Raw genomic sequence first — 72,089 nt, forward strand, 5'->3', positions numbered from 1 at the left:
AAACGTGTTGATCGTTTAGTCTCTAAATGTGTACTATAACTTGGTGATCTTTTGCCCCATAGTGTAATTTTTAGTGTCCAAAATAAAATAATAATAATATTGTTTGCAATGGTGTCTGGAGACCAAAAATCATGAAGCACAAATCTTTTTTCCCCTTCTGTTTTGCCATATTAGTATCGGCCAGGGTGGGCAAAGATGATTGTATGGGCCCAGGACTTCAATATGGTGCGTTCCTCAGAGAATCCTCTTCTCTACCCTGTAGTTCTCTAGTGGAAAGTTAGGATAACCCTGTGGCACTTGCATGATCACCAAACCTTGAACATGGTGAAATAGTGTATATCTACTGCATCAAATAAAACAAGCAACTCTGCATATAGAGATGCATTAAGAAAATCAACACCCAGACTGCCCAAAATGCACCTTGAAGTCCTCTTCACTGAAAGTCGACCTTCACCATCACTGACAAAAACATACTGTACTGAGTACAGAAACTATGCAACCCGTCATCTTCCTTCAATCCCACATTCCCACAGCCTGAACGTTTCTCTACGGGACAACATGGATATCCCTCCTCAGTATGACCGATGGGTGGAAGTCAAACAAAGCGTTTACCACACGCCTACGCAAGACAGTCCCTCACCGGACTGCTGTACAACAACGTTGTCTCGCAGGAACACGTGAGAAGGACATTTTAAACATTTAGTTTATCAGTCAATCGTTTCGTATCATATTGCCATGGTGACTGAAAGGGGACATACTAAGTACTTTATCTGAAATCACGAAATCAATTCGTAATGAATTGAAAACAATAATGATTAGGAAACACTATACGAGCAGAGGATGTGAGTCAGTGAGACGGTGGGACAGCTACTGCTACTCTGTTGAAAGCCTCTGCCGTGACGGTAGTCAGCAGACCCAACATCATGTTCAGTACCGCTCCACAGTAAACGCAGGCTTACTTTCTCCCCCCCTACTTTTTCCAAGACCACATAATGGCCCCCCCCTCTGCGGCGCCTTGAGGCCACTTTAAGCAGACGTCGAACTCGACAGTACACAGCGACCAATAGCATTACAGGGTACAAGGACAGAATGTAAAAAAGAGTGAGAGCGCTGTCTCCTCATCTCTGTAGTCAATCTCCAGAGGATGTCAGCTGCTTGGCTTCAAGGCCGAACGCTAGGTCGCCATTATTGAAGCATTTGTTTCAACATGCTTCCAGTTGTTTTCTTTCTGATTCTCGGTGGCATTGTGTCAGACGAATAGCATATTCTGAAAGCAGGGAGCGAGCGAGGCAGAATGACCACTCATTGGTTAGATTTTGCTAGACATATTGTAGCAGTTTCCCAGCTTTCCTAAACCGTGCTAACTGCAGCAGCCTCACGTAGCATACTGGCCATACAGCTCCAGCCTTTTAAATGCTCTGGAAGCTTCTCTCAGCAGACGCATCATGCCTAGGTCCTGAGTTTTTCCTGAGCAAGTGTAACCTCGACAGGAAAAAAACCCTCCAGGCTATGGTTCTAACTAAGACCCAGACGTTCTTCAGGTCAAGCCACGTGGTTGAACATTAAAAAAAAGAAAAAAACTCCAAGCCCTAATGGCCATTGAAGCAGAGGAGTCTAACTTCTAGCTTCCAATTGTATCTTTAAAACGTGTAAGGTATGGTTAATTTTGAATACTGTACAACAAGTGATATGATACTATATGTTGCCAACAGTTGCCCCTTATAAGTAATAGATCATGACGCCCTTGTCTTTATAGGCTAGGTAGAGAAAAGGCATATACATTTAACCCTATCCCTAGGTAGAGAAGACATATATACATTTAACCCTAACCCTAGGTAGAGAAGACATATATACATTTAACCCTAGGTAGAGAAGACATATATACATTTAACCCTAGGTAGAGAAGACATATATATGTTTAACCCTAACCCTAGGTAGAGAAGACATATATACATTTAACCCTAGGTAGAGAAGACATATATATGTTTAACCCTAACCCTAGGTAGAGAAGACATATATACATTTAACCCTAGGTAGAGAAGTCATATATATTTTTAACCCTAGGTAGAGAAGACATATATACGTTTAACCCTAGGTAGAGAAAAGGCATATACGTTTATCCTATTGTGCACAATAGAATCAAAACCATAGATATACAGTATATCTCAAAAGTGAGTACACCCTTTAGATTTTTGCAAATATTCTGTTATATCCTTTCAGGGGATAACATTATCCTACTGAAACTTTGATATAACTTAAAGTAGTCAGTGTGCTGCTTGAATAACAGTATATATTTATTGTCCTTTGAAAATTACTCAGTACACAGCTGTTAATGTCTAAACAGCTGGCAACAAAAGTGAGTACACCCCATAGTGAACATGTCCTAATTGTGCCCAATGATGTTGTTTTCCCGCCCTGGTGTCATGTGACTCGTTAGAGAAGTTACAAGGATTCAGGTGTAAATGATAAGCAGGGCTGTTAAATTTGGTGTTTTGGGCACAATTCTCTCTGAATGCTGGACAACATGGCACCTCATGGCAAGGAACTCTCTGAGCGGCTGAAAAAAATGTCTTGCGCTTCACAAAGATGGCCTTGGCTATAAGAAGATTGCCAACACCCTGAAAATGAGTTGCAGCACAGTGGCTAAGATCATACAGCGGTTTTCCAGGACAGGTTCCACTCGGAACAGGCCTCGCCAGGGTCGACCAAAGAAGTTGAGTCCACGTGCTCAGCGTCATATCCAGAGGTTGGTTTCCAAAAATAGACGTGCGATTGCTTCCAGCATTGCTGCAGAGGTTGCAGAAGTGGGATGTCAGCCTGTCAGTGCCCAGACCATACGCCGCACACTGCATCAAATCGGTTTCTATGGCCGTCGCCCCAGACAGAAGCCTCTTCTGAAACCGATGCATAAGAAAGCCCGCAAACAGTTTGCTGAAGACAATGAATCCAAGAACATGAGTTACTGGAACCATGTCCTGTGGTCTGATGAGACCAAAATAAACCTGTTTGGGTCAGATGGTGTCCGGCGTGTGTGGCGGCACCCTGGTGAGGAGTACCAAGACAAATGTGTTTTGCCTACAGTCAAGCATGGTGGTGGCAGCATCATGGTCTGGGGCTGCATGAGTGCTGCCGGCACTGGGGAGCTGCATTTCATTGAGGGACACATGAATTCCAATATATACTGTGACATCCTGCAGCAGAGCATGATCCCCTCTCTTCGGAAACTGGGCCGTAGGGCAGTTTTCCAACATGATAATGACCCTAAACACACCTCCAAGATGACAACGGCCTTGCTGAAGAAGCTGAAGGTGATGGACTGGCCAAGTATGTCTCCAGACCTAAACCCAATTGAGCACATGTGGGGCATCCTCAAGAGGAAGGTGGAGGAGTGCAAGGTGTCCAACATCCGTGGGCTCCGTGATGTCGTCATGGAGGAGTGGAAGAAGATTCCAGAAGCAACCTGTGCAGCTCTGGTGAATTCCATGCCCAGGAGGGTTAAAGCAGTGCTAGATAACAATGGTGGTCACACAAAATATTGACACTTTGGGCACAATTTAGACATGTTCACTATGGGGTGTACTCACTTTTGTTGCCAGCTGTTTAGACATTAACAGCTGTGTACTGAGTAATTTTCAATGGACAATAAATCTATACTGTTATTCAAGCAGCACACTGACTACTTTAAGTTATATCAAAGTTTCATTAAGATAGTGTTATCCCCTGAAAGGATATGACAGAATATTTTCACAAATCTAAAGGGTGTACTCACTTTTGAGATATACTGTACATGTATATAGATCTACCAGTCGTATATATATGTCTCTGGAATCAATATCTTCTACTGAATATTCTTTCTATTCCTTTAACAATTTGTTTTAACCTATATGGCTTATATTAGAGAGCAGCACTGTATATTCAGCTTGTAGAACTTCATTCTTTCCAAAAAATGAAACCAGGGAAATAAACTATCCCACCAATCAACAATAGACCCTCAGATACACCCTCAGATACACCCTCAGTCAACAACACAATCAATCTGAGATCAGGCCAACATACCATTCACTCATTCACACCCAAAAACATCCTCATATAAAATCGAAGGAGCATAGTGTTTTCAAAGAGAAAAGTGATAATGAATCATAAAATAAGGTCAATATCATATTTGCATATATAATTTGAGAATTTTCTTTTGCTTTAGTAATAATTTCTCGGTAGCCCTATGCACAGCCACGGACATATAGAAGTAGTATTTACACAATGCAGCCACCAGAGGGCTGCGCAGCATACATCATCCAACAACAAGGACATGGATGTTGGGAGAAAAAAAAGAAAGAAAAAAAAACGACACATCCGAGTCCTTCACACATTCAAACAAATCCACTTCCCAGTCGGAAACGAAAGGGGTGATACCTGTGGAGGTAAGAAGCAGCTTTGAACACCCCCTCTACTCACTGTACACTGAGGAAAAAACTAAACACAATTTATGGAATTGTTCAGGCTGAAGTGATGTTCACAAAAGCCTCCGTTGCTATAGAATTCTAATCTATGCCAATTCCTTGCATGGTTTGTGGCTATAATGTAAAGAGATAATGGATAATATAAATTGACTTATCCATACTATTCCAGTCAGGTCTTGGCATTGTAGCCTTTTGAAACTGATAGAACTTAATACATACAGTATGTCAATACATAGGCTTGAGTACACGTAGCAGTGCTTGGGATACATTGAAGTGTAGCAGTTTATATTTACAGTAATCATAATTCAAAAAAAGAGAAAGTAACCAACCAAACTGGCTGGGTTTGATTGACAGTTAGCCGTTTAAAGTAGCTAGCACGTTTAGTGGCAGATTTTCACCTCAAAACGACCCATCCACCCACCCACCCCCCACAAAACAAAACTGTAATTAAGACTACAGACCATATTCTCTATGCTGTATAAAACCAGAGTATAGAAATGTCCTTCATATATTCTAAGCTTAGCAACCGTGCGAGAAGGCATTGGTGTGGCGATGGTAGGAGATACATACTGGAAGCTATGAGAGAGTAGATGGTAGGAGATACATACTGGAAGCTATGAGAGAGTAGATGACCATACCTTTGGCAAAGGTGAAGGCTGTGTGTTAGCGGCTCCGCTACGCATGCGCACGCACGCACACACGCACTGCCCTTGAGGGAAGCAACTGAGCGGAGAGAAAATTAGAAACACAATACGAACGTTTGTAGGCTGTCTGTGCCCCGGCGACACTTGAATAGATCCTGGGTTGATGACGGCACGCTCAAGGTTTTCTGCGTTGTGTGTGTGAACAATGTACGTACTCACGAGGCATTTATGAATACAGAAACTCAAAAAATAAAGACTAAAAACCAGGAGGTAGCTCCAACCCAATGGCGAACTGCATGAGTGGGTGTGCTTAGTGTGTGTAGGTAGGGTGTATGTACGGTCATTTACACTGCCATGAAGAAAAGCAGCACTTGCCCGTCACACACACAAAAAAGCACAGTGTACTGTAAATATGACTCACAGGATGCAATACTGTTTTGTTTGTCTCTTAATACAGACATAAGCCATGTGTCAGATGAAGGCAGAGGTTCTATGTTACGGTCGCTATGGAAATTCCCTTGTTTTTGTTGCATCCCCCCCTCCGTCCTGCATTCCAGTCAACAACCCCTAACACAGGCCTCTTCACCCCGCCACAACCTTATTCCTCCTCCTCTTCTTCTTCTTCTTCTTCTTTTTTCCACACACACACACACACAAACACACGCACACACGTACACACCTCCATTTTCACTGTCCACTACCCCTCCGAACACATCCGTAGCTCCAACCGCATCTGATGCCCCCCTGCCTCCACTTTGACCTCCTGAGTCTCCTTCACACTCCTCTCTGGAGGGAGACGGGGTGGGGGGGGCAGGGGGGTCGAAGGTCAAACTTTTAGGAGACGTCGCTTCCGAACACCTCCAGCACCAGCGGGGTGAGCTGCATGCTGTGCTCGGGCTGGAAGGAGAGCGAGCGGTACTGCTTGGAGTGCTCCTCGTTGAGGCTGCGCAGGTCCGCCAGCTTCTGGATCATCTTGGCGTAGAGCAGCCGCCCGCCCGGGTGGTGCATCCGGATGTAGGCCTGCAGGGTCTCCGACAGGCGGTCCTGGAGGGCCTCGATCCGTGCGTGGTCCTGGATGCCCGGGCGGTCTGTTGGAGGAGGGGGAGGGTTTAGCATGTTGGCCGTGGGAAACCTGATGTGTGGGTCAGGGTTCCACATTAACGGTTGTCCGATTGCCCGTTGCAAGTAAAACATTTGCAGGGTTTGTTTGCGCGACAGCGATCGACAGACAGGTGGACAGGCGTACGCTTTAATAATACGCTTTAATAATATCTCCATCGATCTTGTCTGGTGTGGCGCCTACGCCGTCCGTTATTCTTCCTGCACACCGATACACAGATCCAGGATCCAGCAGCGTCGTCGCTGTCGCACAAACAAACCCTGCAAATGTTTTACTTGCACCGGGCAATCGGGCAACCGTTAATGTCGAACCTTGTGGGTGTAGGCAGATGCATAAAATAGCCAAATGCATAACGTATGTACAGTGGGGTGTGAAAATGTGGGCACCCCTGGTTTAAATGTCTGTTACAATTAATCTCCAAGTTATTGAAAGCAAACCTGAACACTAAATGCTACAAAGTTAAACATGACACCTTTCTGCACATTTTAAAGCAAGGTTTCTTTTTATTTTCATTTTTAAGAGTTCTTAAATGATATTAAAAAAAATAAAATAAAGGAAAAGGGCCCTGTGCAAAAGTTTAGGAACCCTTCTGGATTATTCTTTGTTACCTTTTGAGAAGATGATTACTAAGGCCCAGACCAAGGTGATTTACTCGTTAGGGCTTCAATGAGTCAGGTGAATATAATTCCAGGGCTGAACTATATATTCTGAAGTAACTCCATGCCTTCTAAAGTATCCGACTGCGGTGGTTGTTGTGTCTGGAACCATGGGTTCCTCTAAACAGTTGTCCAAGGATGTCAGAATCAAGATAGTTCACTTCCACCATCTAGAAGAAGGCTACAAAAAACTCTCGCAAAGTTTCAAACTATCCATTTACACTGTCAGAAACATCATCAGAAAATGGAAAATAAATGGAACAATTGAAGGCAAGATCTGGAAGACCAATAAAAATGTAAGATAGAATGGCCCGAGATCTGGTGAGAAATGCTCAGAAGAACCCACACATCACTGCAAAAGAGCTGCAAAAAAGAGTAGCAGACACCGGTCTAGTTGTTCACAGGACAACAATACAGCATACCTTAAACAACAAAGACCTACATGGCAAAGTTAACAAAAAAAAGCCTTTCCTACGACCTCAACACAAAATTAAGCGTCTGAAGTATGCAAAAGAAAACCTTGAGAAACCTGAAGCCTATTGGAACAATGTGCTTTGGACTGACAAAACCAAAACTGAGCTTTTTGCCACAACCAAAGAAGGTATGTTTGGAGAAAAAAGGGTGAAGCATTTGTAGAGAAGAACACCTTGCCAACTGTTAACCATGGAGGTGGATCCATTATGCTTTGTATTGGGGTTGTGTAGCAGCTGGGGGCACAGTCAATATTGTGCGGGTGGAAGGAAGAATGGATTCCACCAAATATCAAGACATTCTAGAGGCTAATGTTCGAATGCCAGTCCAGAAATTGAAGTTGAAGAGAGGTTGGGTATTCCAGCAAGACAATGGGCCAATCCCAATTTACCCCTACGGCTTCGTTTTCACCCCTATGGCTTCGTTTTGCGCATTCACGTTTAGGGTAGGGGTGTCCCAATTCATATTTCGTCTAGCCATGGCTTCATTTCGAGGGCTAGCCATGACTTTGTTTCGAGCGATTTCAGAACCAGACTAGCTTTGAAGCCATACCCCTTGATTTCAGCATGCATTGCGAATCATCTACAGAAATGTTATGTCGCTCTATTCAATGCAGAAATGTCATTTTACTTTCTCTGTAATTACTAGGGCTGGGACGACGCGTCAACGTCAATACGTCGACTTGCGTAATGTGCGTTGGTGCGTCGCAAATAAACAACATGGCTGCGACCAGTTACGAGCGACGTGTCATTGATTTTCAACAACGCTTAACTTGCGCTTTTATTTTGAAGACGCGAAAACGAAAACGAAAGTCTATAATATCAGAATGTGCCTCTTGTTGTCTTTCAGAGTCAGAGAACAGATACCAAACTGCAGACATGTTTGCTATAATTATATTACTTGGCAGTAGGTAGTCATCACTCAATGCTCGTCTCATTTACAGAACAGCATGGGTTGCTTGCACTGTTTGATCGCGTCATAAAAAATGTACGTCTCACATTGGCGAACATTCACACGGAACACGGAATGGCCGAACTCTGACTGTGCTGTAAAGTGGGTGGAGTATGGACTCCGCACATGCGATAGTATGTATACTAGTATACTAGATAGTAGTATAATCATGCGAGCTTTTATCGACCGGAGATCTCCGACACAGTCGTACATCAATGGCGCGGTTAAGGCTTATCCCTCTGAACCTGGCCGATCATTCGGTGCATCCCTACTCTCAAGTATTGTGATTTTCTGTCGTTTTTCTTTAGACATGCCATCATTATGAACAGCTAAGATACTGTAACTTGTTGACCTCCTAACTGTCTCTCGCGACGCGCCCGCCCCACACTGACCTATAATAATAATAATAACCAGGAGGCAGGCGGGGGGAGAGAGGAGGGGGGGGGGAGAGAGGAGCGTGGGAGGGGGAGAATGTTATATTGTTACTGAGATCGTTATTGTTACTGAGAGGTATAGTTACGGTATTCCGGTTAGAATTTCACTCGAATTGCACTAATTAGAGGATTTTATGTTGGTATTTATTTTTGTATTCCTCCTGAAAATGAGTTGAACTTGCCTACTGCATTACTTGCACTTTTCCTTTTATTTGAAGTTAACTTTTATATTTTATAATATTATATGTTATGTTGGACTGGAAGAAAGAGAGGATATTTTTTGTTGTGGAATATTGCCCTGCAGTGCAGAAGCCTAATTTATATATTTGTACAATAATAATTGAATAACATACTGAAATGTTAATAAGAGAAGTTTTTGACATTTATTTGGGGAAAATTAAGTGCTACATTAATCGAACAGTAAAAATAATAATCGTTAGACTAATCGTTAAGTTAGAAAATAGTCGTTAGGGACAGCCCTAGTAATTACTTATTAATAAAGATTTGAAAAATTATGATAACCATCTTATTATCTTAGTTTAATGTCATTACAATGCATTATAGACCTTTTCTTTATAACAAGCATAACAAAAAAAGTCGCTTTTATGTCGAGGTGCTGTGTCTAACGTTACAGGCTGATTTGTCGCGCATATGACATATTTCCATGTCTGATGTCTAATGTCTAATGTCTCATGTACTAATGTCATTTCAATGCATAGACCTTTTCTTTACAACAAGCATAACCCAAAAAATCGCTGTTAGGCCGAGGTGCCTATGCGTGTGCCAGGGTTTCCGTTAGAAAAAATTGCCGTCGGACATCGTGTCCGGGAAGATTTCGATTTACCGGACAAACGTGATATATTCCGGTCATCATATTAAAATATTTAAAAAAATAATAATAAAAAAATAAAATAATAATAATTTCTAATATAGCTGTTTGTCGCGGTGATTACTGTTGTGTAGCGGCCTATATATGCCATTTAATGTCTATTTCTCATCCGATACGATTAGATGCGAGCTATATAATATATAATAATATAACATGATTCGCATGCGCGCTATGCTATTATGTCCAGCGCTGAACGGGCGCCTCACTGGGAACTGAACAGACAGCATCGATCAATGAACAGACTCCACATTACGTTAACTGAAGTTTGTTAAATTGTTTGGGATTAATGTGAGTTTTCTATTTTCTCTTTCCAGTTTTACCCTTTTTTTTATCAATAAAACAACGTCATTTCTATAACCAGGTCTCGCTGGTTGGGAAGGCATTTCGTTTAGCTGCCTGTCAAATCATACTTAATCGGACTCGGGAGTATGTCAATGAGGAGAACATAACTGTTTATTGAGAAACAATAGGCAGGCTGGGATACGTATATAAAGAAATACCACAATGTCTAGATGTATAACATTTTATTGAACAGTGCAAACATGTAGGCTTCTGGCGTGACATCGTACCCCTAACGTTCTTAGGGCTTGTTTGAAAAGCTTAGACTGAAAGTTAGTGCCCTGGTCAGATTGTATAACAAGAGGAAGACCGAATGTGGAAAAAAACGTTGTTAAAGCTTTCACCACTGAGCTGGCTGATATGTTACGCAACGGAACAGCTTCGGGAAAACGAGTAGCAGCGCACATAATAGTAAGCAAATACTGACTTCCACTTTTAGTCCTAGGCAAAGGTCCAACACAATCAATTATTACACGTTCAAATGGCTCCCCTATAGCAGGAATGGGATGCAATGGTGCGGGTGGAATGGATTGATTAGGCTTACCCGCCATCTGACAAGTATGGCAACAGCGGCAGTGCTTGGCAACATCCGCCTTCAGTCCGGGCCAAAAGAAATGTTTCAATATCAGCTGATAAGTTTTTGTTATACCTAAATGTCCTGACCACTGGCTCTCATGTGCTACAGATAACACCTGTTGTCTATAACCCACAGGCACAACCACTTGTTTTACAGTATTCCACTCACAACCATTTGCATTAGGAGGAGACCATTTACGCATTAATATCCCATCGTTAAGGAAATAAACTACGTTGCCCCCTATTTCAGATTCCTCACTAGCTGCATGTAAAAAACATTTGTTTAATGACTGATCAGCTACTTGAGCGACACGCAATCGCTCGCCGGTTACAGGCAGAGATAGGCTGTCAGCGGATGGTATGGTAGGACTCGGGGAGGATGGTAACTCTACTACCACTTTCTCCCTGGGAGAAGCTGAAACAATCGGGTTCTCATCCCTTTCAGAAAAGGCTTGCATAATCACACTATCACAGAGAGAAACATCGCTATCCTCCTCTCTGCCTCGACTCGATTGTGCACGAGTTATAGCGCACACCGGAAACAACCGCTGTTTCGCATAGGCAGCCTACACATTAGGAGTCATCATCATGCCGGTGTCAAATCATATCATAATAAAATAAATACATAGCCTATATATTCGTCTTTTTTAAAATAGAAGGAATCAGAATGTGAACTTTAGCGAATTGTATTCAAATTGTGCTTAGAGGGAATTATTTTCACCGGACATTTATGTCCGACGAGTTTTCAATTTGTCGGACTTCAACAACTTTTACCGGACAAAGTCCGGGAATTACCGGTTAACGGAAACCCTGATTGCGGCACTTATTATACCAACAACTCGCAATCTAATCCGAGCAGTTGTTAATTATTATGTCATATTATCGATGGATGTGCAATTTTTGATGGAGGGCAGTGAGCGGGAGACTCATCGAGGACATGTAGTTAATTAATGCAGTGGACAGAGGCTGTTTCTCCAGCGTTCCTGTCACTTCGGATTTCGGAACGTCATAAAATTAAATCTGTAAGTCATGCATTTTTCCATGTTTCCCATTGATGGTATATGACGCCGTAAATGTAACTAAAGTTCAGCCGCGAAGTTGTTGCACTGTTGTCCTAAATCAGTGCAGACTGGCAGGGTAGGAGCACAGGTTTCATACAGGTTAGAGCGCCGTTATTCTGTCATGGTCTGATAATGAAGCATTGTTATTTTTTATTTGATGACTTGTTTGATCGTTTGATAGTGTAAAAGTTGTGAATGAGTCGCGAGCGTCAATGCTTTTCTACGATACTACTGATGACGTATCAGTCTTGAAGGGTTGTCCCATTTCATAGGGGTAGTTTTCAACCCCGACGGCTTGTGGCTCTGTTCGAAGGCCTTGGCTCGAAAACGAGTCACACTCGAAAACGAGCCATAGGGGTAGAAAAGGGAATCGGGATTGGGCCAATGACCTGAAGCATACCTCAAAATCAACCATGAAGTAGTGTTGCACGATATACCGGTACCAACGATATACCGCGGTGCCAAAATGTCACGGTGCCTACTATACCATAAGCTTTATACAACGGTACTACCGTGGAATACTATACTACCGTGTTGAACACGGTACCAGCGGGGCAATGTGTTACCTCTATTACCAAATTCACTGGTTCTGCTAATGAGGACAAGACTGGCTCGCGACACTGTCATGAGAGAAACACTTTCGGCTGCGTTCGTCAATTCGCTCCGAGAGCGCCGGAGCGCACACTGGGTGCAACGTCACAGAGCGACCGATTCGTTTGATTGGACGAGAGGCGTTCCGCGAGTGCGGGTCAGATTTCCAGAGCGAATTGACGAACGCAGCCGTTTTCGCGACTACCCATCGCGTTAGCTTTGTCGGCTAACAGGTTAGCAACCTCAAACGTTCCTATGGTTCCTGCGAGCTCAGTGGGCATTAACTAGAAAATTAAAACCACTGAGTTTTCTTAAGTTGAGTTAAGTCTTGAGCTACAGTTTGGAAGTAGCCCTCTATATTTTTTGATATGCCAGTGTTTGCTTTTACTTTTCAAGTTCGTGAAAAAGACCCCACAGACGGACAGACATACAGACACAGAAAGACAGACAGACAGACAGACAGACACACACACAGACAGACAGACAGACAGACAGACACACACACACACACACACACACACACACACACACCTACTTTGCTATACTCTTGCAAAAGGCCAGTTGGTCTGTTTGATGTTTCAAACTACTTATTAATAAACATGTTATTCACAAAAATATCGGTTTCAGTACTTTTACTTACCTGTAGAGTTACAGTGTAATGCATTAAATGCATGTTATTCATGCACCACTCATTAAGTTATTGTAACTTGTATAAATGCATTGCATGTTCATAAAAATAAAAAGTGTTACAAAAGTGCCGCGGTATCGCGATACTACTCAGTATCGTGATACTTGGGCTGGTATAGTATCGCAGGGTAAAATATTGGTATCGTGACAACACTACCATGAAGTACCTCCAGGAAATACTGATGAAGGTTTTGGAATGGCCATCACAGTCCCCAGACTTGAATATTATTGAAAATCTGTGGAGAGATCTCAAACATGCTGTGCATGCAAGAAGGCCGAAGAATATTTCTGAGCTAGAGGTGTTCTGCCAGGAAGAATGGGGAATAATTCCCAAAACAAGAACTGAAAGACTCTTCGCTGGCTACAGGAAGCGTTTGCAAGCTGTTATAGTTGCCCGAGGAGGAGCTACAAAGTACTAGCTGACAGGGTTCCCACACTTTTGCACAAGGCCTTTTTCCTTGTTTTATCCTTTTTTTTAAAATAAATAATAATCTTGCTTTAAAATGTGATGAAATGTTTAATGTACCATTTCGAGGTTAGGTTTGCTTCTTTTCACTTAGATATTAATTGTAAAAGGCATTTTGACTAGGGGTGCCCAAATGTTCGCACCCGTCTGTACGCCCGCAGAGAGGAAACATACGTCATTGCAATCATATGATCACGCATCAACGGACTCCTACACACAAACATGCTAGAAACCAGAACCGCAGAATACAGAACATCTCACAAACACCACAAAACAAACCTCCAAAACCCCACTCACAAACACGCTCAAAGGATTCATGAGACTCTCACACAAGTGACCCCCCTCCCAGGCACACACACACAGGCACACACACACACATACCTGGAGACAGCAGGCAGATGGCCATCAGCAGCACGTGCTCCTCCTCCTGCAGGCCCAGCTTCTTCAGGCCCACCTGGAACTTCACCAGCGGCTCCAGCAGCTCCAGGGTGTGTCCCGCTACGCACACGCACGCACACGCACACGCACACACGCACACACGCACACACACACACACACACACACACACACACGTTATGACAACCCAACCCAACACACATGTTATGACAACTCAACCCAACCCAACCCAACCCAACGCACACATGTTATTACAACCCAACCCAACACACACATGTTATTACAACCCAACCAACGCACACATGTTATTACAACCCAACCCAACCAACACACACATGTTATTACAACCCAACCCAACCAACGCACACACGTTACTACAACCCAACCCAACACACACATGTTATTACAACCCAACCAACGCACACACGTTACTACAACCCAACCCAACACACACATGTTATTACAACCCAACCAACGCACACACGTTACTACAACCCAACCCAACACACACATGTTACTACAACCCAACCAACACACACATGTTATTACAACACAACCCAACACACAGGTTATTACAACACAACCCAACACACACACGTTATTACAACCCAACCCAACCCAACACACGTGTTATGACAACACAACCAAACACACACACATTTTTACAACCCAACCCAACACACACGTTATCACAACCCAACCCAACCAACACACAAACTTTATTACCTCAGCCATTACAACACAAACCCTAGTTACCAAATCACTTCATTTAGTCACAATGCAACCGGTGAAAAGGAACCATCCCATTAGCAGGCTTGTTGGTTGTAAGTGACCCGTTTGACAACACAGAGAGCAGGAGGTTGCCAACTCAACATCCAGAAAGCTCATTAATTAGTTATGACTGTATCTATTTACTCTCTTCTACTCAATGATGATGCAACTGCTTAGTGGGTCACACACACACACACACACACACACACACACACACACACACACACACACACAGCTGGCTGACATGGCAGCCAAGTGCTAACTATCTAACTAGCTAGCTATTCAAAACTATCAGAGATCAAATTACACTGAACAGCAAAGCATGTTTACACAAGAACACACACTTTACACACTTTGTTGTTGTTGTCGCAAGACAACACACATTTGCAGTTGAGCCAAATCAAATGACTGGTTAGCCACACGAAAGCTGAAACTAATTTGGGTCCTAAGCAAGACAAGGCTGGAGACATGTTCTGTATGCAGGGCAGTTCACAAGTGACATTCTTGGGTTTATCTTTAGAAAAGGGGGCTTGTTTGAAAGGCAAATGAAAAGCATGCCCTGAGGGGTCTGCGGATGTGTCCGACTGGTTTGGCAGCCAATGTGCATTAGTGCACGTGTGTGTGTACACGTGCCAGAGAGCGCAACCTTTTGTGACTTCACTGATACACTAATGAAGTCCAGCCACTGCAATGGTCCAGGACATTTTCACCAGGTTGGGGTGTGTGTGTAAATGTACATGTGTGTGTAGCTATGCGCATATTATTCAGGATTCTTGTACAATATTACCACAGGTCTGCTTAGAGCTGAAACAAACCCAGAAGCATCCAGTCAAACCCAGAAGCATCCAGTCAAACCCAGAAGCATCCAGTCAAACCCAGAAGCATCCAGTCAAACCCAGAAGCATCCAGTCAAACCCAGAAGCATCCAGTCAAACCCAGAAGCATCCAGTCAAATGATAAACCCAGAAGCATCCAGTCAAACCCAGAAGCATACAGTCAAATGATAAACCCAGAAGCATACAGTCAAATGATAAACCCAGAAGCATACAGTCAAATGATAAACCCAGAAGCATACAGTCAAATGATAAACCCAGAAGCATACAGTCAAATGATAAACCAAGAAGCATACAGTCAAACCCAGAAGCATACAGTCAAATGATAAACCCAGAAGCATACAGTCAAATGATAAACCCAGAAGCATACAGTCAAACCCAGAAGCAGACAGTCAAACCCAGAAGCATACAGTCAAATGCTCTGATCCAATCACGGCAGCAGGCACATCGTACACATCTCTCATTGGTTCACTGGCCAATGGCATACATATTTACATTTGTTTAGATTCTTTTATTGTATCTAAATCTAAACGGCCTATCCTACTATCCTACTAAATCTAGCGGCCTATCCTACTAACAAAACCAGTAATCACAGTCGCATTCTGTCACGTGCTTTGCAGTTGAATTACGTTTTTGAAAAGCTGTTTTAAATTCCTCTTTTCTTCTGATCACCGGTCCAACTCACCATCCACTAGGCCGCCGCTAGGCCACATAGAGCAGCTCTGCAGTTACGTTCTCTCTTCCCATCGCCTCACATGAGTGTCATTTGATCCACCATGCTAGGCTCAAGAAGCGCCGTCAGTAGGTATGTTTGAATTAGCTTCGGAACCTTGTTTCCTCTCTCTCTCTCTCTCTCTCTCTGGCTGCCATAGCAGGCAAAAATCTTCTTCCCAACATGTCACTGACCACATGTTGTATATGCCATTTTTTAAAATTTCATAAATATCGGCTCCTGCATTTGGTGGAATAATGGCAGAATAGTGGTATGTAGGGTGGGGCAGGAATTAGGGATGCACCGATGTCACTCTTTTTCAGACCAAATACCAGTACTCACATTTGGGTACGTGCCGATGCCGAGTACCGAAACAGAGTACTTACTTACCATTATACATGCTTTATTTTCATCAGCTGTTCCTCACTTTTTGACTAACAAATTCAATATGTGACACGGTCTGGTGTTTTGGTCCTCAAGCCGATTTTATAATTTCTTTTACAGATTATTTAAAAAGTGCATTTCTGAAAATAGTTAAAGAAGATATGCTTATTTGAATGTTGGTACACCTCAAACCAAATAGCGGAAAAATTGTTCTGAATCAAAATAGATGTTTGTTACCTTCGCATTGGTAGCTAGCTCGTAGCTAAGAAAAAACGAATCACTATGTAACTATCTAACTGCATGCTGATAGACCATGAACATGCTAAAAACACATAACTACACATAACTAGACCATCACACAGTCCTAAAACGTACGTTTGTTGACATGCCGTGTGTCACTAACGCAAAGAAGGAAGTCAGGCGATACAGTGAATCCAAAACATTCAGTTTAAATGAACTGAAACGTATTTAGTGATCCTAAAACTCTTTCACCAGACCCCGTCACATATACACACTTTAGCAGAGCATAGTCAGCAGTCTGCTCTACTTTTCTCACCATCATCGTTTAATCCTAAAATATCTGCTGACATCGCTCCTCCTCTGCCTCCCTGCTACGAGAGGTCACGTTAGCGTAAAGTGGTATCGGAAGCAGATGTATTGGAGTAGTTTTACAAGTACGAGTACGTGAGCACCCGTATGGGGTAGGAGTACTGGTATGGATGCATCACTAGCAGGAATGATAGCGGTGCTGGCCCAAACCTACTCCTCACACACACCCTAACCTCCACCTCTGGGTAGGGAAAACATACGCAAGACGCTAGGGCGGCTTCGCCCTACTCCGTGTAGAAGAGTCATATGGGTAGAGAGAGAGGTGTAGAAGAGTCATATGGGTAGAGAGAGAGGTGTAGAAGAGTCATATGGGTAGAGAGAGAGGTGTAGAAGAGTCATATGGGTAGAGAGGGGGGGGGTTAGAATAGTCATATGGGTAGAGGGCGGGGGGGGGGGGTTAGAAGAGTCATATGGGTAGAGAGAGAGGTGTAGAAGAGTCATATGGGTAGAGAGAGAGGTGTAGAAGAGTCATATGGGTAAAGGGAGGGGGGGGGTTAGAAGAGTCATATGGGTAGAGGGCGGGGGGGGGGGTTAGAAGAGTCATATGTCATATGATTCCACACCAGCGCTCACCTTTAGTGACGTCGTTGACACAGTATTTGAAGTCGGGCCCCCCGCAGCTCCAGGACATGTCCTCCAGGCTGAAGGACTGGTTGGAGCGCAGCATGATCACCTCGATGGCACTGGACTTGAGTAGCGCGATCTGGTCCTCCGCCGTCAGCTCCCTGTCAGCAAGGGGGGGAGGAGGAGGGGGGGAAGGAGGAGGGGGAGGAGGAGGGGGAGGGGGGTGGAGGAGGAGGAGGAGGGGGGGAGGGAGGAGGTAGGGTTACAAGGCTTATCAGGAGTTCTAGGCCCGGAGTGGCCCCCAAGTGTGAAAAGACAACTGACGACACATCGTTTTTTTTCCCCAAGCTCTCTTTTCTAACATCTTCCACAGACTTTACGACAATCAAACAACAACGCGAGACAGGGACGGCCTTCTAAAGAGAGGTTTCTCCACGCTTCGATCGGCGCCCTTGTCGCAACACCAGGGTCCGTCCCGCTTATCCGTGGGCAAACAGGCCCTACTCCATTAGCTGTCGAAGGCTATTGTGCAATCGCAGATAACCAGTTTGGCGAAGGGCCCCGGCGTGAACATGTGGAACTGTTGAGGTGAGGGTGTTTGGGTGTTTGGGGGGTGGTGGTGGTGGCGGTGTTCTGGAGCTTAGAGAGCAGGGATCAGAAGTGAGCAAACATTCCAGAGTTAATCCGTCTCCACCGAGTCTTTTCAGCCGCTACGAGCGGCGGGTGGAGCAGTGATAGGCCCGGGGAGAGAGGCCCGCTGACCTTTCCTCCACCTTTTTTGCGACACTGAAGGATTCCCCCTGTCGCCTGACACTGATAACCACAAACACACTAACCTGGAAGGGGGGGGCTTTGTGTGGACGAAGAGAAAAATGAAATAAAACTAGTTTCCTCCCTCCCTCGGGGGGGGGGGGTTACTCAGGGGGGGGGGGTGGAGACACAGTGTGCATAGGGAGCTCTCACACTTCTATAGTTACTGTGACAACCAATCAGTGCTTCAATGTGGTATGACAGATACTTGGGCAGGCGGGCACACACACAGACACACAGAGACACACAGAGACACACAGACACACACAGACACACACAGACACACACAGAGACACACAGACACACACAGACACACACAGAGACTCACAGACACACACAGAGACACACAGAGACACACAGAGACACACAGAGACACACACACAGAGACAGAGACACACACACAGACACACACAGAGACACACACAGACACACACAGACACACACAGAGACACACAGAGACACATAGAGACACACACAGAGACACACAGAGACACAGACACACACAGAGACACACAGAGACACACACACAGAGACACACAGACACACACAGACACACACAGACACACACAGACACACACAGACACACACAGAGACACACAGAGACACACAGAGACACACAGAGACACACAGAGACACACAGAGACACACACACACACAGAGACACACAGAGACACAGAGACACAGAGAAAGAGACCAACACAAAGACCAGCCCCCGTTTCATTCAGAGCACTATCATCGACCTTGAAGCGGATTTATCTGACGTGCTTGCGGACGTACGTCATCGCATGTTAAAAGACCAACGTCCACAGGGCCTGGGTCATAAAAACACAGACACACACACTTCCAACAAACACACTGGAGACAAACGAAGCAGGCGTTGACAACAAGAAGACACCGTGTTAAGATGGCAAGCCTGTCCAACGAGCCATCTTAAAAAAAGCAATCTCCCAAGCCGCCATTTTTTGTCCTCAGAAATTAAAGACACTGCAGCCTTGAACGTCACGGTAACCGTCTAGCAGTGCTGCACGTTCTATCAGGTGTGCAGGCGTTGTATCAGGGGTGCAGGCGTTCTATCAGGTGTGCAGGCGTTCTATCAGGTGTGCAGGCGTTCTATCAGGGGTGCAGGCGTTCTATCAGGGGTGCAGGTGTTCTATCAGGTGTGCAGACGTTCTATCAGGTGTGCAGGCGTTCTATCAGGGGTGCAGGCGTTCTATCAGGTGTGCAGGCGTTCTATCAGGGGTGCAGGTGTTCTATCAGGTGTGCAGGCGTTCTATCAGGTGTGCAGGTGTTCTATCAGGTGTGCAGGCGTTGTATCAGGTGTGCAGGCGTTCTATCAGGTGTGCAGGCGTTGTATCAGGTGTGCAGGTGTTCTATCAGGTGTGCAGGCGTTCTATCAGGTGTGCAGGGCACGGCGGGGGTGGGCTTCCTCCCAACCAGCTAGTCACAAACGGCCGACATCAGGGGACGTGTTTAACACACAAGCACCTTCTCCCTGAATGTCTCTACACCTCTCTACCCATATGACTCTTCTACACCTCTCTCTCTACCCATATGACTCTTCTACACCTCTCTCTCTACCCATATGACTCTTCTACACCTCTCTCTCTACCCATATGACTCTTCTACACCTCTCTTTCTACCCATATGACTCTTCTACACCTCTCTCTACCCATATGACTCTTCTACACCTCTCTACCCATATGACTCTTCTACATCTGGAAGAAAAACACAACAGCCACCATCAAGAAGGCACAACAGCGGCTCTACATCCTGAGAGTCCTCAGGAAGGAACACATCAAGCAGGACATAATGGTGGCCTTCTACCGCGGCGCAGTGGAGAGCATCCTCACCTACTGCATCTGCAACTGGTTCTCCAGCTGCACAACCGCGGAGAGAAATGCGCTACAGAGAGTCGTGAGAACAGCCCAGAAGATCACCGGCGCCCCCCTCCCCTCTCTGGAAGAGCTGTACAACACACGCTGTCTCAGGAAGGCCTCCAAGATCTCCAGAGACCCAACCCACCCTGGGTACGAACACTTTACCCGGCTGCCCTCGAAAAGGCGGTACAGGACCATGGCCGCAAGGACAAACAGACTGAAGAACAGCTTCTACCCCAGGGCCATCCAGGCCCTGAACACAGCAAAGACCTAGGTTCTGGGCCCTGGACAGTCTGGACGGTTTGATGGCAGCTGCTGGACTGAAAAAAATCAGGTGTAGTGCTGAGGCACAAATATGTACATTTCTAGCCTGCAAACTGTGACACTTCAAATGAATGTGCAATAACACTATGTGCAATATGACAACCCTAGTCGTCTATCTGTACAGTATAGTATAGTGGATAGTGTACATAGCCTTTATTTATGTAAACCAGCTCCTTCCCTTCTTGTGTTTTTTTTCCTTTTTTTTTTCTTTCCTAGCACCGGGGGAGCCACCCCTCCTAAATTTCGTTGTTTGGTACCTGTACTATAGCAATGACAATAAAGACCATTCATTCATTCATTCATTCATTCATTCATTCATTCATCTCTCTCTACCCATTGTGGTAGACTACTCATCCTACCAGTTGTTAAAGTTGTGTTCAGAGTTCTGGGTGTTATATGTCTGGTAAATAAAAGGTGTGTGTAAATCAGACGTTGTTCTAGCGCCACTGATTTTTTGAATTTCTGGGGGGCAGATCAGAAGTTTAAAGAGGGCTTAAGACACGCAAAAGGCACAGGCGCGCGTCACACACACACACACAGCACACACACAGCACACACACACAGCACACACACACACACACACCTGAAGCCGGGGATCATCTTGGCGAAGCCGATGACCTTCTGGATGCTGTAGCTCACCAGGTCGGCCAGGTGGGGCAGCATGGAGAGCTTACTGTCCTGGTCAGCTGACTCGGGGCTGCCGCCCTGCTCCTGGTACATCATCAACAGGTTACTGAAGTTCATCAGCTTGGTGTCCACCGACTCTGGACAAGAGAGGAGGAGGGGAGAGAGAGAGAGAGAGAGAGGGGGGAAGAAACACATGACATGAAAACATGACACTTCCTGGAGGCTTTTAGTGTTCTGCAGGGGTACAGGGAGAGGAGGGGGGAAGTTCAACAGAACACAGAAACCATTCAACATAAACATCCAGATTAGGTTTGAGCTCTCTCTCTCTCTCTCTCTCTCTCTCTCTCTCTCTCTCTCTCTCTCTCTCTCTCTCTCTCTCTCTCTCTCTCTCTCTCTCTCTCTCTCTCTCTCTCTCTCTCTCTCTCTCTCTCTCTCTCTCTCTCTCTCTCTCTCTCTCTCTCTCCCCCCCCCTCTCTCTCTCTCTCTCTCTCTCAAAGGGCTTTATTGGCATGGGAAACATACATTTACATTGCCAAAGCATGTGAAGTGTGTAGATACAAAACAATAAGAATGTAATGTACATACATGTACATACTAGAATAAATAATAGATTACATACTAGATTACAAATAAATAGATTACAAATAGATTACATACTAGAATAAATAAATGAAATAAAAATTATTTAAATTATTATGGTGGTTTTAGCCCATTTGATTGCCTTTTTCTATCACAGCAGCTAACAAATCTTGCTGCTGTGTTTGCACATTGCTGTACCTCACCCAGTAGATATGGTAGCCTTTCGACATTGGTCAAGTCCTCAAAGTCTCCCTGGATGTTGGTGATCAGTGGGAAGTATGTGTCCCTGATGTCCTTGTACAGCTGGCAGGTAGTTAAGAAGTGCAGCTCTGTTTCCACCTGGTTTTGTGTGCAGTGGGTGCACAGTCTGTCTGGTCTGGGGAGCCAGGTCTGCCTGTGGCGGCCTTTCTCGATGGCCAGGTTGTGTTCACTGAGTCTGTACATAGTCAAGGATTTCCTTAGCTTTGGGTCTGTCACAGTACTCAGGTATTCTGCCACTGACTGTGTATTTTCTGTTTAGGGCCAAATAGCATTCCAATTTGCTCTGGTTTTTTGGTTGATTCTTGCCAATGTGTCAGGTAATTTTCTTTTTGTTTTCTTATAATTTGGTTTAGTCTAATAGGTGGCTCTGCTTGTGACTGTGAGAGTCCCAGAACTAGCTGGCTGAGGGGGCATCTCCCTAGAGTCTATCTGTGGGTAAGGGCTTTGTTGTGGAGCGTGTCAGGGTGACTTTCTTTTAGGTGGTTGTAAAATTTAAAAGCTCTCTTTTGAATTTTTATAATTAGTGGGTATCGTCCTAATTCTGCTCTGCATGCGTTATTTGGTGTTTTACGTTGGATACGAAGAACGGATTTGCAGAACTCTGCATGCAGAGTCTCAATCTTGGTTGGCAGGTGGACCCCAGACCTCGCAACCATAGAGGGAAATGGGTTCTATAACGGAGTCCAATAATTTGAGCCAGATTTGAATAGGGATCTCTCTCTCTCTCTCTCTCTCTCTCGGCGGGGGGGTGAAGAACTAACCAGACTAACTCTGCCTGTGGCTCTGTGTGAGGCTGGCTGGCTGGCTGAGAGGGTCATGTCCTCCTGTGTTTTCAGACAATTAAGGGGGTCCGGATGCTTTAATGGACTGGTGTTAACTACTGTGAGACAGGGGGGGCTACGGGGGGTCCCGCTGAACCCCCCCCTCTGGGTTCTGAGTAAAAGCCGCATGACAAGAATCGCACACGTACACACTTTGAATGGATATGAATACCAATATGCAGTGTTTCCTCTATATGCATTGATTCGTGGCGGGCCACCACGAATGAATTTTCTCCGCCACTAATTGAATCAGTCCACTAAAGCCCGGTACACACATAAGGATTTTCAAAATCTTAACACATTTTTTTTCTGAGACAGACCCCACACATGAAGATAAAAAATCTACGATTGAACAGCCTTGATCGTATTGTGTGTGGTGTTCCCATCCGAAAAGAAGAAGTCAGCTCGCTTCTTGATTGGCTACATTCCATCCACGTCACAATCGGACTCGCGAACAGGGTTGCCAGATGGGATTTACATTTTCCACCCTACTCACAGTCTAAAACCGCTAATTCCACCCCCAAAAAACGAGCCCATCTGGCAACCCTAGTCGGGAGTTGTCAGGAATCGGGAGTTGCCCACACACACAAGGATTTTTGGTCGTAAATATTGAACACATACAACATTTACGTTCGTCGGCCCAGACCATTTTCAGGATATCATGGTATTTGATCACCTGCTATATAAAACATCGCCGCTCGGCTTTAATGGTTTAACCGCTATTTTTTTTTTATTTTTTTTACGCTCCCTCTAGTTTTTGGTGAAATGACGTTGTTGTTTTGAGCGGGAAAAATTGCCCGCGCAAGAATTGGCCTCACCGCCACTAATGTGAAAATTCCTGGAGGAAACACTGAATATGAATACCAATATGAATACCAATATGTGACAGGGTTTCATTAAAAGGTCCCCATCTTGGTGAAAAAAAAAGCTCGCAATCGAGCCGAACAAGTCTTGTTGTGAAAAAAAATGTTTTCCGGTTTTTGGCATACGACGACAAATGAAGCGATGAAGAACCCACTCGATATCATATCCAACAGTTTTACATTCACTAAATACCTACATTTAGTTATCAAAATCGGGTGGGGGGTATTAGTGTGGCAGTGTGTGTAGCCACGCCCACCCCAGCTGTATGTAAGTAGCCATCTGCGTGTGTGGACCTATTTGTTGACAAGTTTACAAAATGGATGCTGAAGCTCTCGCTAATGCTATCAACATAATGTCATAAGCAGGCAGAAATATCGACAGTGGGCAATTGAACTCCTTAATATTGGACTATACATAACGGGAACTCCGAACTCCGGATCTGACGATGACAGATGACAACGGAATTTCAGACATTGAAATCAGTTCACTATTCATGGAGCAGTTCTGCAGACAGACCTTCTGCTGTGTTCTTGGGTAAGTTTTAGTGAGTTACATGTGTTGTTTACTAGGATTTTGTGTTGTTTACTTAGGATAGCCAAACAGTTATTTGTTGTTTTGTGAGTAAGGTAGATAGCGCCGTTGTTAGCATCAGTTATCAGACCACTGAAACTGCTCACCACAATTATGCCACCCCTCTACAAAACTAATGAGATGGTGGGAGGAAGAAATACGTTGTCAAAGATAAAACATAATGAATAAATACATTTGTTGCACACCCACTAAAAATGCAACATAGTGTACAGTATGTTTCATGCACCATTTTAGTGTGTGTGTGTGTGTGTGTGTGTGTGTGTGTACCAGCTAGCCAAACAACTGTTAGCTTGTTAGCTAGCTATCTAGCTTTGTCAGAGATATAATAGATTATAGAAAAAGTAAATGCTTTTGTAATGACATTTTGTAATGTTGTGGAGAATCAAAAAATAATGATTAATTCATTGATATGTAGATTTGCTGTAGAATAATACTGTGAATTGAAATGATTTCACTAGCCTACTTCAGTACAAGTACAGTACACTGAGTCTATGGAAAACCTACACTAGCAGTGTGTCCACACCTCTGACCTGAGATTTGTGTTACAGAATGAGGAGGTGAGAGGTTCCGAGAGATGACACCTTGATGAGTCACCAGCACTTCAGGTATTTGTCAATGTCATTGTATAAGCAATTCTATTTTATGAAGATAGTAGTAGGCTATTTCGTAAAAGTGGTGTTGGTAATAGTGGGCAATCATGTTAAATGTACTTCTTTTTGTCTTCTTTTTTTATTAGGCAACAGCTTTGATGCCCAGATGGGATGGGAAGGAACTACACCGAAGTCCCACTAGATGCTTTATGGACTATAATGATAAATGCATACACACGGACACAAAATTATCATTTTTTACCATTCTATTATTGTATTGCTCAATTGTATCTTGCCTAATTTTTTACATTGCCATGAATTTTACTCTCTTGTACTTGTAATGGGATGTAATAAACTTTTGGCACACATGGCAATAAAAAAATCATGAATCTTGAAATATTATTATTATTATTATTTTGCAATTTAAACATGTCAGCCCTGCAAGTTTGTTACCTGAGGGTTAGCTGACAACCCCACTGACAGATGACAGGTAGATAATGACAGGTAGTGTAATGGGGGAGTGGTTGTCTTCAGGGAGTGATTAGGGTGGAGTTAACCAGCTATTGTTCCCACCCTGTGAAAAACGTTTTGAGGCTGGATATCTCAGTACGGTGATTCAGGGGGTATCACCATTAAACTATCCATGACTTCTTCAACTTGTTTCAGATTTCAATGTATGACACATCATTTTAAAGCTTACAATCTACCCTTTCATAATCTGGAAAAAACAGAAAAATGATTTTGCCCTACTTGCGGACTTTTTAACCATGCCCTGTCACATATCTCCTCTCTGCTGAGGCTCCGTCTCCTGTTCTTCCTGTTCTTCTGCCTGTCTGTCAGGGTGGGGTTTGGGGGGTGTGTGTGTGTGTGTGAGAGAGAGAGAGACTGAGATTGTTGGAGGAAGAGAGAGAGTGAGTGAATGAATGAATGGAAGTGTGCGTGTGTGTGTGTGTGAGTGTGTGTGTGTGTGAGTGTGTTACCTGGGGAGTGGTTGAAGGAGTGTGAGGAGGCGTCTGACAGAGAGTGTGTGAGTGTGTGTGTGTGTGTGTGTGTGTGTGTGTGAGTGTGTGTATGTGTGTGTGTGAGTGTGTGTATGTGTGTGAGTGTGTTACCTGGGGAGTGGTTGAAGGAGTCTGAGGAGGCGTCTGACAGAGAGTGGAGGGAGGCAGCTCTACTGGCGCTGCGCGTGACCGGACCCTCACGAACCGGGGGCTGCAGGAACACACACACACACACACACACACAGACACACACAGACACACAGACACACAGACACACACGTGTTGAAGGGGGCAATCTGGGATTCAAACAGCAAAGCGCTCAGCCTGACACTTTTCTTGGTGACCGACAGGAACGCTGGAGAAATGTCCTCACATACATGGACAGAGCTATGGACCACCATCCATGACAACAGCAGCACGTGTGGACAGAGCTACGGACCACCATCCATGACAACAGCAGCACGTGTGGACAGAGCTACGGACCACCATCCATGACAACAGCAGCACGTGTGGACAGAGCTACGGACCATCATCCATGACAACAACAGCACATGTGGACAGAGCTACGGACCACCATCCATGACAACAACAGCACGTGTGGACAGAGCTACGGACCACCATCCATGACAACAACAGCACGTGTGGACAGAGCTACGGACCACCATCCATGACAACAACAGCACGTGTGGACAGAGCTACGGACCACCATCCATGACAACAGCAGCACGTGTGGACAGAGCTACGGACCACCATCCATGACAACAGCAGCACGTGTGGACAGAGCTACGGACCACCATCTATGACAACAACAGCACGTGTGGACAGAGCTACTGACCACCATCCATGACAACAGCAGCACGTGTGGACAGAGCTACGGACCACCATCCATGACAACAACAGCACGTGTGGACAGAGCTACGGACCACCATCCATGACAACAACAGCACTTGTGGGATAAACTTATGGCGCTTTTCCACTACAGGGCCCTGGTCTTTCCACTACCCGGCCCTGGTCTTTAGCCTTTCTCCACTGCCAAAAGTACCCGTGCCATTTCTGGTACCCGTGCCGGTTTTAGTTCTTGTTCGGGATGGGTAGCGAAAGGTACCAAAGGTACTTTTTTGCCAGGCTGTGTGTGACGTGTGACGCTGCACACCGTTGATTGGTCAATGGAAATCGTCATCCCATGTTCATAGATTTCTTCGCTAACCGTTGTTAAAATACCACAACAGATTTCGCTCTCGGAAAATGTCACTTACTGTTTCTGTAATAACTTATTAATAAAGATTAGAAAAATTATGATAACCATCGTATTATCTTAGTTTAATTTCATTTCAATGCATCATAGAACTTTTATTTACAACAAGCATAACAAAAAAATCGCTATTATGGCGATGTCCTGTGCCTATGCTGTTCCTCAGTCCAGCGCGCTTCATCATCCCCCTTCTAAAACCCCTTTCCATCCCTTATGTCATTTTATCAATGAACATTGTATTACTGTTATTTCAACATTTAAGCCTCTTTCACACATAGTTCCCTGTAACTTCAATGGAATCCCAAGCTGTGCCGTCCAGCCATTTTCGCCGTTCACTCATGAGTCAAATGCCGGTAGATTCGCGTCTTGCTCCCTTTAACACATGTCGGCGTTTCCCTGGTTGCGAGATCTAAACTACTAGAACTGAAAGCGGCAGGTAACAGGCACGTAACATCCATATGCTGTATATATAAATAAATATATTTGACTACCAGCAAGACACCGGAGCACTCTATCTAAAACAAACGCGGAGATTGTATGAGCCCCCGTCAGTCAGCCTTTCCGTAGAAATACATTGCTCCGTTATATATCTAACGTTACATGTTTTAAGGCTGATCTGTGCATGATAGTGCTGCATTATGTTGATCTATTTATATCGATCTATTCTTGCCAATTCCTTATTACCAGTGGAAAAGGGGAAGGCTAAAACACTTTGAATGGAATAGATAGGACTTTCCGTTCAATGGAGGAAGCATGATACTCGCTCAGAGTTCATCTCGCTTTTCCCCCCGTTGATGTATTAAACAATCTAAGCAATCTAATCAGAGCAGTTGTTATTATGTAATATTATTGATGGATGTGCCATTTTTGATGGAGAGCAGTGAGCGGATGACTGGATGTGAGCATGTATTTGACTAATGCCGATAGATTCGCGTCTTGCTCCGAAACCGGAGCTGTCGGCGCCGACAGGATTTTACAGCGTTCCTTCAAATTATCGTAATTCATGAACTATATGCCCAATCTAAAACATTCAAACAGTTTCTGAAATCAGAGAAGTTGCACTTTTTGAACAGTTGAACTTTTTTAGGCTTATTACGGTAGTTCACCAACCAAAAAAAGCACAGTGCTCAACGTGTCAGGAGAAATAAAAATAGAATCGGGGCTTTAACACGTCGGCATTTCCCTGGTTGCGAGATCTAAACTAGTCTACTAGAACTGAAAGCGGCAAGTAACAGGCACTTAACGTTACATGTTGTAAGGCTGATCTGTGCACGATAGTGCTGCATTTTGACATAATTCTTATCGCATTTCCCCCCGCTGATCTGTATAGCGGGGGGAATCTTATGACACGTAACTCCTCCTACAGTCCCGGGTCGTTCCTGTATAGCGGAAAACGTCTCGTACCCGGAACTGTTCAAATGCGAGCCGAGCCGATGGAAAAGCGCCAATACTAACGGACGTACGGTCACTCCTCAGTCCCTGGATGAGAAGGAGCCTGGCTGAATAACAGAGTGAAGACAAGTCAGGGGCTGTGGGGTCAGATGTCCTGTTTGGACCCGACCCCAAAGCCAGCGGAGGGAGAGAGAGAGAGAGAGAGAGAGAGTTGGAGTTTGGAGGGGGGGGACAAGAGTGAGAGTTCTGTTTCCAGAACGGACAGCTGATGGTAAGCTGTCGGAGAGGGAGAGGGGCGTGGCCTGGTGAGGTGAGAAGCGATGTGGTGGAGAGGGAGAGAGGAGGGAGAGAGGGAGAGGAGGGAGAGGAGGGAGAGGAGGGAGAGGGAGAGAGGTGTCTCAGGAGGTAGAGGCTGTGTCTCAGGAGGTAGAGGCTGTATCTCAGGAGGTAGAGGCTGTGTCTCAGGAGGTAGAGGCTGTGTCTCAGGAGGTAGAGCCGCCGTCTAACGATCGCATGGTCGGCAGATCGGCAGTTCAAGCCACGGCTGGCCACATGTCGAGGTGTCCTTGGTAGGGTTGGGTATCGTTTGGGTTTTATCCGGTACCGGTTACTAACCGATACTTTAAAAACGGTACCGGTACCAAAACGGTACTTAATTCGGTACTTTTTTTATTTTTTTAATATATATAATATATATATAATAATAATAACACGGTCGACAACATTAAACAGCTTTTCACTTTTTTATTGCTGAGGCACAATAACCACAGTTACTCCTACAACCACAGTTACACCTACAACCACAGTTACACCTACAACCACAGTTACACCTACAACCACAGTTACACCTACAACCACAGTTACACCTACAACCACAGTTACAACCACAGTTACACCTACAACCACAGTTACACCTACAACCACAGTTACAACCACAGTTACACCTACAACCACAGTTACAACCACAGTTACACCTACAACCACAGTTACAACCACAGTTACACCTACAACCACAGTTACACCTACAACCACAGTTACAACCACAGTTACACCTACAACCACAGTTACACCTACAACCAGTTACACCTACAATCACAGTTACAACCACAGTTACACCTACAACCACAGTTACAACCACAGTTACACCTACAACCACAGTTACACCTACAACCACAGTTACACCTACAACCACAGTTACACCTACAACCACAGTTACTCCTACAACCACAGTTACAACCACAGTTACACCTACAACCACAGTTACACCTACAACCACAGTTACACCTACAACCACAGTTACACCTACAACCACAGTTACACCTACAACCACAGTTACTCCTACAACCACAGTTACACCTACAACCACAGTTACAACCACAGTTACTCCTACAACCACAGTTACAACCACAGTTACACCTACAACCACAGTTACACCTACAACCACAGTTACACCTACAACCACAGTTACACCTACAACCACAGTTACACCTACAACCACAGTTACTCCTACAACCACAGTTACAACCACAGTTACAACTACAACCACAGTTACTCCTACAACCACAGTTACACCTACAACCACAGTTACTCCTACAACCACAGTTACACCTACAACCACAGTTACAACCACAGTTACACAACCACAGTTACAACCACAGTTACAACCACAGTTACACCTACAACCACAGTTACAACAACAGTTACTCCTACAACCACAGTTACACCTACAACCACAGTTACATTGTTGAGCCAACAATATAAACATAGGTTAAATAATGTTACTGACTGTAGCTAAATATTTGCTGCTGCCTGTCTTGGATAGGACCCTCTTGAATGCTGTACCACATAACGACACCTGGGGTCGCTTGGGTGCGGATCAGACGGTCTGCCTGACCTCCACACACCCCTCACCCTACTCCCCCTCCCCCAGTCCAGCTAACATCATCCATCCTGGGCCTACCTACCTGCATGTTTAATCTCTCAATCCCCCGTCCCTTTCCTGGTTAAATAAAACAAAACAAGAAATCATAGAGGGCGAATGTCCACTGTCCCCCTCTTTAAATAAATAAACGGAAACATTATTACTAACCTGAGGAAATGCTGTCATCATCATCCTCAATGGGAATGGCGATCTCCGCCTCCCCCTCTCCGGAGGTGCTTGCTGCTCAGCCGAAGGGCGGGTGAACTTGCGCAAGCTGTCAAACACGGAGCACCCTTCTACCCTTAAATGTATCGCGTGCGTTGTCAGGTGTTTCATCAAGTTCGATGTGTTGCCTGCTTTACACACGAATGATTTAAAACATTTTGAGCACTTCGCGTTGTTTTCATCGAATCATCGTTTGAATCATTCAATCAAGGACCCCAATTGAAATAAGCCAGTGGCTTTCTTGGGTTTTTATCCTGTTAGTTGACCTTGTATGTAATATGTACTTTCATGTACCTACTTCTGCAAATCTTCTAATAAAGTTTTCAATCAATCAATCAATCAATCGAGCCGGGTGAAATGCAGCCACACTTTAGAACGCTTCATTGCGGTCTTCATTGCGGTCTTCGGCATTCTCGGTGACCTCGTAGCTAGGCTAGCTAGCGAAATTAGATAATATGATTATGATTATTATGATGATAATAATAATATCAATACAATAATACAATAATACAATCACTAACTATATTACTACACTTACTATAGCTCACTCTTCTTCTTCTCAACACAACTGCTCACCTCACTACCACGCACGCACTGATTGGAAATTGGAAACAGGCGATGTCACTCACGTCACGACTCAAGTCACGTGTGGTTGACTGTTGCATGACACCGGACACCAGGGGAAGATTTTTTTTTTTTGAAAAGTACCGAAATGAGGAACCGAAATCTCCTTTGCGATTCGGTACGGGTACATACCGAATGTAAAGTAACCGGTACCTACCGGTACCGATTTTCGGTACCCAACCCTAGTCCTTGGGCAAGACACTGAACCCCAAATTGCTTTCCAGTGACCTTACATGGTAGCTTGGCCGCCATTGGTGTGTGAATGTGTGTGTGAATGTGTGTGTGTGAATGGGTGTGTGAATATGTGAATGAGAGGCTAAAGGATAACGGCACTATATAAGTCAGTCTATATAAGTCATTCTATATAAGGAGCACGGTGCGGATACGTTTCACACAGCTCCCTCTCTTGTGCTCTTTCAACTTTTTCCACAAAGTGTCCAGGCCGTGTAGACCAGTGGGCAAACGTTTCATGTCATCATGACCTGGGGTGATAGGGCCTTTTCAGCCACAGCCCCATCCCTCTGGAACGCCCTCCCCAACCACATCAGACAGGCCAACACCCTCCCAACATTTACACAGGCCCTCAAAACCCACCTCTTCAAGCTTGCCTTCACCAGTTAACCCTCTCTCCCTCCCCTTCCCATGTGTCCCCAGCACTACCTTAATTAGACCCCTATACTTTCTTCTATTTACCGCAATTGTACGACATATCGATGAAAAATTGGAGTTATTTCCAAATGATATTATTTCTGTTTGACTGAACTTAGAACGTCTCTCGGGATCGTCTCGATGACGATGTCGAGGAATGTCAAATCGTCGATCGCTTTTATGCTTTATGTCATTAACAACATTTTCTCCCCTTTGATAGCTTGTGTTTAGTGGAGAATGGCGTTCAGAAGTGGTGAGTGGCGTTACTTGGGTGGACATGGTGTTAGGAGGGGACATGGTGTTAGGGAGGGGACATGGTGTTAGGAGGTGACATGGTGTTAGGAGGGGACATGGTGTTAGGGAGGGGACATGGTGTTAGGGAGGGGACATGGTGTTAGGAGGGGACATGGTGTTAGGAGGGGACATGGTGTTGTTAGGAGGGGACATGGTGTTAGGGAGGGGACATTGTGTTAGGGAGGGGACATGGTGTTAGGAGGGGACATGGTGTTAGGGAGGGGACATGGTGTTAGGGAGGGGACATGGTGTTAGGGAGGGGACATGGTGTTAGGAGGGGACATGGTGTTAGGAGGGGACATGGTGTTAGGAGGGGACATGGTGTTAGGAGGGGACATGGTGTTAGGGAGGGGACATGGTGTTAGGAGGGGACATGGTGTTAGGGAGGGGACACTGACCCTGAAGCGTGAGAAGTCGGAGTAGGAGTCGTCGTAGGTCTTGTGGTGCGCCTCCACCAGCGTGGCGATGACCTGGCTCTGCTCCTCAGACATGCGGGGCCTCTGGGCCTCCCTCTGCGCCTCCCGCTGGGCCTCATCCTCCTTCCTCCTCTGGATCAGGTCCTTCTTCCTCTGCACCTCCTCGTCTGTCAGAATGACTGAGGGAGAGGGAGAGGGAGAGAGAGAGGGAGAGAGAGAGGGAGAGAGAGAGGGAGAGAGAGAGAGTGAGAGAGAGGGGGCGGTGGAAGAGTAGTTTTTAAAAACAGAGAGGGAGAAAGGGTGAGGGTTGAACAGAGCATGTGGGAGAGAGTACAGGCCGTGACCAAATGATCAGGCAATAAAACGGCAATAAAAAAGACCATGGAAACTTTCATTCGCTCGACATGTGTGTGTGTGTGTGTGTATGCGTGCATGTGTGCGAGCATGTGTATTCTACAACGTGCTAAGGCTACACAGCAGCAGAGGGGGCCTGTTATTGTCCAAAGACCCCCCCCCCCCCCCCCCCCCGGGCCCCCCTGGTGCTGAACAACGGAACACATTGTCCCTGTTTCTGACGCTGTTGTCGTAGCGACCGAATTAGATCACCACACTCCGCTCTGCTTCTACGACACGTTGTTGACGGAGCAACGGCGCAAAAGCATAAGTGCATTCCTGCTGGCTCCCGGTCGTGTGTACAGTGTCGGGAGCAGAGTGTCGTCATTCTCCGGGAATCCAAACTACAAACTCAGGGAACAATATGAGGAACGGAGCACCCCCCCCGCTTCAAAACATCACTGCGGAGAGAGTATCCTGACTTCAGGAGAAAACATACACTCGCCCTCTTATTTACAGAGACACAGAAAGCAAACAAAGTGCATTGAAGCAGGGCCAATCAGATTGTAAATAACAGCAGGTGTCTAAAGTTCACCTCTGAGCGTACTGACTTACTGTACGCCCGCTGGAAGGCTCTAGTCGTTCAGATGGAACATTCTAAACATTTGTGTGTAGAGGGGAATGGCCGAGAAGATCTTGACTCTGACAAATGTTGCAAAACAGTGAACGGTAAATATATGTGCATTTCCATTGCCTTCATTGCCCCCCCGACCCCCCGCCCTTCAACACATGTTGTTGTTGTCACAACCTGACTTTAAAATAGACTGCCTTATTGATTCAAGACATTTGAGTTTATACTTTTTTTATAAAAGCCACTAGCTGTTAGCAGCGTTTGTTGTTGTGGTTTGATCAGTCACTTTTCTCCTGTCGCATTCCCATTCTTGAGGTGCACCAACATTCATATACTCATGTCGTCTTTAAGTTTTATCCGATTTCAATGTATGACGCATCATTTGAAAGCTTACAATCTGTAGTTTCAGAATAACCAGAAGATTACTTAGGCAAATGGTTTATGATTTCACCAGCTGGTGTCAGACTCATTACACACAGGTAGCTACTAGCCAAGAGTAGTGAGAACAGCACAGAAGATCACCGGCGCCCCCCTCCCCTCTCTGGAAGAGCTGTACAACACACGCTGTCTCAGGAAGGCCTCAAAGATCTCCAGGGACCCGACCCACCCTGGGCACGTACACTTTACCAGGCTGCCCTCGAAAAGGAGGTTCAGGACCCTGGCCGCTAAGACAAACAGACTGAAGAACTGCTTCTACCACAGGGCCGTCCAGGCCCTGAACACAGCAAAGACCTAAGTTCTGGGCCCTGGACAGTCTGGACGGATTGTATGGCAGCTGCTGGACTGAAAAAAATCAGGTGTAGTGCTGAGGCACAAACATGTACATTTCAAGCCTGCAAACTGTGACACTTTAAATAACATGAAAAAATACTATTGTGCAATATGACAACCCTAGTTGACTATCTGTGCAGTATAGTACAGTGGATTGTGTACATAGCCTTTATTTATGTAAACCAGCTCCTTACCTTCTTGTGATTTTTTTCTTTTTCTAAAAGTTTTTTTTTTTTTCCTTTCCTAACACCAGGGGAGCCACCCCTCCTAAATTTCGTTGTTTGGTACCTGTACTGTAGCAATGACAATAAAGTCCATTCATTCATTCATTCATTCATTCATTCATTCATTCATTCATTCAACTGTCATGCACGTGACCACTGACACGACTTCACCATGGTTACAGTAACACACTGACACTCCTTCACCATGGTTACAGTAACACACTGACAGTCCGTCACCATGGTTACAGCAACACACTCACACTACTTCACCATGGTTACAGTAACACACTCCTTCACCATGGTTACAGTAACACACTCCGTCACCATGGTTACAGTAACACACTCACACTCCTTCATCATGCCGATGTCCACGCAGCGTTTGAGGCGGCAGGCCTGGCAGTGTCGGCGGTTGTCCTTGGTGATGGTGCAGCTGCTGTTGAAGGGACAGGTGAAGCTGGCCTTACGCTTCATACTCCGTCTGAGGGGGGGGGGGGGGGAACCACACACAGTCATGCAGGCGTGTGTATGTGTGCGTGTGCCCAGGCCACTTTAGAACATCATTCAACAGGTGTAAAAGCGGGCTGGCACCTAAACACTCTTAGAGCACAAATATGTAATCATGTTGTAATTCTATAAATATTGATGTACTTCACCTCTACTCTGGATCAACCTCAAAAGCACAAACATGGACATTTGCCAGCGCGAGGGGGGGGGAGCATCGTGCCAAGAAGCAATGCGGAGCATAATAATTCAGTTGTACAACAGACGTGCGTGCACGCACGCCCCCGCGCGCGCACAAAGTTCAACCCAAGGGCAGCTTGGGAGATGAGGAAGGAGATTATTAAACATCCTTTTCATGGTGGCTCTCTCTTTGAACAGGAACTAGTGCCAAGACCCACAGATGAAAATACACACAAACAGTGTGTACGCGCTGGAATTCATTTCCTTCCACGTCTGCGTGGGTGAAAGTTAAATACGCATGCGCTGCGCTGCGTTGCGTAGCGCGGTGCCTTGAAAAAGTATTCACCCCGCTACTAGAATGTTGTGGCTGTGTTACCCGAGAGACGGGTGTGTTCTCACTGAGTTAAACACCTTTAAATAACATACTTGATTGAGACAAGACTTGATTGCATAAGCATTCAGCACTATGTTGTGAGCTGGAGTTTGTGAGCAAAGTGAGTGAACGGCATACTAGTGTCGATATGTTTGTGTGTCTGACGCAACCGTGGGTGGTAATGACTTGAGGGTGAGTGTGTGTGTGTGTGTGAGTGTGAGTGTGAGTGTGAGTGTGAGTGTGAGTGTGAGTGTGAGTGTGTGTGTGTGTGCGCGTGTGAGTGTAAGTGTGTGTGTGCGTGCGTCTGTGTGTGTATGTGTGTGTGTGCGTCTTTGTGCATGCATGTGTGTGCGTGCGTGCGCGTGTGTGTGTACCTGAAGAAGCCCTTGCAGCCCTCGCAGGTCATGGCGTTGAAGTGGAACCCCGAGGCCTTGTCCCCGCACACGCCGCAGATGCGCGGGGCGTTCCTGTCAAACTCATCAGGGGCCAGAGTGGAGGTGCTCACAGCCGTAGACTCCATCACTACCAGACCAGAGGGGAGGAGGGAGAGAGAGAGACGGAAGAGAAGGCAGAAAGGAAACGGATGGGGTAGACAAAAGACAGAGAGAGAGGAGGATGAATTAGCACCAGTTGACCTGGAAGAGACACACTACGTGACCTCACCCCTGACCTCTGACCTCTTCACCTACAGCTACGTCATGAGTGAAGTGGTAGATTCTATGACCCCCACCCTGACATACATCATTAGTATAGAGAAATAGGACAGCCTAGGAAAGTAAAAGGTCATTCTGGGATGACACCATCTTGAATTGAGCCCAGTCGACGTAGCCAGGCTCAGCGAAGGGCTGAGGTGGGCGGGTCATGAGTCCAGGCTGCTAGGGCAAGGACCATGTGATTGACATGAAGTAGGCTGGTATACATTCAAAACACAATGATACAGGGCTCCCTCCTGAACGCTGCGTTTACACCACTGCTATAGAACTATTCATAACTGGAACGACAACCCATCCCTGCCTTCTAAAAGTAGTTGGCTGGCCTATGCTTCCCAGCTAGTTGGTTAAAGAAAAAGAAAATCATGTTTGTTCTATTTTATTATCTATGTTGATCCATCAGGATATCAATACGTACATCTGTTCATATTCCTCTGCTGTTCCTCTGTTACCTCTCTGTTGTTCCTCTGTTACCTCTCTCTGCTGTTCCTCTGTTACCTCTCTCTGCTGTTCCTCTGTTACCTCTCTGCTGCTCCTCTGTTACCTCTCTCTGCTGCTCCTGTTACCGCTCTCTGCTGTTCCTCTGTTACCTCTCTGCTGTTCCTCTGTTACCTCTCTCTGCTGTTCCTCTGTTACCTCTCTCTCCTGTTCCTCTGTTACCTCTCTGCTGCTCCTCTGTTACCTCTCTCTGCTGCTCCTGTTACCGCTCTCTGCTGTTCCTCTGTTACCTCTCTCTGCTGTTCCTCTGTTACCTCTTTCTGCTGTTCCTGTTACCTCTCTCTGCTGTTCCTCTGTTACCTCTCTCTGCTGTTCCTGTTACCTCTCTCTGCTGTTCGTTACCTCTCTCTGCTGTTCCTCTGTTACCTCTCTTTGCTGTTCCTCTGTTACCTCTCTGATGTTCCTTTGTTACCTCTCTCTGCAGTTCCTGTTACCTCTCTCTGCTGTTCCTGTTACCTCTCTGCTGTTTTCTGCTGTTCCTCTACTACCTCTCTCTGCTGTTCCTCTGTTACCTCTCTCTGCTGTTCCTCTGTTACCTCTCTGCTGTTCCTCTGTTACCTCTCTGCTGTTCCTGTTACCTCTCTGCTGTTCCTCTGTTCCCTCTCTGCTGTTCCTCTGTTATCTCTCTGCTGTCTGTTACCTCTCTCTGCTGTTTCTCTGTTACCTCTCTCTGCTGTTCCTCTGTTACCTCTCTCTGCTGTTCCTCTGTTACCTCTCTCTGCTGTTCCTCTGTTACCTCTCTCTGTGGTTCCTCTGTTACCTCTCTCTGCTGTTCCTGTTACCCATCTCTGCTGTTCCTCTGTTACCTCTCTGCTGTTCCTCTGTTACCTGTCTGCTGTTCCTCTGTTACCTCTCTCTGCTGTTCCTCTGTTACCTCTCTCTGCTGTTCCTCTGTTACCTCTCTGCTGTTCCTCTGTTACCTGTCTGCTGTTCCTGTTACCTCTCTCTGCTGTTCCTCTGTTACCTCTCTACTGTTCCTCTGTTACCTCTCACTGCTGTTCCTCTGTTACCTCTCTGCTGTTCCTCTGTTACCTCTCTGCTGTTCCTCTGTTGCCTCTCTCTGCTGTTCCTGTTACCTCTCTCTGCTGTTCCTCTGTTACCTCTCTGCTGTTCCTCTGTTACCTCTCTGCTGCTGTTCCTCTGTTACCTCTCTCTGCTGTTCCTCTGTTACCTCTCTCTGCTGTTCCTCTGTTACCTCTCTGATGTTCCTGTTACACCTCTGCTGTTCCTCTGTTACCTCTCTCTGCTGTTCCTCTGTTACCTCTCTCTACTGTTCCTCTGTTAACTCTCTCTGCTGTTCCTGTTACCCCTCTCTATTGTTCCTCTGTTACCTCTCTGCTGTTCCTCTGTTACCTATCTGCTGTTCCTCTGTTACCTGTCTGCTGTTCCTGTTACCTCTCTCTGCTGTTCCTCTGTTACCTCTCTCTGCTGTCCCTCTGTTACCTCTCTCTACTGTTCCTCTGTTACCTCTCTCTGCTGTTCCTCTGTTACCTCTCTCTGCTGTTCCTGTTACCCCTCTCTGCTGTTCCTCTGTTACCTCTCTGCTGTTCCTCTGTTACCTCTCTGCTGTTCCTCTGTTACCTGTCTGCTGTTCCTGTTACCTCTCTCTGCTGTTCCTCTGTTACCTCTCTACTGTTTCTCTGTTACCTCTCTCTGCTGTTCCTCTGTTACCTCTCACTGCTGTTCCTCTGTTACCCCTCTCTGCTGTTCCTCTGTTACCTCTCTGCTGTTCCTCTGTTACCTCTCTCTGCTGTTCCTCTGTTACCTCTCTCTGCTGTTCCTCTGTTCCCTCTCTGCTGTTCCTGTTACCTCTCTCTGCTGTTCCTCTGTTACCTCTCTGCTGTTCCTCTGTTACCTGTCTGCTGTTCCTCTGTTACCTCTCTCTGCTCTTCCTCTGTTACCTCTCTGCTGTTCCTCTGTTACCTCTCTCTGCTGTTCCTCTGTTGCCTCTCTCTGCTGTTCCTGTTACCTCTCTCTGCTCTTCCTCTGTTACCGCTCTCTGCTGTTCCTCTGTTACCTCTCTCTGCTCTTCCTCTGTTACCTCTCTGCTGTTCCTCTGTTACCTCTCTCTGCTGTTCCTCTGTTACCGCTCTCTGCTGTTCCTCTGTTACCGCTCTCTGCTGTTCCTCTGTTACCTCTCTGCTGTTCCTCTGTTACCTCTCTGCTGTTCCTCTGTTACCTCTCTCTGCTGTTCCTCTGTTACCTCTCTCTGCTGTTCCTCTGTTGCCTCTCTGCTGTTCCTGTTACTTCTCTCTGCTGTTCCTCTGTTACCTCTCTCTGCTGTTCCTGTTACCTCTCTGCTGTTCCTCTGTTGCCTCTCTCTGCTGTTCCTGTTACCGATCTCTGCTGTTCCTCTGTTACCTCTCTGCTGTTCCTCTGTTACCTCTCTCTGCTGTTCCTCTGTTACCTCTCTCTGCTGTTCCTCTGTTGCCTCTCTCTGCTGTTCCTGTTACCTCTCTCTGCTGTTCCTCTGTTACCTCTCTCTGCTGTTCCTGTTACCTCTCTTCTGTTCCTCTGTTACCTCTCTGCTGTTCCTCTGTTACCTCTTTGCTGTTCCTCTGTTACCTCTCTCTCCTGTTCCTCTGTTGCCTCTCTCTGCTGTTCCTGTTACTTCTCTCTGCTGTTCCTCTGTTACCTCTCTCTGCTGTTCCTCTGTTACCTCTCTCTGCTGTTCCTCTGTTACCTTTCTCTGCTGTTCCTGTTACCTTTCTCTGCTGTTCCCGTTACCACTCTCTGCTGTTCCTCTGTTGCCTCTCTCTGCTGTTCCTCTGTTACCGCTCTCTGCTGTTCCTCTGTTACCTCTCTCTGCTGTTCCTGTTACCGCTCTCTGCTGTTCCTCTGTTACCTCTCTCTGCTGTTCCTGTTACCGCTCTCTGCTGTTCCTGTTGCCTCTCTCTGATGTTCCTCTGTTACCTCTCTGCTGTTCCTCTGTTACCTCTCTGCTGTTCCTCTGTTACCTCTCTGCTGTTCCTCTTTTATCTCTCACTGCTGTTCCTCTGTTACCTCTCTCTGCTGTTCCTGTTACCTCTCTGCTGTTCCTCTGTTGCCTCTCTCAGCTGTTCCTGTTACCGCTCTCTGCTGTTCCTCTGTTACCTCTCTCTGCTGTTCCTGTTACCTCTCTCTGCTGTTCCTCTGTTCCCTCTCTGCTGTTCCTGTTACCTCTCTGCTGTTCCTCTGTTACCTCTCTGCTGTTCCTCTGTTACCTGTCTGCTGTTCCTCTGTTACCTCTCTCTGCTCTTCCTCTGTTACCTCTCTGCTGTTCCTCTGTTACCTCTCTACTGTTCCTCTGTTACCTCTCTCTGCTGTTCCTCTGTTACCTCTCTCTGCTGTTCCTGTTACCTCTCTGCTGTTCCTCTGTTGCCTCTCTCTGCTGTTCCTGTTACCGCTCTCTGCTGTTCCTCTGTTACCTCTCTGCTGTTCCTCTGTTACCTCTCTCTGCTGTTCCTCTGTTACCTCTCTCTGCTGTTCCTCTGTTCCCTCTCTGCTGTTCCTGTTACCTCTCTCTGCTGTTCCTCTGTTACCTCTTTGCTGTTCCTCTGTTACCTGTCTGCTGTTCCTCTGTTACCTCTCTCTGCTCTTCCTCTGTTACCTCTCTGCTGTTCCTCTGTTACCTCTCTCTGCTGTTCCTCTGTTGCCTCTCTCTGCTGTTCCTGTTACCTCTCTCTGCTCTTCCTCTGTTACCTCTCTCTGCTGTTCCTCTGTTACCTCTCTCTGCTCTTCCTCTGTTACCTCTCTGCTGTTCCTCTGTTACCTCTCTCTGCTGTTCCTCTGTTACCTCTCTGCTGTTCCGGTTACCTCTCTCTGCTGTTCCTCTGTTACCTCTCTCTGCTGTTCCTCTGTTACCTCTCTGCTGTTCCTCTGTTGCCTCTCTCTGCTGTTCCTGTTACCTCTCTCTGCTGTTCCTGTTACCTCTCTTCTGTTCCTCTGTTACCTCTCTGCTGTTCCTCTGTTACCTCTCTCTCCTGTTCCTCTGTTGCCTCTCTCTGCTGTTCCTCTGTTGCCTCTCTCTGCTGTTCCTGTTACTTCTCTCTGCTGTTCCTCTATTACCTCTCTCTGCTGTTCCTCTGTTACCTCTCTCTGCTGTTCCTCTGTTACCTTTCTCTGCTGTTCCTCTGTTACCTTTCTCTGCTGTTCCCGTTACCACTCTCTGCTGTTCCTCTGTTGCCTCTCTCTGCTGTTCCTCTGTTACCGCTCTCTGCTGTTCCTCTGTTACCTCTCTCTGCTGTTCCTGTTACCGCTCTCTGCTGTTCCTCTGTTGCCTCTCTCTGATGTTCCTCTGTTACCTCTCTGCTGTTCCTCTGTTACCTCTCTGCTGTTCCTCTGTTACCTCTCTGCTGTTCCTCTTTTATCTCTCTGGTGGTGGGCGTTGAGGGGATACCTTGAGAGTAGCAGTCGTCGACCGCTCATGTACCACCAGACCTACAATACACTCCAAACACACACTCTACCACCAGACCTACAATACACTCCAAACACACACTGTACCACCAGACCTACAATACACTCCAAACACACACTCTACCACCAGGCCTACAATACACTCCAAACACACACTCTACCACCAGGCCTACAATACACTCCAAACACACACTGTACCACCAGACCTACAATACACTCCAAACACACAGTGTACCACCAGACCTACAATACACTCCAAACACACACTGTACCACCAGACCTACAATACACTCCAAACACACAGTGTACCACCAGACCTACAATACACTCCAAACACACAGTGTACCACCAGACCTACAATACACTCCAAACACACACTCTACCACCAGACCTACAATACACTCCAAACACACACTCTACCACCAGGCCTACAATACACTCCAAACACACACTGTACCACCAGGCCTGGACAGCCAGGAAAAGTCAAACTCCACTTCATCCTCCAGAGGCACACCAAAGACATGCAGTAAAAGGTAAGACTGCTTTATGCGTGTCAATATTCTCCAATAAAATAACTTCAGTCCATACTGCCACGGTGAAGTCAAGTCGTCAATCAACACGGAGCTCCAGTGGAGTTGTCCTGGGGCTTGGAACATTACCAGTAAGGGGAAGTGGAAAAAACCCTTGTTCCAGTCCAAATGTTGGATCTGCGTTACATTTGATTATACAGTGTATAGAGTATCTATTTCGTTTAAGAGCTCTGTGTGTGTGGGGGGGGGGGGGGGGGGGGGAAGCATGTCATCCCCATAAACAAACAATCACTGTCCTGTCCTTCACAAAGCCCTTCTCATTCTTTTCTTCCTGCAACCAACAAGTGAAAGAACAACAGAAGCAGAAAGGGAAGGATGTTGTGGAGACATAAGAGGGTGAAAACAAAATCTCAATACTGTTCTATCAATATAACACATCAAAAGCAATGAGGTAAGAAGTGAGCTGAATAATTTACACCACGCTGACAGACCTCTCCATCACAAACCTGGGCGCTACACACACATACGTATGGAATTTGGAAACAGTGATAGTGTGTCTGGAAAGTCATTATACATGCACAGGATACGGCCTCAAAACAACCATTGAGAAAAGTCTGTTGGGGGGTAAATTAAGTCAACATTTACTGGATTTTAAGGGCCTGGCAATAGATACTAAACTTTGACCGACAACAACAACAACAACAACAACAACAACAACAACAACAACGTGATCTGTAAAGCGCTCTTCTAAGAAAGGTGACAAAAGTGCCACTAAAACAAGTGAAAAGATCATACATATACATCAACATAAGTAGAATTCCAGACAGACAGAAAGCAACATTCAAATAATATTGCAATAGAGATTCAGGCAAGTAATTGAAATAACATAAAAAAATAAAAAAATAAAAAATTTGGACAATAGACAACATTACAAAAGTAATACTTATAGGCTACATCTAGATACATTAACAACAATTAAATGCAAGTCACGTTGATAATACAAAGACTGATTGTAGGCTGAAGGATGGGCATCCTGCATTATTTTTGCAAAAACAGCAAATGTTTATGGGAGAACACACTTTGACTAACTAAATGTTTAGGGACATTTTCAGTGGAGGATCCCTACTCAACACCATAACAGGGCTTGACATTAAGCTTTTTCAGGTACTTGTCCTTCGGACAAGTGAACTTATCTTTTACTTGTCCTAGAGCTCAAGTTACTTGTCCAAATCCAAAGATTTTGAAAAAGCAATAATATGAATAATAGTGATGCTCCGATCGGATCGGCGCCGATCGGTATCGGCCGATATGGCCTTGATCGGTTTTGATCGGAGTTCTCAAAACGGCCGATCAAACACGACCGATCAGTTTACAAAATGGCGTCGCCAGTCTGGAAATATTACAGTGTCGGAAAGAGACAACAAATATGCCGTTTGTAATGCCTGCTCAAAAGAAATACCTCGGGGAGGAACACACGCAAGGTCTTTCAATACCACGAATATCATACGGCATTTGCTGCGTTCGTCGATTCGCTCAGAGAGCGCCGAAGCGCACACTGGGCTCGACGTCATAAAGGGACCGAGTGCTTTGATTGGACGAGAGGCGTTCCACGAGTGCTGGTCAGAGTTCCAGCGCGACTTCACGAGCGTAGTGTAGGTAGTGTGCAGCGACGTCATGTGACCCCGCGAGCAGGAAGTCACTGGCCCATAGCAACAACTATTAGCGCGTGAGTTTTAGGTCTTCCTCTGTGCACCTTGCACAAGTGTAGATAGCGAGCGACTTTTCAGCAGCAGGACATATTTTAGATGATAAGAGGAACAGGCTGAGTGCCAAAAACGCTGAGATGCTTGTATTTCTCAAGGCTACCGTAATCTGCCAGTGATGCTGCTTAATCAGAAGTAAGGTTTGAGTCTGAAATCTCAAGGTGCAATGTTTTGTTTTTTTGTTTTATTGATTATTGCTGACTTGCTGTCTTATCTCCTCCTAAATATGACTTGAAACTGACTGACTTGAAACAGTATTTTATATTTGGCTATAGCCTGTTTATGTTGCAGTTTAGTTTGGGTATGTTTATTGTTCCTCAGGAAAGCTACAGTATACTGTATAAGCTCCAAGTTCTCTAAGAGCCCCTAGTTCCTCTCATTCGAGTGGAATGTTGCACATTTGATGTGACAGTGTACATTTTATTTATTATGATTTTTATTTTCACATTTTATTTGTTTTTCCTGAAGTAAGCTACAGGTGGTTGTGAATTCAATAAAACAGATGGTCGTCAATTCATGATACTTTCTCATCTCCTAATTTCATTTAAATACTTAATATACAATGTCAATGGTGTTAAGAATAATTAAAAACATAAATAATGCTACACAATAAATAGAATGCTTCAATTGCCATTTTCGACGCTGTGATCGGTGATCGGTGATATCGGATCGGCAGATCACTGATTCCAGTGATCGGTGATCGGTGATCGGTGATCGGTGATCGGCACCAAAAACCCTGATCGGAGCATCTCTAATGAATAATAATATATTATACTCTCACCGGCCACTTCATTAGGTACACCTTTTCAACTGCTTGTTAACGCAAATACCTAATGAGCCAATCATGTGGCAGCAACTCAATGCATTTAGGCATGGTCAAGACGATCTGCTGAAGTTCAAACCAGCATCAGAATGGGAAATAAAGGTGATTTAAGTGACTTTGAACCTGGCATGGTTGTTGGTGCCAGACGGGCTGTTGTGTGATATTATAGTGTCAATATGGACCAAAATCTCTGAGGAATGTTTCCAGCACCTTGTTGAATCTATGCCACAAAGAATTAAGGCAGTTCTGAAGGCAAAAGAGGGGGTCCAACCCCAAGGTGTGCCTAATGAAGTGGCCAATGAGTGTGTGTATGCAAATAACACATTTGACTACTATTGATTTGATAATGATGTATCCTTAATTTTCAAATGTATTCATTAAACAATATTTTGTAATTATTTAAAAACGTATGGGTAATCAGTGATTACCCTAACCCTAACCCTTTTAGATTAAGATTGGCCACAAAAGGGATGAATATCTAGGAATATTTACAAAAAATGTTTAACTACAGTCCCTCCCCAATGGAAGCAATCTTATTTGCTAGCCTTTGGATAGTATCCTATATTCAAATTGAGAAATCTATCATTAGTGTCATTCTGAAGTTCGTATTGCGATGTGCTGGTCTTAAAACTTCAAACCTAAAATATACGATCGCATCGAACTACATGAAAATAAGCGGCATTGAGAAGAAGCGAATACGCGCATGTTCACGTGAATGGCACTAGTGACAGGAGACCCACAACACTATGGCTGCGTTCGTAAACTCGCTCTGGAATCTGATCAGCACTCATGGAATGCCTTTTGTCCAATCAAATTACTTGGTCTCTTTATGACGTTGAACGCAGTGTGCGCTCTGGCGCTCTGAGCGAATTTACGAACTATGACGATAACGAACTACGAGAGACTGAAATAGCCAGAATGAGGCGCGGCATCGCTTTGCTTGCTATTTTTTTTTACTATTCAGATCGGAAGGAGGAATTAATGTTTGCAGATATTAATAAATATTGATTTGTTTTTTTGTTTTGACTTGTCCATCGGACAACTGCAGGAGGAAGTCCACTTGTCCAAACATAAAATGTACTTGTCCCGGACAAGCGGACAAGCCTTAATGTCGAGCCCTGCCATAACATGGACTGGCAGGGCCACAAGAGGGATACTCAACACCGAGGAGACAGAATGAGACTTCTACTCATCAGCACCACAACAATACACGACAGTTCCAATCAACACCACCGCTCAGCCTTGACAGCTGCATTACAGCACGTTAACAACATCATGTCATGTTCCAAAATGTGGCCCGCCAGCTTTTCTCTTAACCAAGCAGGAGTGTACAGAGCTGTGTGTGTGGGGCCATGTCTGAGAGACATAGGACATGTCAGTCTTGTACAGAGCTGGGTGTGTGGGGCCATGTCTGAGAGACATGGGACATGTCAGTCTTGTACAGAGCTGTGTGTGTGGGGCCATGTCTGAGAGACATAGGACATGTCAGTCTTGTACAGAGCTGTGTGTGGGGCCATGTCTGAGAGACATAGGACATGTCAGTCTTGTACAGAGCTGTGTGTGTGGGGCCATGTCTGAGAGACATAGGACATGTCAGTCTTGTACAGAGCTGTGTGTGGGGCCATGTCTGAGAGACATAGGACATGTCAGTCTTGTACAGAGCTGTGTGTATGGGGCCATGTCTGAGAGACATGGGACATGTCAGTCTTGTTATGACCACTGTACTGGCCTAGTGACAACACAGCACAGCCAGGGTGTGTCCCGAACCCCAGATTGTTTTACCACACAGCTCTTGTGACTCTCCTCCTCTGTTCACCCTCCACCCGAGCTCACCTTTCTCACCCACCTATCCCTTCCCTTCCACGAGTGCGGAGGTAAAGTACACAGGAAGGGGTCAAGGGTCACAGAGAACAACATGCTCAACCCAGAGACCGGGGAGTCCATATTAGAGGAATCATCCACAACCTTAAGTAACCTTGCAATAAGAGACCATTAAAATCACTATCACGCAGTAAACATGAACGACTTGAATGCATAGTGCCCGGAAACACGTTTGCCTAGCTGGCAACTAGCACGATGTGGCAACTTTGGTGGCAATAAGATAGGCACCGCACCGTTTTACAATATGATAACTTCCAGTTAGTGACGTTGATATCTGAAATGACAAATGGGTTCGGACGCTAACGATTAATGACTCGGAGCCTTTACGGAACAACTAACGCACCGTCGCACACCAGAAACAGGACATTCTCAACGCAAACAGAAGGACACAATGAACATTAACATTGTACAGCCGTGGTTTTACCAGCTTTCCTGTTTTCACTGCAGGTTGCAGGTTTCCCAGATCACAGTTCCTTAGTAACATTGATTTCATGGGAAAATTGCTTCTTTCTTTTTTTTTAACACAACAAACATGTGGAGTTCCCAGTCTGTCTCACGTACGGAGCTCCAGGGAGGCCTTCCGGAGTCTTGCAGAGTTTTTGTGAGGCTGTGCATTTGAACGTTAGACTGTGTGGTGGAGGAAGCCCTTCTAGTGGGTGAAACCTGTTACTCCACACACACATCTAACATGGGAAAAACACCACAGAGGCTGTAGGACAGACAACTAATGCACGCACGCACGCACGCACGCACGCACACACACACGGTTTGACCTCTCTGCAAGGGATGTATCAAAGACAAATCCCAGCTCTAACACACACACACACACACACAGACAGATAGACAACTCTAACACACAGAACGTTTGACCTCTCTGCAAGGGATATCAGACACAAACCCCAGCTATAACGCGCACGCGCACACGCACACACAAGCCTAGGGCATAATCCATAACCCAACTGGCTGTCTAATTCCATGAACAAGACAACTATTATGAACACATTGCATTCAAGGCTAGGCTATATTATGTACTCCATCACAGAGGGTCAATCCATTGTGCTTCCATTCTGTCTTGACAGCCCATTACCCTAAACGCACAATAGCAAAATAGTGGCCACTTTAAATAATGAATCAGGCCATTAGAGCAGATTTTCACACGGTAGAAAAAGTGAATAATACAGGTTGGCTACTCATTTATTAAACTCAGAACAGCTGTAATCATATGCCAGGGGCCTCATCAATCACCACTGCCATCAAAGTTAAAGCACGTTCGTTGTGTACACCACGACTGGCCGTCAACAACTGTGTCTCTTTCTAGACGGGATGACAGACCTAATAACAACAACATCATCTGGGGATCTGATGGGGTTCATGGCTTTGACTCCAACATATCATCATCAATACTGAACGCATGTTTAGGTAGGTATGTAACGACATAGGTTGTAACGACAACGTTTTTATCCGTAGCGATCAGGGAATGAGATCGCTGATGAAATGTTTCTGGTCTGGAAAAAGCACTTCCAAACCTTAACTGCTCCTCCTGAGACATTACCACCCCCCAGCACTGTGTCTCCCGAGGAACCTGCTTTTCCCCTATACTATGCCTCCTAAGACTCTACTGCCCCCCTTGTACTGTCTCTTCAGTGTCCCCCTTGTACTGTCTCTTCAGTGTCCCCCTTGTACTGTCTCTCCAGCCCCCCAAAAAGAAGACTTTTTCACAACGACTGCCAGTGGCCCCTAGCCTGAGCTAGATTACGCCTCCTGCTGGAACTAGTGGATTGATGATTCACTTCCATAGTCAAATGTATTGATTGTAAGTCGCTTTGGAATGAGGTGTCTGCTAAATGCCAAAAATGTAAATGTAAATGTAAAAATGGAGAGTCAAACCTGACACTTGGTTTGCATATACCGTAAACATGTTGTTCCAGCAAGGGGGCGTATAAACATGTTGCTCTAGGGGAGTGAACTCACTGGTTGTGTCTTTCTGTCTCTGGTGGGGGTCTATTCGAATTGTGTGTGTGTGTAGAAACACAACAGCTAATGTGACAGACACTGTAAGACCAGGTTCATATTATTATTATTATTATTATGGAGGAGGAGGAGGAGGAGGAGGAGGATGGTATTTGGAAACAAATTCCAACAAACGTAAGCCCTGCTCCTTTAAATAAATTAAGATTACCATATTAATGAAGAATGAAAGATTACCATAATTTATGATTATTCAACAAGAGAACTTCTATGAGGGGTGTAACTCTAAATACACAGCCCATTTGTATTCATTCAAGCAGAATCAAACAAATTGAAATGTCTATAAATGCTAAACGTTTGGTTAAGATTGAGTCCTAATTGAATATGTTTACATTACATTTCGGGCATTTAGCAGACGCCTTTTGTCCAAAGTGACTTGCAACAATAAAAAAAAAACTTTAATGAACAGGTGGGAAGGTTTGTCCTCAAAATCTGAAGAAAATCTGTCCATTTCAAACGGTGAAACAAAAGTAGGCTACATATGGCGTTACGGGAATTGGTTTCTACTGTTATATCGCTGTGTTTGTATGGAATCTTTTTCCCAAGACATTTCCCCCCCAAAGGCTGGCTTGGCCTTTGTTTACTCAGTAGAAAGACAGGGAGAACCTGCCAGTTGCCTAGGCCATTGGCTATACCTTGCATCACTCATATCACATCACTCCCAAGGTGACTAACAAATACTTTACTCCAGAAATGAATTCACACTAAGGACACGCTTTGTGTCAACTGTCATCCCAGGCTTACATGCGTACGCAACACGCTTACATGCACTTACGTGCGCCTGGGGGAGAGAGGTCAGTGTGTATAACACTTCCATATAGCTGCCGTTGCCGAAGCCATTTCAGGTCAGGGGATAGAGATTAAAGTATGCGATTTTTCCTAGGAATCGTGTCCTAGGAATCGCGTCTCCAGTCGAAGTTAGCGATGCATACTATGATCGTGCTTCTTGTACACCACTGACGTGTTCAGGAACAGACACGTGTTTTAAAGTGGCTGGGGGATCTTTGCTTGAATCTAGGCGAAGGAGCTACCAGGGACACAGAGGACTTCTCCTACTATGTCACAGTGTCACTTTGAGTTCAACATTCAGAGCTGAGCTACTGGGCTTGACTAAGGTATTCGCAACAGCAGTAAACTCAAACCAGTGAGTTTACAGCTTCCAGCGAGTTGACCCAAACTAAGTATGACGACACAATCTTGTACTTTAACAACAGTTGTGTTGGTTCTGGTTCAAACGATGGCAAGAAGAACTCCCCCGATTTCTTTTCACGGCCATGACCGGCACACGTCCTTCTACGCTTCTTTAAGTGCCGTGGTGAAAGTGCAAACATGAGCAATCCGTCTTTCGTGGCCTAGCGGTCACGCGGAACGCCAGGTTACCCTGAAATCTATAGCATCTGACTTCAAGATGAGCAACAGCACGCTGTAGTCGAGCCCTTAAACTTGACACTTGTGTATTCAATTAGCCCTGTAACCGCTGAATAAACGGACGATAAACAGGCAAAAAACTACCACAACATTATCCGGGTATCTATCTGCATCGGTCTACCAAACTGGCTGAGAATAAAATCACACGATAATTTGTATCATACTACTACTATTGCTTGAATTCCACACATCCCTGAACAGATGAACAGATAGTTTAATGTGCCAGAGCCCTTCACTGCTGCCCTCAGAATGGCCTCTCGCTGTTAACAACATGCAGGAGGAAGTGGCGGCCCACGGCTGCAGAGTGAAGCGAGTGTAGGAGGGAGAGAGTGGGGGAGAGAGAGAGAGACGCGAAAAGAGTGAGAGAAACGTACAGGCCAGAACAGTGAGAGTTGAATGGAATGAGAAAAAGGAGGAAGAGGGGAAGGGAGAGAGAGAGAGAGAGAGAAAGAAAGAAACAAGAGAGAGAGGGGAGAGAAGGGTTGACCTCCTTGTCTCAGTGACATTCTGTGTCACAAAGCCCCCCAGTGTTGGCCACAGCAGCGGATACAGAGCTGGCAGGCAGACCAGAGAGGCAGACCAGAGAGGAAGACCAGAGAGGGAGACCAGAGAGGGAGACCAGAGAGGGAGACCAGGGGCCGACAGCAGAAGCCCAATGAGGAGCGATGAAGACAAACAGCCTGTTTTTGTGTTATTCAAACGCTGGCTATAAATACACAGCCCAGGGCCAGATAAAATTGCAGCCTAAAAATAAAAAAACGACACATCCCTGACTGGCTCTTCATCTGAGGATCTATCCACGAAAGCGCCACCGTCCGAGTTAGTATTCCTGTATTACAGGAGTTAGTATTCCTGTATTACAGGAGTTAGTATTCCTGTATTACAGGAGTTAGTATTCCTGTATTACAGGAGTTAGTATTCCTATATTACAGGAGTTAGTATTCCTGTATTACAGGAGTTAGTATTCCTATATTACAGGAGTTAGTATTCCTGTATTACAGGAGTTAGTATTCCTATATTACAGGAGTTAGTATTCCTACAGGAGTGACACGGTGGAAACTGAAGGGCTTTTTAAATTATTATTATTATTATTATTTCTCTTTTTGCCTCCCCGAGCATCAGATAGCTGGTGTGTGTGTGTGTGTGTGTGTGTGTGTGTGTGTGTGTGTGTGTGTGTGTGAGAGAGAGAGAGATGTTTATGAGTGTGATGGAGGCCCCTTTTTTCCACACCCTGGCCAATCCGGCCATTGTGTACTGTACAGGAAGCTGCCCAAACTGGGGCACATTGAGGCCCCTGAAGGTGTACCACGGACACGCCCCCCACACGGCTATGTGTCACTGGGTCAAAGGTCAGTACAGTGACACGCTCTGCCTCTGGGGGACAGGGATCTGATTGGCTGAAGGGACCTTACAGTCCAATTATCGCTGTAGTCAAAGACACTCGATGGATGGCCAATTCTGCATAGAAGTAAGATGACACATTATATTGTGAATAGCAGAGTGAAGCGGTTTAACTCACCTGCAGGTTATCCTGTATCACCTTTTCTTTTAACCCGAGACGACATTATTATTATTACCCCCAGTAACCCAGGTGAGTCTCACACTGTGGTCAATCAATCTGGGAGGAAGGAAGACCAGCCGGCTGGAGTCATGTTGAAATAACTAACCAGAGATCCAGTAGTGTGGCGGCAAGGATGAGCAAGCTGCTGTAGGCCTGCTGTAATTATGAGCTACGCCACAAAACTGACTGAACATGTCATTTATAGAGGGTGGTGAAAGCTGAAAAGTAAGACGTCACCGTCGCTGTTCAAGTTCAAACCCAGAAAATGGGAGTTTCCCTTTTGGCTGCGCAACGACGGGGTAGTAAGAGTGTAAACAAAAGCATGTGACCAAGCAGCAACACCACCACCACCACCGGGTAACGTCCACCTCCCAAAAAAACACCAGACAAACATTGGTTTTCATACCTAAATAGCGTCAACATAACTCAAGCTTTTAGTCAATCCCTAACACTAACCCTATGTGGGCTGTGGCCCTTCAATATCAAACTGATAGGAAAGAATGGCAGAAATCTAATTAGAGGCGATTCAGGCTAGACGACGCTCTTCTGATTTCATCTAGCCTCTTTTCACAGGCGATGTATCGCAGACACGACATCTGCCATCCTTACATTGGCATTCTGAGGTGGAGAGACTCAAAACAATGATCCAATGTGGCCTGGATCTTCTTCTCACACAGAGCACAAAATTCGATTTGAGCCACTCTTGATCTCCTTCACACCCCCATGCTGTTGTTTTTAATTGTCGTGGTAGTGGAGTTGTTTACATAAGCTAGCTAGTTTTAGCTACCTGACCCGTCAGTCTTTTCATTTTAAACGTTAACAGCCCGCCCGCGTTTGACTGCTCCGTAACCGTGGAACGAGCTGTGTTTGACAGACCCTAAGAGTCTGTCGCTGAGACTGGTTTTCATCTGAATGCAAACATCAGGATCTACACAGCATATGGGGTGGATTCTAAGAAAAGTGCCTCTGTTCCTCCTCTACATCTTCAAAGAGGGAGGAGAAGATGCACGTAAATCACATCATTTGGATTCCACAGCACGGGCCGTGCAATCTACATCTGCGACTCAATTGAGTAGTCTATTAGGGGTATTATTCATGAATCCACTGAATAGCCTATTAGTGGTATTACTCATGAATCAAGGTATCGCTTCCATCCAAGTGTTGCTGTTAGATTAGCTGTACGTCCTCTCTTACAACCACAGCTCTTCTATTGGAAGCTCCTCTTGCAAGGGATGAAAGTTAAACGGCCGTGGCCTGGCCACAGACTGACCTTGGCAGTGTTCCAATTAAGCCTCTGGCTTCTATCAAGGGGCATCCTTTCCCACTTATCCTTTGTCACCAACGATCTAAGAGTGCACAGGTGTTGGGCAAAACACTAAAGCTATTGGTTTCCATCCGTCCAAGTCTTTAGGTAAGGAGCTGAGGAAGCGGGCCCCCCGCGCAAAAAGGTTTGGAATGCAGCCCAGATGTTAGATGGACTTCTAGGAAGGTGAATATAAACAGAGTGTGAGAGGCTGGTCCCACACACTGGATTAAGTGGAGACGATAGAAAGCGAACGTTTAAGTAAAGGGTGGTTGTGGAATAGAGGTGGAGGGGGAGTGGGTATGGTAAAGAGGGATGCCGAGTGCCGACAGTAAAGGGTGATTGTGGAATAGAGGTGGAGGGGGTGGGGGGGGAGTGGGTATGGTAAAGTAAAGGGTGATTGTAGAATAGAGGTGGAGGGGGTGGGGGGGGAGTGGGTATGGTAAAGAGGGATGCAGACAGGATTTCAGAGTGATAATTTGCCTTAACTGCGCACAGACACGCAGGAGGGAGGGAAGGGTGTGTGGGGGGGGGGGGGGGTAACCCAGCATCACGTCTCAAGAATGTCAGCAATGAGCTTACAGACCGCATCCCAACACACAAGAGTCAGAGCCGGAATCACATCCAGACTTATAACAAAGCTGGAAAAACAGAAGGATCCTACGGGACGCCGGAGCCAGAGATGGCCCTTTTCCGAAGACCCAATGAGTGCCTCCCGACCGCATCACATGACGCAATCCCAGAAATGGCTCCCTGCTGCCGAGATTTCCCCGAAAGGGGAAAAAAAAAAAAAAAAAGAGAGAGAGAGTGAGTGAGGAGAAAACACAAGGCGATGTGTGATTTTACTGCATACCTCTGGCTGGGTCACTACGAGTACAGAACAGACATAAAACAAATCAGACCTGGAATGACCCGGAGTTGTGGAGAAAACTGGGCCTAGATGGAAATACACTGGGGTTGCAACTCACACATCTAAACAGAAGGGGACAGACACACAACGCTGAGGGAGAGGAGTGAGTGAGAGAGAGGAAAAAACTAGCAAGTTTAACAAGGCAAAAGAAAAGCGGGAGAAAGGGAGGGGAACGTAAGGGGGGGGAGAGAAAACAAAAGAGAGGGGAGTCAGAAAACAGAGGCCATGGAAAGAGGAGTAGAGGAATTAGAGGTGTCTGAGGAAGGGGCAAAACAAACGAGAACACAGGCCCGAATGCTAAACCAGAGTGACTGCCGGGACGGCCACAACACGCCTGAGAAACACCAAGACAAGACAGAAATGCACCACAGACAGACAACCTGAAACGGAAGAACCAACCGACAGAGCAAACTAGTAGAGTCCTGTCCTTCATCTCCCCCCCCCCCCTCTCTCTCTCTCTCCCTCCCTCTCATGCTCTCTGCATTCACATGGAGCATGCAGCAACAGCACATGACCAGGTGACCTGTGCCCCACAGGATGGGCTGGGGGGCGGGTCCCATGTCCCGTGTTCAATCCCTCCGGTCTCCGTTCCCCCCCCTTCTGTCCCTCTCTCCCCTGTCCAGGCCCCACCGTGTGGGGAGAGAGAGGCAGACTCCCCCTTACAGGGCCCCTCGCTGGACTCTGGAGGGGGGAGAGAGAGATGAGGCAGGGAGAGGCCCAGTTGCTCACACTCTGCTCTCTCTCTCGCGCACGCACGCACGCACGCACGCACGCACGCACACACACACACACACGCACACACACACACACACGCACACACACACACACACGCACACACACACACACACAGCCCTGTCTCTGCAGAGCTCAGCCGAGATTGAACGCTCTCTCGCAAACACAGACAGACAGACAGACAGACAGACAGACAGACAGACACACACACACAAAACCAGCAAAAACAGGATTCAACAGACATGTGGAGGATGTGGTTAGAAAAACTGCTAACTCAGTCTAAATGACAAAACTTAGAAAAAAGTATGCTGTGAACACTCTCAGGCTTACATATGCCACAGAGAAATAATATATACATTGTGAGTGAATTCCTAATGTCATACAATAACACCTATATGACGTGTGTGTAGGCTAATGTTACCCTTTCCAGCGAGCAGCACACGGATCTGAACCAAACAAAGGCTGACACACACACACACACAATTAGCGCTTCATTAAGCCCAGACAACAACTTAACACGTGCACCACAGAGCATGTCACACATGCGTAGCACGCTCTGTCAACAGGGCTCTCTCTATACTGTTACATGTGAGAGGAAGCAACCAATTACTGTAGTCATGGAGGGTGGGTGACTGACTGTACATGGCAAAAAAGCAAAGCTAATGGACTCTACCATCATCACTACTGCTGCTGCTGCTGCTGCTGCTGCTGCTGGGGCCTGAACAACCTGCCACTGTTGCAGTAAAAAAGGGAGAATTAACCGAATGTACGTGAGCATACAATATGCTAAGCTTCTGCTGGTCTGAGCTCTGTTTCTGTTGTGGAGTTACGGTCAGGGGGTTTTGAGAGAGTTTGGGAGAGCCACGTCCTAGGTCAGTTGTTAAGAATGGATAGAGGCTGCTGTGAGTGAAGCTTCCTCTCAGTTCTTATTTAAAAATGGCCAAAAAGGAAAGGCCCAGGCGGAAAAACAAGCCCCAGCCATCCACCTGGAGTAGCACCTAGCCTATCTAGCCCCTTTGGTGTTTCAGGTGTGAGAAGCTCCCCCTAGGCCCAGTAGAAGACTAGATGGAGCCAGATTCCTGCTGCTTTCTTACACCTATGCAGCTGGCCTCTTGAGATCTGCAAACCCCAAAAGTGTGTGTGTGTGTGTGTGGGGGGGGGGGGGGGGGGGGGGGGCTCAGAGATACGCTACTACTAGATGTGTCAATCTATTCTTTCTCAAGGTACACATATGGTCACCCCCTTTCTTTTGACCTCCCACTTCCCTTGTCCCCACTTTGGCGGGGAAAGTGTGTGACGGACTGAATAGTGTGTGTGTGTGTGTGTGTGTGTGTGTGTGTGTGAGATGTTGGGACGCTATCCAGGTCCAGATAATCTTATTACATGGTCATGTACAGACAAACCAGAACTGCACGTTCCACAACAAGAGTGTTGAACTGAAGTGAGCGTTTGAGTTAATTAGGGTGAAGGCTGTGTATTTTTCAGACTTATCAGCGTTTTATCAACGGCTTGTAAATGCATTTAAGTGCCATCTGCCATGAGTATATCACTGTGGCACCAAAGCAGGCTACAGCCTAGATGCAATAGAAGAAACTAAGTTGTGTACAGCAGTCCTGTTGAATAGCCTCAGTCCTGTTGAATAGCTTACCTCGGCCACGGTAAATGCATTTCATCTCTAGGTTACGCTACAAAACAATATATTTCGGATCATTCTCAAATAGGCTTGATTAGTTAATGTAACCTCAGGCTTACCTAACCATCATCTCATTAGCAGCCTTTTCAACCATAGTATTGCAAATAACCAGTCAAGGTGAAAGAAGATATTACACCATGTTGCCTGTCACCAGTAATTACTTGAAGCACATGTGGGTCAATCGAATTTCCATTTTTAGCCAAGAAAAGTCCTGGAAAAATACTACCAGCTGAATGGCAGTTCACTAGTGACTAATTGAAACCAATTTAATTCATAATAACAAATAATAATTAGAATTATCCTAATTCCTAAGAGTCAAGATACTGGTAGGGTATCACACCATGCTGGTGGTGATCCACATGGTGGTGATAAACTGGTTTAAAAGGAGTCTTGATATGACCATTAAAAGAGGGGCACTTATATTTATGGGGGGCTCGTTTTGATGGCTGAGATATATACCTGTGGCCCCCAAATGTGGCTTCCATGGATGGACATAAAGCAACAAAAACTATAATATATATATATATATATATATATATATATATATATATATATATATATATATATATATATATATACTCAATCAAGCTAAAACCAAAACACAAACAAACGACAAAGATAAGGAAAGGATTTAATGAAAACAACAATGCAATTTACCCGAGGTTTTAGCATGTGGGTTGGATGGTAAGACTTGACACCTCTCTTCTTGACCAATTTACACCAAACTATGAAACCTGCAAAAATATCAGAACAAAAATGTTATAATCAATCAAGACTTTTTTTTACAGAGACTATTTGAATACATGAAGTCACTTGCCCATGTGCTATCAACAAAACTAGCAGAACGTCTGCCAGCTGATCTACAGCAGTTGTGACTAGAACACATTATGTTCGTCCAGTCAGCCTCAGAACCCAACGGTTTTTCTGAAGTCTTCAGAAGAGAGTTTGACATTACTTTCGCTTCACGTCTTCCCTCTCTGCAAGCGAGTTTCCTACCTGAACAAAACTTTTTCCATCAAGACCAACTTGCTCTAAATCATTTCGTAGTCGTCGTCAGTGTCTTGCCGTGTATTTTCCCCTCCATGTTCAGTTGCAGATGGAGTCAAGAGAATGACAAAACAACACGGCGTTTTTTTGACAGAAAGATCCGCATGTAATCGACTCAACAACACCGTCCAACTCGCACGCCCAGGAGAAGAAGATTCCCACCGTCGTCTGGCGAGCTGATAGCTAGCGTCGCTAGCTGCTGGGTTAACCCTAAATTGCGGAATCAAGTTCAGGCAATAGATTAACTGTTTTCAGACCGAACGCGACTTGAATTCAACGAATACGCCGAATGAGAACGAATGCGAACTAGTTTCAATTGAACTGCATGCAGTGCGACAGGCGAAACCTTACCATTTACGATAGTCCGACGAGAAATATTCTCTAACCAGACCCTAAATAGATGGCCATTACTTTTTATTACGCCCCGCCCCCCAGCCCTCCACAGAATGGGATATTTTGCCCCAGCCCCTCGAGTAACCAATCAAAGGTTGAATGTACATCTATCCCGTGTTTTGGTTGGTGACATCTTATACCAGCCTTTTTTTGCTTGGTCAAGTCCAACGCTCGTAACATGTGTGTAGCTACTCCCCTTCCCCCAAACAGGGGTGTGTCATGACGTCAGAGGTAACGAAGAGGTAAACAACTTTGACCGCGTGAGGTTTTAAGCAACATTGTTTCACACTGAGCAACTGCGTCATTCACATGACTACTACCGTGTTACAATGTCACAACTGAACGGACGCGCTCAAATGGGAAATTATTCAATGATCCACCACTGTGGCGAACTCTCCTTTGTTATGTGTGCCCACATGTTTTTTTGGCGAGGTGGTACTGTAACTAAATATCGATATACATATTATAAACGTGTCACGTAATATACTATGGAAACATAATGACGTAAGAAACCGACAATTGTATCGACTCGGAGCATCCGTACGTTATTTTATCCCTTCTTTGTTATTGGATGTGTGCGGTGAAGCGTGTGTGAGACAGAGGGGTGTGTCTTCTCTGCAGTATATCTCGCTGTATATGGCAGCGAAAAGCGAGCCCCCGAAAGTAGCCTATAGTACGCTTCTGATCATCAAGATGCTTCTATGAACTAATCTAGATTATTACATTGTGAGACGTTCAGTCATAGAGCAGGGTAAAAATTCGACAGAAATATTGAAGATCAGGCTATAACATAAATAAGCATCATTCGAGTGCATCATTTATTCATAGTGCATCATCTTATACTCAATTAAATCAGATTGGTGGTTATGTTGGTTCACATCCAACCTTGTTTTGGATCATTTGCATTGTCTCTGTGACAGTGTGAGAGAGGGCAATGGCATGGTTGATGCTGTGTGTGTGTCAGGGATATGGGCTGGGGGAGGGGGAGTTCGGGTGAAGGTCAGGGGTGTGTCTCCAGTATAAACACAGTAAAAGCGACAGAAATGAAGGAAAGAGAGTGGGGGCCCATCCCGCCAATACATCCTCTTCCAAACTAAACTTGCTCTCCTGCAGAGAATGCGTATGCTAGACCAGACTGAGGGGGGAAAGGGAGATTGTGATAAGTATTGTAGGGATACACAAAACCGTTGCCCTCATTGAAATTAAATAAGATATGCCATTTAGCTGACGCTTTTATCCAAAGCAACTTACATTGCAATGAGTGCATACATTTCAGTATATATGGTCCCAGCAGGAATCAAACGCACAACCAAAGCATTGTTAACACCATGCTCTACCAACTGAGCCACAGAGGACCACCATAACATGACCAATCAATGACATGTTTTGCAGCTATCGCCCTACACTGACATTACTTTATGGCTTTCTAATTGCGTGCACCATTAATTTCTCTTTTGGAAATTCAACTAGGCACTGAAATAAGAATTTTCAACGTTGTAACGTAAACACATCACGTTATCTGTATAACCTCCTCCTGGATCCATGTGAAAATAGAAATGCTTTAAGACAATTTTCTTTCTTCCTTCAGTTTTTCTCTCTTCAAGAGAGACAAGCATAGCTATGTCCCATTTCAAATCTACTTGTGCCTTGTTGTGTTTAGCAAACGGCCATCAAGTATATTGCAGTCTCATCACCCCTCCACTTATCCTTGCATCGATACAACACTCAGCACAAACCTGGGGTATTCCATCCCTTCCTCCTCATCCTCCTCCTCCTCGCTGCTGCTTTGATGCCACTGAGAGGTGCCACCGGGGAGACATTTTGTGAAACAATAAACATTCCATAAATATTGCAGTCAATTACACAACAAACACACACAGCCTCCACCTAACACGTGCAGATGAGAGGGAAACATGTCAAGAAGAATCATCATTAGAATCATATCACCTTAGAGTAGAATCATCATTAGAATCATATGAACTTAGGTCAGAATCATCATTTGAATCATATCACCTTAGGGTAGAATCATCATTAGAATCATATCACCATAGGGATAGTGGTGGTCTAGTGGATAGTGAGTTGGACTTGTGATCGGAAGGTTGTGAGTTCAAATCCCGCCTGAAACCACACCACTACTAGTGTGCCCTTGAGTAAGGCACTTAGCCCTCAGTTACTCCAGGGGGAATGTCCCTGTAATTCGTAATTGTAAATTGCTTTGGATTAAAAGCGTCTGCTAAATGGCCAAATTAAAAATTAATTAATCATATCAACTTAGGGCAGAATCATCATTTGAATCATATCACCTTAGGGTAGAATCATATCACCTTAGGGTAGAATCATCATTAGAATCATATCACCTTAGGGTAGAATCATCATTAGAATCAGGGTAGAATCCTCATTTAGGGCAGAATCATCATTTGAATCATATCACCTTAGGGTAGAATCATATCACCTTAGGGTAGAATCATCATTAGAATCATATCACCTTAGGGTAGAATCATCATTAGAATCAGGGTAGAATCATCATTAGAATAATATCATCATTAGAATCATATCAACTTAGGGTTGAATCATCATTAGAATCATATCACCTTAGGGTAGAATCATCATTAGAATCATATCACCTTAGGGTAGAATCATCATTAGAATCATATCACCTTCGGGTAGAATCATCATTAGAATCATATCACCATAGGGTAGAATCATCATTAGAATCATATCACCTTAGGGTTGAATCCTCATTAGAATCATATCACCTTAGGGTAGAATCATCATTAGAATCATATCACCTTAGAGTAGAATCATCATTAGAATCATATCACCTTAGGGTAGAATCATCATTAGAATCATATCACCTTAGGGTAGAATCATCATTAGAATCATATCACCTTAGAGTAGAATCATCATTAGAATCATATCACCTTAGGGTAGAATCATCATTAGAATCATATCAACTTAGGGTAGAATCATCATTAGAATCATATCACCTTAGGGTAGAATCACCATTAGAATCATATCACCTTAGGGTTGAATCATCATTAGAATCACATCACCTTAGGGTTGAATCATCATTAGAATCATATCACCTTAGGATTGAATCATCATTAGAATCATATCACCTTAGGGTTGAATCATCATTAGAATCATATCACCTTAGGGTAGAATCATCATTAGAATCATATCACCTTAGGGTAGAATCATCATTAGAATCATATCACCTTAGGGTTGAATCATCATTAGAATCATATCACCTTAGGGTTGAATCATCATTAGAATCATATCACCTCAGGGTAGAATCATCATTAGAATCATATCACCTTAGGGTAGAATCATCATTAGAATCATATCACCTCAGGGTAGAATCATCATTAGAACCTTAGGGTTGAATTTAATGCCATTCATTCACCACAACGAGGCACAAAACACCAGCGAAATGCCAGCCTGTTAGAAACAGATACAGACCTATGAATGTGTTCTTACTGAAACCTTACAGGAACAAATAAATACTTGAATCTGATTGCCACAGAATGTTGATATCTTCTAAGTGTGAGCGTAGTAAGTTTAGAAGCATTGGCTGTGTTTAGTTGGTTTAGTGGCGAGTTGATCCTTGGTCCTGGAGCTTGGGAAGTCTCCAGCTGGCAGCAGCTCTTGATCAAGCTGTTCTGTTAATGGGGATTTATTTGGCTCCACGACACCTCTGTCAGACATGTTTTCTGGCACAGCCATTGTGTGTCCTCAGATGCTCAGGCGAGCGCCCAGTCAGAGTCCCAGTGGCCAGGTTGGCCGTTAACTAGGCTGGCAGGAAGTCATGAAATTAGCACTAGCAGTGGTCCAGCAGGAGAGGACAGGGCTAGTGAGGCGTGCTCACAGGGTCTGGGGGAATAATATTTGTATATTTGTATATCATTTTATATTATTGTAATGGTAATATATATATATATATATATATATATATATATATATATATATATATATATATATATAGAGAGAGAGAGAGAGAGAGAGAGAGAGAGAGAGAGAGAGAGAGAGAAAGAGAGAGAGAGAGAGAGAGAGAATGTTAATAGTAATATATGTAGGTAATATGAATGTTATAATTGTATTGTACTATAGGTATTACAGAATTATGACAGAATTATGGGAAAATACAGAGCTGTGTTTCTTTTAACCTGCATTGAATAAAAACAGAGGGTTGGTGCCCCCTTACCAACCTCCAAAAATGCAACGCTGACCCTAGATCAGCATCTAGGGTAATTTCACCCTACTCCAGTAATAGAACTAGTAAGAACAGGAGCCTTTCTTTTCCTTTGAATGTATCTGGATATCTGGATTTTCATGGAATGAAAATAGACTCAACGTTGAGATGGTAGTGGACTTCAGGAGGAGCCCAGCTCCAACCACCCCCCTTATCATGGGTGACTCCCCAGTTAGCAGTGTGGAGTCATTCAGATTCCTGGGGACAATCATTTCACAGGACCTCAGGTGGGAGGAGAACATCACCTCCACCATCATGAAGGCCCAGCAGAGGATGTTCTTCCTGCAGCAGCTGAAGAAAACAATATGCCGCAGAAAGTGATGGTAGAGTATTACACATCTATCATCGAGTCCATCCTCAGCTCATCCATCACCGTCTGGTTCGCTGCCTCCACTGCCAAGGACAGAGGCATATTACAGTGGATTATTATTATTAGTAGTAGTAGTAGTAGTAGTAGTAGTAGTAGTAGTAGTAGTAGTAGTAGTAGTAGTAGTAGTAGTAGTAGTAGTAGTAGTAGTAGTAGTAGTAGTAGTAGTAGTAGTAGTAGTAGTAGTAGTAGTAGTAGTAGTAGTAGTAGTAGTAGTAGTAGTAGTAGTAGTAGTAGTAGTAGTAGTAGTAGTAGTAGTAGTAGTAGTAGTAGTAGTAGTAGTAGTAGTAGTAGTAGTAGTAGTAGTAGTAGTAGTAGTAGTAGTAGTAGTAGTAGTAGTAGTAGTAGTAGTAGTAGTAGTAGTAGTAGTAGTAGTAGTAGTAGTAGTAGTAGTAGTAGTAGTAGTAGTAGTAGTAGTAGTAGTAGTAGTAGTAGTAGTAGTAGTAGTAGTAGTAGTAGTAGTAGTAGTAGTAGTAGTAGTAGTAGTAGTAGTAGTAGTAGTAGTAGTAGTAGTAGTAGTAGTAGTAGTAGTAGTAGTAGTAGTAGTAGTAGTAGTAGTAGTAGTAGTAGTAGTAGTAGTAGTAGTAGTAGTAGTAGTAGTAGTAGTAGTAGTAGTAGTAGTAGTAGTAGTAGTAGTAGTAGTAGTAGTAGTAGTAGTAGTAGTAGTAGTAGTAGTAGTAGTAGTAGTAGTAGTAGTAGTAGTAGTAGTAGTAGTAGTAGTAGTAGTAGTAGTAGTAGTAGTAGTAGTAGTAGTAGTAGTAGTAGTAGTAGTAGTAGTAGTAGTAGTAGTAGTAGTAGTAGTAGTAGTAGTAGTAGTAGTAGTAGTAGTAGTAGTAGTAGTAGTAGTAGTAGTAGTAGTAGTAGTAGTAGTAGTAGTAGTATCGGCTCCAACCTGCATCCTGCCATCTGTCCTGGACCTGTTCCTCTCCAGGACCAGTAAGAGAGCTGTTCCACTCCAGGACCAGTAAGAGAGCTGTTCCACTCCAGGACCAGTAAGAGAGCTGTTCCACTCCAGGACCAGTAGGAGAGCTGTTCCACTCCAGGACCAGTAAGAGAGCTGTTCCACTCCAGGACCAGTAAGAGAGCTGTTCCACTCCAGGACCAGTAAGAGACCTGTTCTACTCCAGGACCAGTAAGAGACCTGTTCTACTCCAGGACCAGTAAGAGAGCTGTTCTACTCCAGGACCAGTAAGAGACCTGTTCTACTCCAGGACCAGTAAGAGAGCTGTTCTACTCCAGGACCAGTAAGAGAGCTGTTCTACTCCAGGACCAGTAAAAGAGAGCTGTTCCAGGACCAGTAAGAGACCTGTTCCACTCCAGGACCAGTAAGAGACCTGTTCTACTCCAGGACCAGTAAGAGACCTGTTCCACTCCAGGACCAGTAAGAGACCTGTTCCACCCCAGGACCAGTAAGAGAGCAGGACAGATCATGGCTGACCCCTCCCACCCTGGTCACTTCCAGAGTCTCCCACCTAGAAAAAGATTCCGGTCAATCAAGAGCAAAACCTCACGCCACCTGAACAGTTTCCTCCCTGTGGCAGTGGGCCTCACAAACAAGCCCCTGGCCTCTCACTGACTCTGGGACTTCCACCCCCCCCATCACACACACACACACACACACACACACACACACACACACACACACACACACACACACACACACACACACACACACACACAAACAAACAACTGACAATGTAATCTATATTAGTTTTACATGCTCTAATTTACAGTCTTATTGCTCAACTGCCCATTTCTGTCATTGTCTTTTAAACTATTTGTGCTTATATAGTGTTGTTTATTATCATGCACCAACCACACCAATTCAATTTCCCATATGTGCGAATATACTTGGCAATAAAAATAATTCTGATTCTGATAGGCTATACCCTAACAGTATACCCCAGTGTATCATGATCATCACATGTTCTTTATTTTCATAATAGAATGGCAAAAGCTATGTAGTAAACAGGCCATGTTGAACTCAGTTCTCTGAAAAGCCCACAAACCTAAGAGCATAATGTCTCCCGTTATGTAGCCTATGTGTTTTGTAAACTGAGAAAGACTCCGCCAGATAATGGACTTAAACTCTGATCAAATTCATATAAATGCAAAAAAATAACTAAATAACGCTAGGCTATATAATATATATATATATATATATATATATATATATATATATATATATATATATATATATACGTTAATCGTTATATGATGCTGTTTGATGTGATGTGATCCCTTTTCATCTTGAAGCAATTCAGACCAGGCCCTCTCTCTCCCTAGTCTTCTTATTGCACTTAGCCAATCCTTAACATTGTTGAGATTCTTCAAAATCTTCACGTGTTTACACAAGGGGCCAAAAGTCTTATATTTTCCCCCTTCATAATTCTCAGTAAAAAGAGAAAAGCTATTCTACTGATCACATGCGAAAGTACCAAAAGAGGTAGGAGAGGCCAGGTTGAGAATCAACGCTTTTACTCGCCCACAGCCCTCTGCCGCCCTCTACAGGCAGCAAACTAGAATTTCCTTTAGGGTGCAAAACATGCAGCCTTGCAAGTAGTCGTGCTAGTTATAGCCAGAAGGACGAATGATCGGATGAGAAGTGCACGCTTTGAGCGCACCCGTGTGCTTAAATTGAGTTTCTATGCCATGGCCTGGAGAGTGACTTACTGGCGGGCCAGGCGGGGTTGTCTTTTCGGCATATGCGAGCTATGTGAATATTAGATAAGCTAGCTGTTATTTTAGCTAACAAGCTATTCGGTTATGATGTCATTTCGCTAACTATCTATACAATTACCCTAGCAGATGCATTAATAGAGTTAACAAGGACAAACGGCTGTTTTCCTCAATATATGATCTGTCATCATTTGCTTGATCGCTACAGAGCATGCTATTCATCAGCAACCACACAGGAGGCGGGAAGAATAGATAGTTAGCCAGCTAAGACCAGGAGGATTAGCTAGCTAGTTAGCATAGCCTGTCCACTTTCCGTCTCCGCCTTGACTAGTTAGTTAGCTAATAGCTACATTTTAATTTACCATATTGAATTTGTTTTTTTATACCACTCATAACATGTTGAGTTTGTGTAGAGAACCCGTTCCCGTGTGGAGCACGTTATTGGTAAGACTACATATCGTATCGTCTATATGAGACGTAGTTTCCGCCTGTGCAGCCGTGAGTGGTCCCATGGTGTAATGGTTAGCACTCTGGACTTTGAATCCAGCGATCCGAGTTCAAATCTCGGTGGGACCTCGTCCTTTTGCTCTGAAAATGATATGTTGTCACATAATTGATGGATGTCACATGTCTATCAACAATAAACATTAACAAGTCCCTCGAATGCCCCTATATTTATTTTGTATTTATTCGTTTATTTAAAAGGGACAATGGACAGTCATTGACTCTCCCTGAATTAGCTGGGTAGCTAAATTACATCAGCAGTCCCTGGGCAGGTAAATCCACAGGGGAAATACGGCCTCAGATATTATAAACAATTTAAAACAGAACTATTGGACATAGAATATCACATAAAACAGAACTACAGGAAATAAAAACATCACACTTTACACTCAATAAAACATTACATCAAATATTACATCATAAAAAAATAAAAGAATGAAAACATTTTTGGCTCTATGTGGTCAGTGGTCAAATGATTGGTTATCTATCAGCCTTGATTTCAGTTTTGATTTGAAGCCTGTCAGAGTGGAACATTGTTTGATAGAGCTGGGCATTAAGTTCCAGAAATGTACAGCTCTGATGGAAAAAGCAGAACGGCCGTATTCAGTGGACCTATACTGCACCACACAGTTGCCTCTAGTCTAGTGGATGCTCTTGTCTGCCTGATGTTTTCAGAGCATAGTGATACAAACTCTGTCAATGGCTGAGGGGCAAGATTGTGAGTAATTTTGTACAGTAGACAGGAGTTTGCAAGATGAACAAAATTATCAAAATTATCAAAAGAATCATATGAACTTTGTGATTATATGACAGTAATGGTACCTCGTAGGTTTTTTGTCCAGGATTTTGAGTGCACTTTTATATAAACTGCATGGGCCCAGGGGTGTTTTTACCTGCTTGGGACCAGGTAGTAACACAGTAAGACAGATGTGTAAAAATCATGGAGTGCATATATAACTTGGCAGCATCTATTGCCAATTGATTTCTGATCAATTTGAAGTTGCTAAGATTTCGTTTAGCCATACAGATGACCCTTTTCACCTGTTTTTCGAAGGTTAGATGTGAATCAAGAATTATCCCCAAATACTTAAAGTTTGAGACTATTTGAAGTTTCTCACCTTTAATATTAACTGTGGGAACCCCAGCCTAGCCTGGGTCACATGGCTTTGTAATGCTAATCTGCTATGTAAAGGAGAGAGATCCCTCAGTGAGATCAGACCTCTGCAGTCCAAGGGAAGCGATCCTCTCAGTCACACACAGACACAGACACAGACAGGGACACAGACTGCTGCTCCCTGGCTCCCTGCTCCACCAACAGCGAGGGCTACTCCCAGTGCTGGACGGCTGCAGTTCCTCTCTGTGATGATCTTAAGTATCATCTTAAGTATTTCCAAGATTGTACATGTTGCCATATTAAGCGCTCAAAACAAAGACGTAGTTTCACCAAAAACTAGAGGGTGGCAACAATTATAATTTCTTAAATAGCGGTTAAGTCATTAAAGCCGAGCAGGTGATTTTATATAGAAGGTGATCAAATACCAATATATCCTACAGCTGCAGCGGAACTTTTATTTTTATGTTCGTCCCTCTCTAGCTCTCCATTTTTTGCGTGTTCCAAATATGATTAAACAATACGCCACAATGAACTGGTGATACATACATCCGAATATATACATACCAATAACAGTAAACCGTAGAGAGGACAGTAAACTCACATCAGTGAGTTCCAAGCACATCCAAAAGTGGGAAAGCTTAACCACGATCAACATCCTACGACAGCACGGCAAAAAACAAGTTATTGGTCCCTCAAAAAGGAAAAATAGGATGTCCTCACGTTGAAACATATCTCACCACATGGATTCAGACAGTCCACTTTGATTCAGGCTGCGCAGAAAGGCAGCGAGTTATTATGACCGGAGAACAGAAAAAAAGCAGATTGAAGCTAGATTTAGGCCGCTTCCAGACTATTCTGTTCCCACTGCGCGTAACCAGGGCGCAACTTCAACAAATAGCGAACACACACTGACACATCAATGAATCCTCAGACGCTGGAGTAAAGTTTAGTTCTTTACTAAATCCTCAGAAACATGAGTGGTCGTTTGGTTATTTTTGTAAAACTGTAAATAAACATAAGAGTACAATTACTGTAATGCTCAAAACTATACTGTTACACTTTCAACATCAACAGTATGTAGCCAACATATAATATCAATATAGCAATACAAATATTTATACTTAAATAATATAAGCTATGTATTTATAAACATATACATTATACATTGTAGTTAAACAAGAAAAGAAAAGGCAACTTACAAGCAAAGCCTTTTCCAGGGCAAGAATGTAAACAAAGAGATTCTCCGGAGCTCTTTCTCTCAGCTAGCTGCTGCTACGAGCTATCACGTCTGAACAGTGTGCTCACGTCATGTGACTAAACAAAACCGAAACTGAATAAAGGCAGTAACGAATGTAATGTCATAAAATGTCCACTAGATGTCTCTAAAATGAAAACCTAAGAAACCATGACACTCCCCGTCTGGTATGGAGGAAATACCACTATGAACTAACTCAGGGATACTCAGTCCTTTGGCGACATGAGAAGCACTGTCTCAGATATTGGTCTCAAGAACGTTTTAGCCGTCCCATGTTTGGTGATCTTCACTTCGATTCTTCTGATCTTCCCGTCCTTGTCAGGGAATGTCTGGCTGACTAGTCCTAAGGGCCAGTCGTTGCGCTTAGCTTGAGCATCTTTGAGAAGGACCAAATCCCCTACTTTGAGGTTCGGACGTTCCTCTTGCCACTTGCTGCGACTCTGTAGTGTCGTGAGGTATTCATGTCTCCATCGGCTCCAGAAAGTATTTGCAAGGTGCTGAACCTGTTTCCACTGCTGTCTGTGGAGGTCCGTATCACTGAAATTTCCCGGAGGAGGAAGTGGAGTGCACATCTTCTGCGTAAGAAGCATAGCTGGTGTTAGAAGAAAAGGAGAGTCTGGATCCATTGAGATGGGGGTGAGAGGTCTGGCGTTGATTATGGCTGTAACCTCTGCCATCAGGGTGGAGAGAACTTCATGAGTCAGGCGAGAAGGGCAAGCCTTGAGCAGCATGGAGTCAAGTATGCGCCTTGATATCCCTATCATCCTTTCCCAGGAGCCTCCCATGTGGGATGAATGAGGTGGGTTGAAGACCCATGAGCAGCCCTCTTCTCCCAGGTACTTTCGAATACTAGGCATGTTGGGGTCGGTCAGCAGAATGTTCAGCTCTCGGCATGCGCCTGTGAAATTTGTTCCACAATCTGATCTAATCTGTTTGGCAGGTCCTCTTAGACTAAAGAACCTGCGTAGCGCATTGATAAAGCATGATGTGTCCATTGACTCAATCAATTCGATGTGGACAGCGCGCGTACTTAGACATGTGAAAAGAACAGCCCATCTTTTACTGTTTGCCTGTCCTCCTCTTGTGCGTCTTGTGCTTACATGCCAGGGGCCGAAGACGTCCAGTCCCACGTAGGTGAATGGGGGTTCAGTACTCAGGCGATCAACAGGTAGGTCGGCCATCATCTGTTCCGTCACTCTGCCTCTGAGCTTCTTGCAGGTTACACAGTCGTGAAGGATGCCTTTGATCAGTCGTCTTGCTCCCATGATCCAGTACCCTGCAGTGCGGACAGCGCCTTCGGTAGAGACTCGGCCTTGGTGCATCACCCTTTGGTGATGGTGTTCCACAAGTAGCTTTGCGATGTGTTTCCGTCCCGGAATAACAAGAGGGTGTTTTTCCTTGTAGGCGAGATCTGAATGTCTGAGCCGTCCCCCTATTCTCAGGAGGCCTTCTTCGTCGCAATAGGGATTGAGTTTCTTCAGAGGACTACTTCTTGAGATGTCCTTTCCACTTGCTATGCACGCAAGTTCGTCCTTGTAAGCCTCTCCTTGCACGCATTTGATGATGATGAGTTCAGCTTTTGTCAGTTCTTCAGCTGTGCGAGGCTGCTTGCAGTGATGCCATGAACTGCAAGTTTGATCCTGATCTTTGCTGGTAGCCTTACAGGATTCCACGATGTGGATGAGTGAACTTGTTGCTCTCACAAGTCACTTCCATGAGGAAAAACGCTCGAATCTGTGAGATCCAAGGTGTGTTCTGTCGTTGGGCAGGTTGGTGATGTGTGCCCGCACCTCTATGTCTGAGTCCGGGTTGATGAGGTCAAAGACTTCAGGTGATGATGGTTCCTCTACTTGTAGCAGAAACGTTGGTCCTCTAAGCCAGGTTGTCTCACCTAGCATAGCTGCAGGCACAGAACGTGTGCCAAGGTCAGCTGGGTTATGGCTTGTGGAGATGTAGTGCCACTGGGTTGGTTCAGAAGACCGCCGTATACGCTGCACTCTGTTGCTCACATATACATAGAACCTTCTTGTCTGGTTGCTGATGTATCCTAGGACAACTCGGCTATCTGTATAGAACTTTACAGCATCCAGAGCTATATCTAGCTCGCTTGTGACTAGCTCAGCGACTTCCACACCCAACACGGCAGCTCCCAACTCCAATCTTGGGATAGTGTGAGCCGACTGTGGAGTTAACTTAGCTTTTCCAAGGACAAATCCTACTTGACATTTTTGCTCAACATCAATTACTTGGAGATAGGCGACTGCTGCAATAGCCTTCACTGAAGCGTCTGAGAACACGTGTAGCTCCTTTCTTATGGCTGTTGAGATTGTAGAAGCAGAATAGGTTCTTGGGATCTCCAACTGCCTGAGGTCTTGAAGAGAGTTTCTCCAAGCGTTCCACTCATCTTCCCTTTCTGGAGGAAGAGGAGAGTCCCAGTCGGAGGCTTCGTTTGTGAGCTCTCGTAACAGGATCTTTCCCTGTATGGTAACTGGTGCAACGAATCCAAGTGGATCGAAGAGGCCGTTGACAGTAGCTAGAACACCCCTACGTGTGAAGGGCTTTGTGGATTCTGCTACTTGAAACGTGAAGACATCTTTCTTCAGATCCCAACTCACTCCAAGGCTCCGTTGAATAGGAGTGGGATCGACATCCAAGTTTAGGTCTTTGAGTCCCTTTGCTCGGTCCTCAGCAGAGAATGCTTCCATAACCTCCTGGCTGTTGAAAGCAACTTTGTGAAGTCGCAGGTTCGACACAGCAAGCATCTCCTGTGTCCGTTTCAGTAGGTCGATGGCTTCACGTGCTGTGGGCCTTGACAGGAGTCCGTCGTCAACGTAGAACTCTCTTTCGATGAACTGTTTGGCGTCAGACCAAATTCTTCTTCACCATGAGCTGCAGCACGTCTGAGACCATAGATTGCCACCGCAGGAGAGGGACTGTTCCCGAATACGTGAACCTTCATGCGGTACTCACATATGTCGTTCCTAGGATCGTTGTCCTCGTACCACAGAAAGCGGAGAAAGTTCCTGTGGTCTTCTTTCACAACGAAGCTGTGAAACATTTGTTCTATGTCCACAGTGACAGCGATCGGTTCTCGTCTGAATCGCACCAGTACTCCTAAGAGGCTGTTATTTAAGTCCGGACCAGAAAGGAGAACATCGTTCAGTGACACGCCTTTCCATTTTGCACTGGAATCGAAGACGACTTGAATCTGGCCTGGCTTCTGAGGGTGATAAACCCCGAAGATAGGTAAGTACCAACATTCTTGTCCGTTCTCCAATGTAGGAGCCAGCTCAGCATGATCACGGTCGAAGATGTTCTGCATGAACGCGATGAAGTGCCTCTTCATCTCGGACCTTTTCTCCAGTGTGTTTTGAAGAGAGGTAAGTCGTGTGAGGGCCTGGCCTCGGCTGTGAGGGAGTTGCTGACGTGGTGTTCTGAATGGCAATGGTGCCACCCAGCTGTTGCAGTCATCCATATACATTTCTTTGTCCATGACCTCTAAGAACAGTCTGTCTTCAATAGAGAGTCCAATCTTGTTGTCATCCCCGGATGTGTTGAATATGGTGCTCCCTAAGTTGCATTCCTGGATACTATGGGTGCCTTGCGCTGGGGCAATCTGATGTGCTGGCTTCGGAACATATTGCTCCTTCACCTGGATCCTGTTCGGACATGGGCTGAAGAATGAAGGGCGTTGGTTCTCAAGCACATTGGTGCGGTAGCTTTGGATGTCTGAAGGCTTGTGGGCTGCCTCTAGGCAGACTTCTCCTATGATGACCCATCCCAGGTCGAGTCGTTGTGCGTAGGGGGCGTCATGTGGACCGTTTCGTTGCTCCCGCACTTTATGAACTCTAAGGATGTCTCGGCCTAGCAAGAGAAGGATCTGTGCTTTAGAATCCAAAGGTGGTATACCATATGCTATGGGCTTGAGGTGGGAATGATGCAACGCTGCTTTTGGCGTAGGTATCTCAGCTCTTTCGGTGGGAATGTTGTTACACTCTATTAGTGTAGGTAGTGTCACTGTTGTAGCTCCATCCACAGATTCCACCACAAAGCCTGTGGCTCTCCTTCCTGTCATCTGAGTTGTACCTGCACATGTACGAAGTGTGAATGCTGAATCTGACCCCTTGATGTGGAACATATCAAAGAATTCAGACCGTGCAAGCGACCTGTTGCTTTGGTCATCCAGCACAACGTATGCTCTGGTTGCTCTCTCTGGGTATGCTTCTGGGAATATATTCACCAGGCAAATCTTCGAGCAAGATCTGCCGCTTTGACCCTCTCCACAGACTTCTGTGCAATTTGAGGTGACTGCAGATTGGTCTGATCCTCCTTCTCCCTCCCCGCCATCCTCAGATGGGGCTGAAGGCGGAGGTCCTGGATGAAGAGCCGTGGTGTGGCTGTTACTCTCACACTCCATGCACTTGATGGCTGTGGTGCAGTTCTTGGCTAGATGAGTAGTTGTGGAACAACATCTGAAGC

The 72,089-nt window shown here is 45.1% G+C and overlaps 1 protein-coding gene across 1 annotated transcript; it reads right to left on the bottom strand.

Annotated features, from left to right (window-relative positions):
• Nucleotides 1-5,935: 5,935 nt before the first annotated feature.
• On the bottom strand, nt 5,936-36,261 carry LOC308159460 (vitamin D3 receptor B-like; the record flags this gene model as incomplete). Its single annotated transcript, XM_080533251.1, has 8 exons — nt 5,936-6,189; nt 13,724-13,840; nt 17,621-17,772; nt 21,206-21,386; nt 26,068-26,167; nt 32,711-32,907; nt 35,035-35,165; nt 36,116-36,261. The coding sequence occupies 8 exons, from the start codon at nt 36,259-36,261 to the stop codon at nt 5,936-5,938; spliced, it is 1,278 nt and encodes a 425-aa protein (XP_080389377.1).
• Nucleotides 36,262-72,089: the final 35,828 nt, after the last annotated feature.

This window comes from Nansenia antarctica (assembly GCF_963989245.1).
Source record: "Nansenia antarctica genome assembly, chromosome: 6".
NCBI classification, from domain to species: domain Eukaryota; kingdom Metazoa; phylum Chordata; class Actinopteri; order Argentiniformes; family Microstomatidae; genus Nansenia; species Nansenia antarctica.